This window comes from Furipterus horrens, unplaced genomic scaffold, assembly GCF_987537825.1.
Source record: "Furipterus horrens unplaced genomic scaffold, mFurHor1.1.pri manual_scaffold_7, whole genome shotgun sequence".
Classification (NCBI taxonomy): domain Eukaryota; kingdom Metazoa; phylum Chordata; class Mammalia; order Chiroptera; family Furipteridae; genus Furipterus; species Furipterus horrens.
Genome location: NW_028327177.1, coordinates 54338738 through 54410826, shown reverse-complemented (window position 1 = coordinate 54410826; position 72089 = coordinate 54338738).

Genomic DNA, 72089 nt, shown 5'->3' with positions numbered 1-72089 from the left:
TTTCAATTTAATATGCTTCCACAGAATCAGAATTTGACATTTAATATTCTCTACTGAAAATATCCTGAGATTCTCAGCAAAGAAGGCAGCCATTCAATATAATTAAGGGAAAAACAAAAACTGTTTTCCTTAAGATCAGGAACAAGACAGGGATGACCACTCTTATTCAACATAGTACTGGAAGCCTTAGCCACAACAATCTGACATGAAAAAGAAATAAAGAGACATCCAAATTGGAAAGGAAAAAGTAAAACTGTCTTGATTCGCAGATGACATGATACTGTATATAGAGAGCCCTAAAAATGTCACTAGAAAAACCACTAGCAGAATATAGAATTAACATTTGAAAATCAGTTGCACTTCTATACACCAATAATGAACTATCAGAAAGGAAAACTAAGAAAATGATCCCATTTATAATTACAATGAAAAACCCAGGAATAAATTTAATCAGAAGGTAAAAGACCTCTACTCAGAAAATTATAAAGCATTGAAGGAAGAAACTGAAGATGATATAACTAAACAGGAGTATATAAAATACTCATGGATAACAAGAACTAACATCATTAAAATGTTCATACTAACCAAAGCAATTTATAGATTCTACACAATTCCTATCAGAATTCCAATAGTATATTTCACAGAACTAGAACAAATAACACAAAAATTTTCATGAAACCACAAATGGCCCCAAATCAACAGAAATCTTGAAAAAGAAGAACAAAAGTTGAAGGTAGCAAGCTACCTTATATCAAACTGTATTACAAGTTATAGTAATCAGAATAGTATGTTACTGGCATAAAAACAGACATATAGATCAATAGAACAGAATAAAAAGCTGAGAAATAAACCCACACCATTATAGTCAATTAATATTTGACAAATAAGACAAGAATATACAATGAAGTAAGGGCAGTCTATTCAATAAAAGACATTGGGAAAATTGGACAGATACAAAACATTAAACTTGACCACCTTTTTACACTATATACAAGAATAAACTCAAATGAATTAAAGGCTTAAATTTAAGACAGAAAACCATAGAAATTTTAGAAGAAAACATAGGTAGTAAAATCTCTGACATTTCTCATTGCAATATATATATTTGATATATCTTCTCAGGCAAGAAAATCAAAGGAAAAATAAACAAACAAAACTACATCAAACTAAACTGTTTTTGCAAAGCAAAGAAAACCACCAACAAAATAAAAAGACAATCCACTAAATGGGAGATGGTATTTGTCAATGTTACATCCAATAAGGAGCTAATATCCAAAATTTATGAAGAACTCATATGACTCAACAGCAAAAATACAAACAATCCTATTAAGATGTGGACAGATGGCCTAAACAGATACTTTTTCCAAAAAGAACATACTGATGGCCAATGGACATTAAAAATGTTCAACATTACTAATTATCAGAAATGCAACTTATAACCATGATGAGATATCACTTCCCACTAGCCAGAATGGCTATCATCAATAAATCAACAAACAAAAAGTGCTGGGAAGGATGTGTTGAAAAGAGAACTCTTGTTCACTGTTGGTGGGAATGCAGACTGCTGCAGTCATTGTGGAAAAAGAGTATGGAGTTTTCTCAAAAAATTAAAAATGGAACTGCCTTTATGATCCAGTGATTCCAGTTCTGGGTATACACCATGTAGTAAAAGTGGGTTTACATTTGTTCATATGAAAAATAATCAACAGTTAATAAATAATAATAAATAATAAACTTTGTGTTTTGCATACTCACAAATGTAAACTTGCTCTTGCAATACCCTGTCTATCCAAAAATTTCCAAAACATGAATTTGAAAAAAATATATGCACCCCTACATTCATTGCAGAGTTATTTACTATAGCCAAGGTATTGAAGCAACTCAAGTGCTCATCAATATATAAGTGGATAAAAAAATGAGGTACATATATACAGTAGAATATTACTTGGCTATAATAAAGAATGAAATCTTACCATTTGAGATAGCATGGGTGGATCTAGAGGTATTATGTGAAGTGAAATAAGTCAGACAGAAAAAGGTGAAGAGGTTAAGAAGTATAAATTGGTAGCTACAAATTAGTAACAAGGATGTAAAATACAGCATAGAGAACGTATTCAATAATATTGTAATAGCTATGTTTTGTGCCAGGTGGGAAAATATCAAAGGGATATTTGAAGTATATAATTATCTAATGCTATACACCCAAAACTAATACAAAATAATTGAATGTAAATTGTAAATGAAAAATAAAACTTAAAAAAACATGTATTTGTTATCTTTACATAAGATATATCATAGTATCATTGAAATGGTCTGAGTCTAAAGACACATCTACAGAAGAATCTTTTATTTTTAAGCATCAATGATAAAATTAATGTAAAGAGAATATATTTATTATATATTAACACCAAAAATATTCAAATTGCATCATTTCTTAATGTATACAGTAAAATGCTTAATCAAAGGATGCAAAAATGAAGTCCAACAAACCAAAGAAATAGCAATCAGTTAGGCCTATATTACCTCATCTATTTTTATCTTATTTTTCATTTAAAAATTCATAAAATTGCATAAAATCTTTTTTTATTTTAGTATACATTTAATGCTTTATCATATAATACAGCACATTTTATTCATCTTTTTGACTACCAGTCAACTGCTTTCTAGTCAATTGCTTATTTTTTTGTTCTTTATCTTATTGCTCCAATGAATACCCTTATACATGCTCCTCACACTCATGTGCCCCTAGTATTCCTTAAGGTAAATACTAGAATTATAAACTTGGAGTTATAGATTATACCTAATGTCATTTTTACTATATTCTCCTAAATTACCCTTCAAAATTAATATGCTAGTTTCCATTATCAGCAAATGTACCCATTTTTCTCATCTACAGTATCACCAGCATTTAGTATTGTTACAGGGCTCATTTATGTCAACAATACCAAAAACAGCTTATTAAAATTTTAATGTCTAACATTCTTGTGTATAATGAAGTTGAGCAATTTTTATTATTGTACCAGCCATTTGAGAGCCATGCTGTGTGAATTGTTTCTTCATAACACTGGCCCCACATTTCTACTTATTTTTTATTGCTTTAAATTAACTTGAAATGCTATAATATAAAGTTGATTATTTTAAAGTGTTTATGTTATGGTTTATTTCTTTAATGCATGTTGATGCATGTGTATAGAGTATATTTAGTGTATGTATGTGTAATATAGTTAACCCTTTTCAACACAGCTTTATAAATTGAGAATTCAATTGTTCCCAAATGTTTTATTGAAGAACCCCTTGTGTTAAGTTTCTAAGCCTCCAAGAGGAGGGACTGTGGTGAGCAACAAGCAGTGTAGAACAGCAGAAGTTGAAATCAGCTTAGTTGTGGGAACATTTCTAAGGACTGACTTAATTGAACCTGGAATAGAGAATTGTGTGTCTACCAGTTGCAGTCTTAAACCAGACCCAGACTTCTGGATCTAAAGATTCTTGAGCTTGTGGGTCACACAGTATAAATCAGGCAATGTTTCTATAAACTTCTGGTGTACATTTTAGGAGTTCTTCCAAATGCATGGGCTTTTGGTATCCACAAAGGCCAATTTTAAAGTATTCATTCACTGGGCTGATGTTATAGCCAAATTGATGTCAGAAGCACTGAAGTTTTTCAGAGTTCCAACTTTTCTTGCCTTGTTATAAATCATGAACAGCAAAATATAAAGTCTGTTCTGACCTATATCCATGCACTTTTTCCCTAGGAAAGGGTTTCTTCCCTCAGAAAAACTCTAGCAGCTAGGACTTCACTAGTCTAGTCAAAGAACAGATTCTGTGGTTTACACCATACAATCATTCATATCAAGGAGGACACAGTCTAGTCCCAGCAATTGGGTATTGTGGCACTAGACAAATACTATAAAATAAATGGCCAGCCCTCTTAGGGAACTGAGCTTGGTTTATTGCTGTTTTTGTTTCTGGTTAAAAATGTTCCCATCTGTCTTTGTCAACTCTATTTGCTATAACAGATTAATATAGATTGGGGGAACTGAAAGAGACTGTATTGTTTATAAACAACAGAAATTTATTTCTCACAATTGTGGAGACACAGGTGTCCAAAGTCAAGGTGTTTGCAAAATTGGTGCATGGTGAGAAGCTATTTCCTGGTTCATAGCTGTCTTTTTGCTGTGTCCTAAAAAAACAAAATATGAGAGGAAAGAGCTCTATGGGGTCTCTATTATAAGATCGCTGATTCCATTATTGAGGAATTTACCTTTATTACCTAGTACCACTCAAAAGCCCCACCCCAAATACCATCACATTGGAGATTAAGCTTCAAAATATGATGTTGTGGGGAACACAAGTATTCACTCTATAGTACCATTTGAAACAAAGTACATTAACAATATGCTCTGCTGCTGCCTTCTATTATTTTCTTTTTCCCTTACCTGTTTGCATGCAGATATTTGTAAAACATTTGGTATAGTTTATTCTGGTGCAGGCTTATTAGAGTTCAGGAGTAATTACTGAGAATGCCTACTTATCACTGCTATTGATTCCTTAATTAGCTCACTACAGCTGCTTCAGAATTATATATTATTTTATTATTTTTTTAAAATTTTTATGAATTTTTTCCATTACTATTTAATCTCCTTATACTTCCCTCCCCTGCAATCACCACACTATTATCCATGTCCATGAATACTTTTTTCCTTTTTACTCCAGCTTTCCACCCCTTAACCTCCCCCAAACAATAATGGTTGTCCTGCTCTCTATTAGTTGTTAGTTCAGTTTGTTCATTAGATTCCACATATAAGTGAAATAATATGGTATTTTTCTTTCTCTGAATGGCTTATTTCACTTAGCCTGATGTTGTCCAGGTCTACCCATGTTGTTGCAAAAGGTAAAATTTTCTTCTTTCTATAGCCAAACAGTATCCCATTGTGTAACTGCCCCATAGTTGTTTTATACACTCATCTACTGATGGACACTTGGGCTGCTTCCATATCTTGGTGATTGTAAATAATGCTGCAATAAACATAGGGGTGATTATGTTCTTTCAAATTAGTGTCTTGGGTTCCTTCGGATATTCACAGGAGTGGCATAGTTGGGTAAAAAAGCATATCTATTTTTAATTTTTTGAGCTATCTCCATTCTGCTTTCCACAGTGGCTGCATCAGTCTGCATTCCCACCAACAGTGCAAGAGTTCCCTTTCTACACATTCCCATAAGCACTTGTTGTTAGTTGATTTATTGGTGATAGCCATTCTGACAGGTGTGAAGTGATATCTCATTGTGGTTATAATTTGCATTTCTCTGATGATTAGTGACATTAACATCTTTTCATATGTCTATTGGCCATCTGTGTGTCCTCTTTGGAGAAGTATTTATTCAAGTCCTTTGCCTATTTTTTAATTGGTGTGTGTGTGTGTGTGTGTGTGTGTGTGTTGTGTGTGTGTGTGTGTATTGACTTTTGTAAGTTCATTATAGATTTTGGATATTAACCCCTTATCAGATATATTGACAAATATGTTCTCCCATTTTGTAGGTCGTCTTTTTATTTTGTTGATGGTCTACATATTCTTTTATCAGAAAAGTAAGTGGTTTTAAAAGAAAAGACTATTTTTATTCAGTAGAAAAATAAAGAAGCTTTTAAAAATCTATCAGCAATGATTTTCTGAACTCAGCTGAAGATTCAGTTAAAATTATAGCCCATACACCAAAGATCCGTGTGTGTGTTGACAATTGCACTCACTCAGCAACTCAGCTACAGAATCAGAGGGAAGGTACAAAAAGACTGACTCAGGGAGAGATACAAGATGGCAGAGGAGTAAGTGGAAGCTACACTAACCTCCTTCTAGGACCAGTCTGGATTTACAACTTAATTTTGGAGAAATCATCTGGAATAACCAACTGAACACTAGCTGGATAGAAGTCTTATAACCACGGAGAGACAGAAAAGGCCGCTACATCACAATGTGACCGGTAGGGAGTGCGGAGATGCAGAAGGGCAGGCTGGGCTCCCACGGGTGGCAGCTGAAGGGACTGAGAAACAGCTCAGCAGCCAGGGGTTCCCGCTGAGAAGGGCAGGGTCCAAACCCCGAACTGGGCTTCCCAGCCTACAGCAACAGAGTGAAAAGTAAAACAGTATCAGCTGTGAAAAGAAAAAACCACAGGGTTTCTTGCTAGCTGGAGAGAAAGAGCAGGAGAAAAAGAGCTCTTAAGTGGAACACATATGAAAATATTTTGGCCCCCACTTCCCCTGGGCTCAATCAGAGGGAAGGCAGAGAGGACTGGAGACACTTGGGAAGAGTTTGGCGCAGTGACTTTGAGGGAAAAACTAGGGGAGAAGTCAACTGGGTCCCAGTGCTGACTCAACCTCAGTACCGCATGCAGACCATTTCCCACCAAGTGGCGTCAGCCTGAAGGGAAGAAAAAGCCCTGCCTACAGGAATTAAGCTGCCACACCCATGGTCCTTAAGCCTGATGACAAATCACAGATTGAATAGATTAACAACTAAAGAAGACAGACAAAGGCAGTAGATCCCTGGAAGTCTCCAACAGGCTGCCTAGGGCCAGACTGGTACATGATCTGACACCACCAGAGGCAGATCCAGGAAGTGCACATCATTCTAAGAAGCACCAACAAACAATAAGAGTCACAAAAATTGGGAGACAGAGAAACAACTGCCCATCGAAAGGAAAGGTAGAATCCACAGAAAGATTGCTAAATGAAATAGAGGGGAGCAAACTATCAGATATGGAATTCAAAAAAAGGATTATGGAGAAGCTCAATGAGCTCAGCGGAAACTACAAAGAATTCCAGGGAAATTACAAGGAACTCCATAAAAACTACAAGGAACTTACTGAGAATTACACCAGCATGAAAAAGGACATAGAAGCTATCAATAAGAGCCACGAGGAAATGAAGAATATGATCTCTGCATTGAAAAACACAGTAGAAGAAATTAAAAGCAGGCTAGAGGAAGCAGAAGATTGGATCAGCGAGCTTGAGGACAATGTAAGCAAAAACTCACAGACAGTTCAACAAAATGAGAAAAGACTCAACAAGACTGAAAATGTTCTAAGACAGCTGCAGGACAACATGAAACGTAATAATATCTGTATCATAGGAATTCCAGAAGGAGAAGAAGAAGAGCAAGGCATAGAAAACCTCTTTGAAAAACTAATGACAGAAAACTTCCCTAACATGAGGAAAGAAAGAGTCACGTAAGTCCAGGAAGCACTGAGGGTCCCAATGAAGATGAACCCCAACAGGCCCACTTCAAGATACATCATAATTAAAAAGGGCAACATTCAAAGACAAAGACAGAATCCTAAAAGCAGTAAGAGAGAAACAACTAATAACATACAAGGGAGCTCAGATAAGGCTATCATCAGATTTCTCAGCAGAATCACTACAAGCAATGAAAAAGAAAGGCCTACAACCAAGAATACTCTACCCAGCAAGGCTCTCATTCAAAATGGAAGGTGAAATAAGGAGTTTCCAAGACAAAAGAAGGCTAAAAGAATACATCTCCACCAAACCAGCATTGCAAGAGATGCTAAATGGTCTGCTTTAAGAAGATGAAGAAACAAAGAGAGACAGAGAGGAACATGAGTACAAAGGGGTAAAATGACAATGAATAAGTACTTATCAGTAATAACATTAAGTGTAAATGGATTAAATGCTCTAATCAAAAGACATAGGGTAGCTGAATGGATTAGAAAGAATGACCTGCATATATGTTGTCTATAAGAGACCCACCTTAGAACAAAAGATCTACACAGACTGAAAGTGAAGGGATGGAAAAAAGTATTTCTAGCAAATAGACATGAAAAAAAGCTGAGGTAGCAATACTTATATCAGACAAAACAGATTTCACAGCAAAGGCCATAAAAAGAGACAAAGAAGGACATTTCATAATACTTAAGGGAAAAATCCATCAAGAAGATATAACCCTTATAAATATATATGCACCCAACTTAGGAGCACCCAAATATGTAAGGAAAATTTTGAAAGACTCCAAGAAAGGTATACACAGCAACACACTCATAGTAGGGGACTTTAACACCCCATTGTCAACAATGAACAGATCTTCGAAGCAAAGAAACACCAAAGATATTGAGGCACTTAACAACACTCTAGATCAAATGGACTTAGTCTATATATATAGAAGTTTTCACCCCAAAGAAGCAAAATATATATTCTTCTCAAGTGCACATGAAACATTTTCAAAGATAGATCACATAGTATAACACAAAACAAGCCTCTACAAATTCAAGAAAATTAAAATTATATTAAGCATCTTCTCAGATCACAATAGCTTAAAATTGGAAATCAACCTCATGGAAAGAACTCAAAAACATTCAAACTTATGCAGAATGAATAACATGCTATTAAATAATGAATGAGTTAGCAATGACATCAAGGGAGAAATCAAAAAGTTTCTGGAAACTAATGATAATGAACACACAACCCAAAACCTATGAGATACAGCAAAAGCAGTCCTGAGAGGAAAGTCCATAGCAATACAGGCCTACCTAAAAAGCTAGAAGAATCTCTAATAAAAAATTTAATCCTACAGCTACAAGAACTAGAGGAAGAACAACAAGCAAAGCCCAGATAAAGTAAAAGGAAGGAAATCATCAAGATTAGAACACAATTAAATGACATAGAGACTAAACTAACAATTCAAAAGATCAACAAAAGTAGGAGCTGGTTCTTTGAAAAGATAAACAAAATTGACAAGCCTTTAACCAGGCTCATCAAGAAAAAAAAAGAGAGGACCCAAATAAATAAAATCAGAAATGAAAGAGGAGAAATCACAACTGATACACAGAAATACAGAGAATTGTAAGAAATTAATACGAACAACTGTATGGTAAGAAATTTGACAACCTAGAGGAAATGGACAAATTTCTGGGAACACATAGCCTTCCAAAACTGAATCAAGAAGAAGCAAAAAGCCTGACTAGACCAATAACAACTAGTGAAATTGAAGCAGTAATCAAAAACCTCCCAGCACACAAAAGCCCTAGACCAGATGGCTTCACAGGTGAATTCTACAAAACATTTAGGAAAGAACTAGCTCCTATCCTCCTCAGACAATTCCAAAAAATCAAAGACTCCCAAACTCATTCTATGAAGCCAGTATTACCCTAATTCCAAAACCAGGTCAAGATAAAACAAAGAAAAAAAACTACAGGCCAATATCGCTGATGTATATAGATGTTAATATCCTCAACAAAATATTGGCAAACCAGATCCAGCAACACATTAGAAAGATCATACACCACAATCAAATGGGATTCATCCCAGGGATGCAAGGATGGTTTAACATTTGCAAATCAATAAATGTAATAGGCCACATAAACAAAATGAAAGACAAAAACCACATGATATATCAATAGATGCAGAAAAAGAATTTGATAAAGTACAACACTCATTTACGATGAAAAGTCTCAGCAAAATGGGAGTAGAGGGAGCATACCTCAACATAATAAAGGCCATATATGAGAAACCTGAAGCCAACATCATACTCAATGGGCAAAAACTGAGAGCATTCGCCCTGAGGTCAGGAACAAGACAAGGATGTCCACTCTCTTCACTCCTATTCAACATGATCTTGGAAGATCTAGCCACAGCAATCAGACAAGAAAGAGAAATAAAAGGCATCCAAATTGGAAAAGAGGAAGTAAAACTGTCATTATCTGCAGATGACACGATAGTGTACATAGAAAAACCTATAGTCTCCACTAATAAGCTACTCAATATAATAAGCAAATTTGGCAAAATAGCTGGGTACAAAATCAATATTCAGAAATTGAAGGCATTTCTGTACACCAACAATAAAATATCAGAGATAGAAACTGAAAAAAAATCCCATTTACCATAGCAACAAGAAAAATAAAGTACCTAGGAATAAACTTAACCAAGGAGGTAAAAGACCTGTACTAAGAAAACTACATAACATTGAAGAAAGAAATTAAGGAAGATACAAATAAATGGAAGCATATACCATGCTCATGGATGGGAAGAATCAACATCATTAAAATGTCCATACTGCCCAAAGCAATTTATAGATTCAATGCAATCCCTATTAAAATATCAATGACATATTTCACAGACCTAGAACAAATATTCCAAAAATGTATATGGAACCCAAAAAGAGCCTGAATAGCCATAGCAATTTTGAGGAAGAAGAACACAGTAAGAGGAATCACAATACATGATATCAAACTATACTACAAGGTCAAGGTAATCAAAACACTCTGGTACTGGCATAAGAACAGACATATAGATCAATGGAACAGAATAGAGAGCCCAGAAATAAGTCCAGGTCTATATGGTCAACTTATATTTGACAAAGGGGGAAGGAACATCAAATGGAGTAAGAAGAGTCTCTTAAACAAATGGTGTTGGGAGAACTGGACAGGGACATGCAAAAAAATGAAACTAGACCACCAACTTACACCATACACCAGAATAAACTCAAAATGGATCAAAGACTTAAATGTAAGCCGTGACATCATAAAAGTCCTAGAGGAAAACATAGGCAGGAAAATTTCAGATATCCCATGTCGCAACATTTTCATTGATATATCTCCTAAGGCAAGGAAAATAAAGGAAGGATAAACAAATGGGACTGCATCAATCTAAAAATTTCTGCTCAGCAAAAGAAAACATCAACAAGATGAAAAGGAAACCAACCATATGGGAAAATTTATTTGCCAGTGATATTTCAGACAAGGGATTGATCTCCAAAATATATAAAGAACTTATACATCTCAACACCAAGAAGACAGACAACCCAATTAAAAGATGGTCAAAGGACCTGAACAAACACGTCTCCAAAGAGGACATACAGAGGGTACATAGACATATGAAAGAATGCTCAACATCACTAGCCATCAGAGAGATGCAAATAAAAACCACAATGAGATACTACCTCACACCAGTCAGAATGGTCATCATCAACAAATCAACAAAGAAAGAATTTGTGCTGGAGAGGATGCGGAGAAATGGGAACCCTAGTGCATTGCTGGTGGGAATGCAGACTGGTGCAGCCACTATGGAAAACAGTTTGGAATTTCCTCAAAAAACTAAAAACGAAACTAACTTTTGAACCAGCAATTCCATCGCTAGGATTATATCTGAAAAATCCTAAAACACCAATTCAAAAGAACCTATGCACCCCAATGTTCATAGCAGCACTATTTACAATAGCCAAATGCTGGAAACAACCTAAATGCCCATCTGTAGATGAGTGAATCAAAAAACTGTGGTACATTTACACAATGGATTATTATGTAGCAGAAAGAAAAAAGGAATTTCTACCATTTGCAACAACATGGATTGAACTAGAGAGAATTATGCTTAGTGAAATAAGCAGGCAACAAAAGAAAAATACCTTATGCTGTCACCTATTACAGGAAACTAATGAACAATGCAAACAAATGAGCAAAACGAACCAGAGGTATGTGAACAAGGAGTCGGCAGCGGCGGCAGCCGTCCGTCTCGAGAGACGATGGGGTAGCTTCTTAAGAGTCTATCTGCACCGCCGAGAATGGCTGTGCAGTCCAACCCGGGAGTGACACGGTATCTGTCTCCTCCCGTGTTGAATCGACATCTTGCGATGACGCTGGAGTGTCCTCTCCAGTGAAGCTGAAGCTACAGAGCCTGGGCAGGGTGATATGGAGGGTCTGCTGTTGCCCATGCAGCAGACCCCCCCTCTCTTCGCAGCTGAAGGGTCCAAGGGAAAGGCGGAGTCAATACAGGTTGGCTTCAAGTGCGCCGCAGGAGTTGCCGGTGTTGACTACAACGTCAAACCACCTTAGGGACTCTGGCTCCGGATTTTCTGTCGGGGTTTACTCCCCTGGTCTTTCCCCTGAAGAGGTATGCCGCAAGGCAGCGGAGGTTTTTTGGAGTCAGAGTTTTCCTTCTCTGATGTGCCCTGACTGGAAGATCGAACCAGCGACACTTAGCTCTCAGGCCGACGCTCAATCCACTGAGCCAAACCAGCCAGGGACGTGAACAAGGAGTAGACTAACAGTAACAAGGAAGGAGGCAGGAGGGAGAGAAGGGGGTAAGAAGGGGAAGGGTCTATTCAAAGAATATGTATAAATGACCCACGAACATGGACAACTGAGTGGGGACTGAATGTGGGAGAAGGGAGGGACAGGGTGCAGGGAAGCAAGAGGGGGGAAAAAGTGGGACGGCTGTAATGGAAAAACCAAAAAAAATTTTTTTAGGGGGGAAAAATAAAAATATGAAGAATGGAAATGCCAGTTCTGTGAATATTAGGACCAGCATTTTCCTTCATATTGTATATTTTTCTCCCTATCGGGTTACTCCAGAGTTTAGCATTCTAAAGAAGTAAGTAATGGCATTAATTTCTTCGCATAAAACTAATAAGACCAGTTGTTAATAGAGTGTTTTTGTTTGTTTGTTTGTTTTTTGACAAAGCCTTTGACTGGAATGTCATGCCTAAAGGAGACATGCTTGGCTGGTTGTTACCAAAAAGCCGCGAGGAACTGGGAATGACTTTCGAAGGTAAAAAAAGCCCACGAGATAAAATGCCTGGTACCGTGGTTGGTTGTGTAGTCCACAGCAATCTTTCCACAGAAGGAATGAAGGTTGTTTTCCTGAAAGATAGCTAGAAGGGACCTTAAGGCACAATGGAAAACCAGAAGGACTTGGAAAAGACAGGTGTTTACAGGCAAGGCTGAATGCCAGGTATGTGGCTCAGCTTCTGTGCCCTCAAGGGCAGACTCTAGGTCACCCTAAATGTTCCTTGCGTAAGGTCCAGCAAAGCAGAACTAAAGATCATAAGTGATCACTTGCTGCTCTTGTTGTGTTTATGCAAATGAACAGAATAAATTAAAAATGAACTTAATGCAGTCCCTTTAATGACAAGGAGGGTAATCTTAGGGAGAAAAATCATTATTCAGGGAAAATCACAATGCCCAGTGGTAGACTATAAAGTAGTGCAGCTAACTGTCTTTAAAGTTTCTTTTCATTTAAAATATGTTTTCACTTGAAAGTTAAACTATGTCTGTGATATCATCAAAGATATTTAATTTATAGGCAAGAAGAATGTCAAATGCCTTGCAACTGGATGTCTTTCCAATAAGACAGTCTTACAGATTTAGAAAATCGTTTGTGGGTTATGTTGCATAAATTAACATGTGTTTTCTGTTTTCAAAGAGCATAAACCTATGATCTCATTACCTGAGTGATTGTCTGTACATATAGGCCTCACTTAATCCTGTCTGCATTGCTGCCTCTTGAGACTCAACGGTTTGGCTAAACTAAGTGGCTGGGTTGGTGAAGAATGGGGTGGTCTGTGGGCTTCACTTTAAAACTGGTTTCTCTTTTCTATCTTATGGCTTGGACTGAAAGGGCCTAGAGGTCTGAGAGGGAGGAAACCTAAAATATTTCCCTCAGTCCAAACTAAGTATAATGGGCAAAAGGGTTTTGGACAGGTGAGATGTGCCTGGGACACCTTCCTCCAAAGAAGCCCTTTTTTTCCCCCCTAATTTGGGACACTGAAAAATTAATCCCTACCTTTTGTCACCTAGTAGTTATGGATTGAATGATGTCTTTTAACCCTGTTGCCAAATCTGTTGCCCCCAGAATACAACAAGGATGCCAGCCTGTTAAAACAAGCACGCCGTTGTCCGGGGACAGCCAGCTGACCTGGAATCTGCACGACCCTTCCCCATGTGGGAAGGCCACCTTCCCTCCACACCCTCACTCTTATTAGGAATTTATGAACCCAAAAGTAGGTGGGATGACAACCATGTCCAGCTTGAAGCAGCAAGAAGAGCTTGAGATCTTCACCCATTGTCCTTTATAAGATTATAAAGGGTCTTAATATCTGAGAGACAGGAATTGTTATTTTTTATTGTTAAAATAAGTAATTAATCATTTATTTAAAAAAAAGAATTAGAAGAATATATGAAAGGGTGAAGCGGGACAGCTTGTATGTACGACCCATGGGCATGGACTTTGGGGGGCGGGTTTGTGGGGGGAGGGGTTTGCTGGGTGGAGGGTAGCAAAGGGGAAGAAATTGGAACTATTGTAACAATATAATCAATAAAATATACTTAAAAAAAAAGACTGACTCAGGATGAAAGTTTTGGTAGATTTGATACATAGAAGAATATAATATCCAAATGTTGATTGTTAGTAAGATAGTAAATGCAATCAAGAGAGATGAGACTGGGAAGACCTGATAAAGTGGAAATAAAACCGTGTCTTTAATATGCCACCAAGGCATAGTCATAATATATTTTTCTTATTATTTATTACTGTAAAGTCATATATTTTGCCTGAGAAACAATTTCAATCTTATATTATACATGGGCCAGTTCACTTGGAAAATTTTGGGCTAGAAAAGCGTACTTGTAATCCACTAATAAATCCAACATGATCATATATTGATTTAAGACTTAAAAAAAGATAAAGAATATGGTCACTACATTAAATGACTAAGAAACTAAAATCCACCCATCAAGAATCTGAAATGTCTACCCACAGAGGTTGATTTACCCTGTCCTGATGATTCTTTCAGACCTCACTCCACCCAACTTGTGGGCCCACCCAAGCCATTTCCAGTGGTTTTTCCATACAAACCACCTGGCTTGGATTAGGCTTACACTGTTCTAAAATCTCTCTCAAAAAGCAAACAAACAAACGAACAAACAAACAAACAAACAAACAAAACAGCAGTGGCCCCAGTCTCAGCACCAGCAGCAGCCAGACTTGGTTTACACCTTGGCCTTTCTTGAGCAACTCCAAGTCAGCACAAGTAGTAGCTATCTGCAGATAACTCTGTAGCTCATACCTGGTGGCTCTGGCCATGTCACAGGTGGTAACTGACCTTGGTCTGCACCTTCTGGGAGGCCCCAGAACCTGCACACCTGGTGGACATTTTCAGACCATTCTGAAGCACCATACAAGCACCTCCTCAACAGACATACTCAAGGGGTAAACTCAGCATGCACAAGAATGCTGCTGAAATAAGTCCTGCTCTGTGAGGTCAACCCTTGCACTGCTGATCCTCCTTGGTGGTTGCAGCCAGTCCTTACAGTGATCTGCCTAGAGATAAATTTCTTTCATTGAGGTACCAACAGCAATTGAGGCTCAACTACAACAGGAGTGTGTACACAGCCCACACAGGGGTACACCTGGAATGCCTAGCTCAGGTGATCTGGGACTTTGCCACTGGACCCTATAAGATAACTACTCATAAGACCACTTTGATAAACCTAGGAGATGTAATAGCTCTATCTAATATATAGAAATAAACACAGGAAGGCTGCCAAAATGAGGAGACAAAGAAATCTGTTTCAAATAGAAGAGCAAAACAAAACTCCAGAAAAATAAGTAAACAAAATGAAGACAAGCAATCTCCTAGATGCAATTTAAAGTACTGGTTATAAGTATGCTCAATAAACTTAGGGGAAGAGTAAGTAAACAGTGAGAATTTCAACAAAGTAATAGGAAACATAAAAACCAGAAACAGAAAACAAACAAACAAACAAAAATCATCAGAAGAGAACAATACATTACAGAGAATCAATAGTGGAGTAAATGAAGCAGATGATCAAATAAGATTTAGAATATAAGAAAGCAAAAACAGTCAGGATAGCAAAAAATAAAAAGTAATTTAAAAAAATGAAGGTAGTATAAGGAGACTCTGGGAAAATTTAAAGCATACTAACATTTACATCATGGGGTTGCCAGAAGTAGGGGAGAACAGACTGACAGCTATAAAGGAAAGGGAGAACGGGTGCCTGGTTGAAAAAAGGTGAAGGGACTCATTAAAGAACATATATGCATGACACATGGACATAGACAATGCTGTGGAGCTTGCCTGAGGAGGTTGGGGGCTAGGCAGAGGGGAGGTAAGGGGGAAAATTGGAACAACTATAATTACATAGACAGTAAAATATAATTTAAATTAAAAAAAAAACCAATGTTAAAAATAATAATAGAAAACGTACTTAACCTTGTGAATGAAAAAATATACAAGTCCAGGAAACAGAGAGTTCCAAACAAGATAAATCCAAAGAGGCCCACACAAATACACATCATAATTAAAATCTAAAGGTTAAAGACAAAGAGAAAATTTTAATAGCAGCAAGAGGAAAACAGTTATCTACAAGAGAGTTCTCATAAGACTGTCACTTTATTTCTCAATGGAAGCTTTGAAGGCCAGAAAGGATTGGCAAGAAATATCGAAAGTGATGAAAAACAAGAACTTACACTACAACCAAAATTACTTGAACCAGCAAAGGTATCATTTAGAATCAAAGGACTGATAATGAACTTCTCAGACAAGACATAGCTAAAGGAGTTTATCTTTACTACCAAACCAGTATTACAAGAAATACTAAAGGGTGTTCTTGAAAATGAAGCAGGAAAAAAATGATTAAAAATGTGAATAATTAAGTGGCAATAAATGCATATCTATTAACATTTACCTTAAATATGAATGAATTAACTGCTCTGATTAAAAGACAGAGGCTGAATGGGATAACAAAACAAGATTCTTACATATGCTTTATGAAGAAACTCACTTCAGATCGAAAGGCACACACAGACTGAAAGTAAAAGGATGGAAAAAGATATTACACAACAATAGAAACAAACGAAAAGATGGGATGGCAATAGTTATACCAGACAAAACAGACTTTATTTTTTTATTGTATCATTGCCCATTACCACTTATCTCCCTAACACCCTCTCCTACCTCTACCCACACCCCTCCCCATGGAATCACCACACTGCTGTCCATGTCCATGAGTCTTTTTTCTTTTTAGCTGATCCCTCTACCTTCCAAGCTTCCCCCACTCACCAAGAGCTGTCATCCTGCTCTCTACCTATGAGTCTTTCTCTATTTTGCTTGTTAGTTCAGTCTGATCATTAGATTCCACATATGCGTGAAATCATATGGTTTTTGTCTTTTTCTGACTGGCTTATTTCACTTAGCATAATGTTCTCCATGCTGACTCAAAAGATAAAATTTTCTTTTTTATGGCTGAGTAAGTATTCCATTGTATAAATGTCCAATAGTTGTTTTATCCACTCATTTATTGATGGACATAGGGGCTGCTTTCAAATCTTGGCTATTGTAAATAACACTACAATGAACATAGGAGTACAGTGTTCCCTCGCTTATTGCGGGTATTACATTCTAGACACCCCCGCAATAGGTGAAAATCCGTGAAGTAAGAACATTACATTTATTTTAATATTTATATATTTTAAGGCTTTATAAACCCTTCCCACATACTTATAAACCATTCCCAGTCCCTTATTAACTCTTTCCACTCCCTTATTAACTTTTTGCACACTTTTATAAACACTACTTATGTTTTTAAACATATTCTACACTCTTAAATCTACATAACTTTAACAACATACATATACGGTACCACAAAATCCCATGATATAGCAAAAAATTCTGCCATAAATAATTAAAATAACATTTAAAAAAGTCCCGCAATATAATGAGGCTGTGATAAATGAACCATGGTTTAGAGAGGAACTACTGTACTTGTATATTTTTTGAATTAGTGTTTCAGGTATCTTTGGATAAATTCTCAGAAGTGGAATCACTGTTTTATAAGGTAGTTCCATTTTTAATTTTTTGAGGAAACTCCATACTGCTTTCCACAGTGGCTACACCTATCTGCATTCCCACCAACAGTGCAAAAACGTTCTTTCTCCACATTCTTGCCAGCATTTGTTCTTTGTTGATTTATTGATGATAGCTATTCTAACAGGTTTGAGGTGATATCTTATTATGGTTTTAATTTGCATTTCTCTGAGGATTAGTGACATTGAGCATGTTTTTCATATGTCTATTGGCTACTCTTTGGAGCAGTATTTATTCAGATCCTTTTCCCATTTTTAATTGGATTATTTATTTTGGTGTTAAGTTTTCAAGTTTTTTATAAATTTTATATATTAACCTTTTATCAGTTGTATTGGTGAACATGTTTTCCCATTTTGTGGGTTGTCTTTTTATTTTCTTGATGTTTTTCTTTGCTGTGCAAAAACTTTTCAGTTTGATGTAATTTCATGTTTTTGCTTTTTATTTTGTTTCCCTTGTCTGAGGAAATATATCTGAAAAAAATGTTATGAGTAATGTTTGAGATTTTACTGCTTATGTTTTCTGTTAGGATTTTTATGGTTTTGAGTCTTTAAAGGGATTAAGAAGTACAAATTGGTAGTTAAAGAATAGTCAATGTGGTGTAAAGTACAGCATAGGAAACATAGTCAATAATACTGTAATAACTATATATGGTGTCAGATGGGTACTAGATTTATTGGGGTGATCTTTAGTAAGTTATGTACTGTCTAATCACTTGGTTGTATACCTGAAACTAATATAATATTATATAGCAATTATAAATGAAAACTAAAAAATCACTTAAAGTCAAAAATATCTAATTATACAACATTATAATCAATAAACATATATATAAAAGAAAAAAGTATAATGGTAAAATAGTGGATAAATATATACTAACAATTTACTTGATAAAAATATTATTAAATTGAAAGTACAGGTGAAATATATTATTATTTTTAAATTTAAGGTCAGTTTATATAATTAAGACATGATTTTGGTGAGGACTATTAAGTAATCAGTTTGAGGACTGTCATTTCTTTTTTCAGTATAACATCTAAGAAAACTTTTCTATTAAAAAAATGAAGCTAAAGTTATAAATTATATAACCATGTAAATAAGTCAATTCATATAATATTTTATAGCATGGTGACTGATTAAGGACTAGGGGACATACCTATTTTGCTCATGTTCCGGCTTGGTCTGGTATTAGATGTTGGAAAAGGGACAGCTCTTTTCATTGTCCTGTGCCTCTGTATTCTCATCTGTATAGAGTGATGATAATGTTAGATTACTGGTCTAAACAAGGTGATTTATGCCAAATACTGGGAAGAGTATTTGGCACATAGTTATAGGTAATGCTGGTTTTATGTTCATCATTGTTATTATTGAAGTGGGAAATGCTTTTAAGATAACCAGAAAAAATGTACTCAATTTTTTAAAGAATATTTGGGGGGAAAAATCAATAATCTCTGAGTATAAGAGGAAAAAAAAACCACAAACTTATTTCTAATGAAAATAAATGATGGTGTAGTATATATTCATTTATTCATGAATTTATGTTCACCAAGAAAACTTATGAAATCATAACATTTTTGAAGTATATTTCATTGACTCCTTACCTTTTCATTAATTAGATTAACTTGCTGGATGATTCCTTCATTTAAGAAACTAGCTAACACCTAAGGACATTAGTAGAAGCACTGGGAGCATTTTGGACTAAATCAAAATGGTACAATTATTATAAGTTTTGAATAAAAAAATAAGAAAGCTAATTAGAAAGGCTAGAGAGTAAGAGAAGTGAACAAGAATCTTCAGTCAGACAAGGACTGATCAGATCAGAGTGGGTGTTACAGCTGAATGCCCTCTCAAATTAGGTGTAATTATCATAGGGAAATACTCCTTTTCCTAGCAGACCACTAAATGTTGTGTACCTCTGACACAGTGTTCTGAAAATATTACCCTGTGTGGTATAATGGGAGCAGATGTTGTCAGAAAGCACTTTCAATTACATCTCAAATGTTCCTTTGTTTTAGAGAATCGTGAGACTGTTTTATAGGATTGTGTAAAAAAAAGAAAATAGAAATTGCATAAGTTAGCCTTCTAGTCTAACAATTCAATGGCTATGAGCCAGATATAATAAACCCTACAAATGAAAATCAAATAAAGAATGCACGATAGTGATAAATGAACATAATGCTAATTTTCTCCAATCTTACCAATATAAATAAAGGTAGTTATAATATATGATAGTTAAGAAATGGCAGAGTCATTATTTTTATGCATATAATTTATATGCACTAGTTCAACAGAAAAAACATTTTTTTGATGGTGTCTCCTAAAGTCAATAATTAAATTAAAAAGGTATGAATGTGCCAAGTTGGAACGGGATATTACTATTCATATAGAGTATAGTTAAAATTATTTTTTAACCAATTAATAGACACAAAAAATATTTTCATCTGATATGCTACTATATTATCATTGAACCCTAATTTTTAAGGGACTAAAAATCACTGAAAATCAGAGTTCTTTTAGCACAAGTTTTATTTTCTCAAGATGTGGATTGTGTCTGACAATGCAAGAAAAAGAGATAAGATATTCTCCCTTAATTCAAATTGAAATCAAGCAAACAAACAAACAACATTTAACTACCTGAAGCAGTTATAAGTAATATAGTAAATTTTGTTTTGGTATGGTAGTCTATTATGCTATAAGTTGTTGTAATTCATGTTTTAAATTAATGAGACAAGAATGCTTTATAACTCTATAGATTGAATATAGCATTATATTTATGTGGCTAGCATGTACACACACACATGAGCACACACAAGAATCAAACCACAAGGAATGTAAAATCCTTTTGAAAAGATAAAATATGCATATAGTTCAAATATTTCAAGATTTCAAATTATATATTTTATCTTCAAGCAAAACAGCAAAGTATCTAGAACCAATGCTTTATATATAAAAATACAATTAAATGTCAGAGTTGTAAAATAAGGACATCCTCTTTTTCACTAAATTATATTTTTATTTTAATTTCTGTACAGTAACCATTTCCTTTCTGGATGTAAGGAATATCAAGAAACTCAACATTAGTTAGAATTAATTTTTATTCTCTATTAAAAGTTATTAGTTTAGAAGAAATGTGCCCCAGCACTGGCCATTACATGAAATTCTATATTTGTTCTTCTAATGTACTAATTTTGGTGTGCAAGAATGTAAGGATCACAAAACTTTAGTCTTCTACTTCTGCTTCAGATTGTTATGTGTGCATCAATTTAGGCATTGGGAAGGGGAAGTACAAACTACCGGTTTGGGAAACACACATTAGCAGGAATCACACTACTCCTTGAATGACAGAAAATAGCAGCAACAGCACTGTGCCATGTTTTACTAGATTTCTGTTTGGCTCTTTGATGCTAACCCTTGCTAACTGACATCTGTGACTAAGTTTTTGAGCATCTGTAACCTTTAGTGATTTTTATCTGTAAATCTGGAACAATTCCATCTGCTCTCCTCTCAGGGTCTTGGAATTTTGACTACCAATGAATGAAAATCTATGTTGTGATTAGTCTGCCCTTCTCAGTAGTCTACAAGCCTTACATGTGCACATAAATGTTCAATTAGCTAATTTAATAAAACTGAAAACACAAGAGAGAGCGACCTAAAATTTTTTGGATGAAGTAGGTTATCCACTTAGTTTAGAACAGGAGTACCCACCAGATATCTTAATAAAATAGTAACACTTTTTTGGTAGGCAAATGTGTGTGTGTGTGTGTGTGTGTGTGTGTGCATTTTCTTATAAATAATTGAAGCCATTGCATGATATAAAAGATTTGGGCACACAAACTTAAGAAGCATTAACATTTATGAGATAGATGAAGGAAAAAGTATATGAGAAAATGTTTAAAATATATAATCAGAAGCAATAAAAAATAGAGTTTTACATAAAAAGCACTGGTCTGCAATGTTGAATTTTTCTGAAGACTTACATTAGTTAGGAGAGGCCAAGTTTTGCTATCATAATAAATAGCACCTAAGTATCAGTGATGTAAACAACCAGGGTGTCCTATCCTTCCCACAGCCTCAGCACACTAACTTGGTTACCTATGACTGTGAAGCACTCATTTCTTGAAGGTAACTGTTGCCATACCAGAGAAACGCAAATACTTTGAGATTTGTGCACTAGCAAATGCCCCCAAAACACAATGTCTCTTTAGCATGCCATATCACTGATCAGAACAAGTCACAAAACTACATCCAATAGAAAGGTCTCCTAGTCAATCCTGTCCAATCTTGTCTGGGAAAGGATGGTGTTGAAAGAGAAACTTTCAGCAAAAAATACAAAAATTGTCACAGATATGGAGTAAGATGTGTCATTAAAAATGCACATTGAATTAAGTGACATAAAAATCACCGAGACAATTGGGACATCAGTGACTGTGGAGAACTGTCCCTGAGAAGACTGATCAAGTTGGGATTACAGCTCAGGTCATGTCCAGGCTGAGATGAAAATAGCCTTATCTACTGAAACAGGAAGGAAAAACTCAAGGCAAGGGTTAGTTTAGGGATTACATTTCTCTCTAAGGTAGAAGAAAATTTCCTTGAGAATGAGACAAGTATGAAAATATGAGCATTAAACTGAATTTTGAAAGAGTCAATGTGAAGGATAGGAGAAAAAGATGAGGAATTGTAATTGGTAAGAATTGTATTCATCGTATTAACTGATTTGTAAAATATCAAACAGTCTTTACAATACTCAGACCTGCCTTTCTAAAGGCATGATACTCTGCTTATTCAGTTACCATCAGTTCTTTTTAAAGTTTTGTTTAATCTGTTTCCACAATATTTAGCAAAGTTATTGTAATGTACTTATCTGCTATTTTCTATTATGAATATTATTTGATCATTATGTTTTCTTTCTTGAAATTTTAGTACATAAAAACTTAATTTAATATACATAAAATCAAATTATATTAATTCTCATATTTAAAAATTCTTTTGAGCTATCATAAGCAATAGATATCCTTTTTGATGGATATAGCTTTCATTACTATGTTATATTCTATTTCCTGAAATTCCTGGCAAGTATTAAATAATAATTTTTTCATTTTTATTAAATTTATAGGAATGACACTGGTTAATAGAATCACATAGGTTTCAAGCTGACATTTCTATGATACATGATCTGTATATTGCATTTTGTGCCCACCACCCAAAGTCAGATTATCTTCCATCATGATATTTTTGGCCCTCTGTACCCTTTTATTAATCCTCACCCCTTTCCCTCTGGTAACCATCATATTGTTGTCTGCATCTATGAGTTTCAGTTTTATATACCACATATTAGTGAAATCATGTGGTTCTTAGCTTTTTTTGACTGACTTATTTTGCTTACCGTAATATTCTCAAGGTCTGGCCATGTTGTTGCAAATGGCATTATTTCATCTTTTCTTTTTTAAAGATTTTTAATTTAATCTTTATTGTATTTTTTTCATTACCATTTAGTTCCCTTGTACCTCCCTCTCCCCAGCAATCAGTACACTGTTGTCCATGCCTATGAATCCTTTTGTTTTGGCTGAGTTGTTTTCCACATATATATGTACCACATCTTTATGTAATCCTCTATTGAAGGACACTCCATGTTTTAGCCATCATGAATAATGCTGCAATGAAAATAAGGGTGCACGTATCTTTTCAAGAAATGTTTTTGCATTTTTCAGGTAGATACCCCAAAGAGGGATTGCTGGGTCATGTGGTAACTCTATTTTTAATTATTCGAGGAACCTCCATACTGTTTTCCATAGTGGTTGTACCAGTTTACATTCCCACCAGCAGTGAATGAGGGTTCCTTTTCCTCCACAACCTCTCCAACTCATGTTATTTCTTAACTTGTTAATAAAGGCTATTCTAACAGGTGTGAGGTTGTATCTCATTGTAGTTTTGATTTGCATTTCTCTAATAGCTAGTGAAGTTGAGTGTATTTTCACATATCTGTTGGGCATTTGTAAGTCTTCTGGGGGAGGTGTCTGTTTGGGTCCTCTGTTTTTTTTTTTTTTTCCTTTTAATTGGATTGTTTGTTTGGTGTTGAGTTGCATGACTTATTTATGTATTTTGGATATTAACCTCATGCTGGAGGTGTTGTATGTTGATATAATTTCCCAGTTGAATGGGTGCCTTCTTATTTTGTGGTCAGTTTCTTTTGCTCAGCAGAAGCTTTTTGGTTTGATATAGTCTCTTTCATTTATTTTTACTTTTATTTCCTTTGACTGTGGGGTCAAATTTATAAAATTTTCTTGGTGACCAGTTTATAAGTTTAGTACCTATGCTTTCTTCTATGTAATTTATTGTTTCAGACCTTATATTTAGGTCTTTGATCCATTTTGAGTTAATTTTTATAGGTGGGGATACACTGTAATCTAGTTTCATTCTTTTGTATGTGGCTTTCCAATTTTCCCAGCACCATTTATTAAATAGGATTTTTCCATATTGTGTGTTTTTGACTATGTTGTCAAAAATAATTTGCCCACATATATATGGTTTTCTTTCTGAGAATTCATTTCTGTTATTTTGGTCTGTGTGTCTGTTTTTCTGCCAATACCATGCTTTTTTGGCTATCTTAGCTCTGTAGTATAATTTGAAGTCAGGTGGTGTGATACTTTTGGCTTTGTCTGTTTTTCTTATAATTGCTTTGGCTATTTAGAATCTTTCGTGGTTTCATTCAAATCTGATTATTTTTTTTGTTCTATATCTTTAAAAACAACATTGAGCTTTTGATAGGAATTGCATTAAATTTGTATATTGCTTTGGGCAATATGGCCATTTTTACTATATTGATTTCCACTCCATAAACATGGAATATATTTCCATTTCATTGTGCCATTTAAATTTCTTTTAGTAATGCTTTGTAGTTTTCAGTATATAGGTCCTTTATAGTCTTGGTTAAGTTTATTCCTAGGTATTTTATTCCTTTGGATGCAACTGCAGAAATCTTTCTTTTCCCTTTCATTTTTTTATTCTGAAATTTCATTGTTAGTATTTAGGAAGGCAGTGGATTTTTGTAAAATGATTTTGTATCCTGAAACTTTATTGTATTTTTTTATTGTTTCTAATAGTTTTTGGTGGAGTCTTTAGGGTTTTCTATATACAGAATCATGTCATTTGCAAAAAATGACACTTTAACTTCTTCCTTCCCAATTTCGGTGACTTTTATTTCTTTCTCTTGACTGATTTCTCTGGCTAGGACTTCCAGAACTATATTGAATATGAATGGTAAGGATGGACACTGCTGTCTTGTTCTTGAGTTTAGAAGAAAAGCTTTTAGTTTTTCACTATTGAATAGGATATTGGCTGAGGGTTTGACATATATGACCTTTATTATATGGAGGAACTTTCCTTCTACACCTATTTTGTTGAGTGTTTTAATCATAAATTGATGTAGTATCTTATCAAAGTTTTTGCTCTATTGATAAAATTATATGATTTGTATTTTTTTGTTTTCTTAATGTGTTGTATAACATTGATTGATTTGCATATATTGAACCATCTTCATGCCCCCACCTGATCATGATGTATTTTTTAATGTATCATTGTATTTTGCTTCAGATTTTTGCATATGCAGTCATTAGCTATATTGGTGTGCAATTTGTGTGTGTGTGTATGATCTTTGCCAGGTTTTTCTATAAGGGTAATGATAGTCTCAAAAAATGGTATAAAGTATTGCCTCTTCTTCAATTTTTATAAGAGTTTGGAAATGATAGGTATTAAATCTTCTTTTAATGTTTGGTAGAATTCAGTAGTAAAAACATTTGGCCCTGGTCTTTTATTTTAGGGGAGGTTTTTGATGGTTGTTTCAATGTCTTCATTGCTATTCAGTCCATTTATATTTTCCAGTTTTTCATGATTCATTCTAGGAAGGTTATATATTTCTATGAACTTATTCATTTCTTTTAGGTTATTGAATTTGGTAGCATATAGTCTTCCATAGTATTCTAGTATGAGTCTTTGTATATCTATGATGTCTATGGTAACTTCTCCTCTTTTATTTCTGATTTTGCTTATATGAGCCTTTTCTCTTTTTTTCCTTAGTGAGTCTAGCCAGGGGGTTGTCAATTTTATTAATCTTTTCAAAGAACCCACTCTTTGTTGCAGTCATTATTTGTATAGTCTTTTTGTTTTCTGTTTTATTCAATTCTGTCTAATTTTATTATGTCTTTGTTTTCTTCTGATTTTAGATTGTTTTTATTCTCTTTTCTAGTTCTTTAAGATATAATTTTAGGTTGTTTACTTGGAATTTTTCTTGTTTCTTGGGATATGCCTATAATGTTATAAACATCCCTTTTATTACTGCTTTGGCTGCATCCCAAAAGTTTTGATATGCTGTATTGTCATCCTCACTTATCTCTATATGTTATACTCTCACCTTTTATTTCTTCTTTTATTCCCAATCATTTTTCAGTAATATGTTGTTTAATCTCTACATATTTGTGAGCGGTTTTCTTCCTTTTTGCAATTTATTTCTTATTTGAAGGCATTGTGGTCAGAGAATAGCTTGGCATAATATCAGTCTTCTTGAATTTGTTGAGGTTAGTTTTGTGACCCAACATATGGTCTATCTTTGAAAATGTTTTATGTACACTGGAGAAGAAGAATAATCTGAAGTACCATAAATGTCAATTATGACCATTTGATCTAATGAGCCATTTAAGGCTGATTTTTTTTTTCATTGAGTTTCTGCTTTGATGATCTATCAAGAGCTGTCAATGGAGTATTGCAGTCCTAAACTATGATTGTGTTTTTATCTGTTTCTCCCTTTAGTTCTGTTAGTAGTTGCTTTAAATATTCCCATGCTCCATGATTGGGTGCATAGATATTGAGAAGTGTTATGTCTTTTTGATGTAGTGGCCCCTTTATTATTATAGAATGGCCATCTTTGTCTCTTGTTACCTTTTTTATCTTAAAATCTATTTTGCCATATATAAGTATGGCTGAATCTGCTTTTCTGTGGTTGTTATTTGCTTGGAGAATCATTTTTCATCCTTTCACTTTGAGGCTAACTTTGTCTTGGCAACTTAGATATGTCACCTGGAGGCAGCATGTGATTGGGTTTTGTTTTTGGATCCAATCTGCGACTCTGTGCCTCTTTATTGGTGAATTTGATCCATTTACATTTAAGGTAATTATTGATATATAAACATTTTTATCTTTTGTTTTCTGGTATCTCTGTGCCTCCATCAGTTCTTTACATTTGTGTTTCTGTTTGTTGTTTTTATTGTGGTTTTGATGGTATTCCTTACTTTTCCCCTCTGTTTCCTCTTGTTTTAATCTGTATGTCTCAGTGTGGGTTTGTGTGTGTGCATGTGCATGTATGTGTGTAATATTAGGTCTATAAAAAGGGCAGCCTATTTTCTTTTGAATACCCCTGATCTCCATCCTTCATTGAAAATTCAGAGCTTTACCTTCTTCCCTTTTATGTTTTTGTTGTCAGAAATTATCCCTGTTTATGCTGTAAGTCTTTTGGTGATTATACTCATAGTTCTGTGACCTTTTGCTCTTTGTTTCAGGTAGAAAAACCTCTTTTTGTATTTCCTGCAATGGAGGTCTTCTGATGACAAATACCCTCAGCTTTTGTATGTCTGGAAGTCTTTATTTTTCCTTCATATTTAAAGGATAACTTTGCTAGTTATATTATTCTTGTAATAAATGTGTGATTTCTCTTTCAATAATTTGCATATTTGGTTCTACTATCTTCTAGCTTATAAAATTTCTCCTGAGTAATCTGATAATAACCTAATAGACTTTTCTTTATAGGTTACTTTCTTCTTTTCCCTGGATGCCTTGAGAACTCTTTGCCATTGATTTCTAACAGTTTTGATACAATGTGCCTTGCAGAAAGCCTTTTTGGATTGAGACAATTAGGTCTTCTGTTTGCTTCTTAGATTCAATGATCTAACTCATTCCCTATGTTTGGAAAGTTCTCATCAATTATTTGATTATTTCCTAAGTAAATATTCACTTTTGAATTTACTTTTGTAATCATGTTTTATTGTTCTTAGTGAAGGCACTCCAAATTGCAGAAGCCACAAAACCTAGATATTTCCCACTGTCCCTGCAATATATTCATATGCAATATTTGTTTCATTATGTTTTAACCCAATCTTTACTTTAGAAAAGTAAAAAATATAGAGTTCTTGCTATTAGACATATTTGTTTTCAATTTTCCTCTCTATTAAAATTATCTTGGTGACTAATAGAGAATATCCAAAAAATGTTTAAAAGAAATATATGGATAATGACTGTTGTAGTTTGACTTAATTATTATATTTATGCTATAGCAGCTGATGAATTCAGACAGTGGTGAGCTGGTAAACTGGCTGTCCAATAAAATGACTTAATCTGTAATGTTTGCAGATTTCCATTGTATAATTACTCCCATAATTACCCCTTTCAAGCTAGCTACTAACCATTTAATAAGCAATCAAATCTCCTTAGCTGGTTGCCTCTTAACACACCACTGCAGTTGTTCATCTATGACACTTCTGTTATATTGATAAAGAGAATAGAATAATCAGGTCACCTATGTCTTCCATCCATACAGTTGTCCACACTTCCATTTGTGACACCCACACTCACTGTCTGACTTTTAGTTTATGTCTCAGGTCTGTGTAAAATATAAAACATCAAAAATAGTAAATTAATTTGAATAGCCAAATTGCTAAAAGAGTCCAAAGTCTTCTGTAAATGTGAACTATCCACATTAGAGAACATGTGATTACAAGTAGAAAACAATAAGCAGGTAAGTCCCCACAAACCAAATGGGCTCCAACATGATAAAACAAGTCTCTCAAAGCCAATGAAGTTGAAATTAACCTCATCAGGAGTGCTATAATTATCAGAGGATCAAGCATCAGTTAAGTATTTAAAGATCAGAAAATAGGACTCATTGATTCTAAGTAATGCTGATCCATAGGATAACTTGAAACCAGATTTGATACACAAAATGTACATAAGCTTATATAAATACATATTTGCAAACAAAATTCAACATCATATATGTAGATATTTTCCTTGCTTCATTTTATTTTCAATTCAAATGGCTTCTCTGCTTCACTTCTTGTCACCATCACACAATTAAAAAACACCTCATGAAATCATGAAATTAGCACCCTAACTTATTTTTTTCTCTCTTGTTTGGCCTCTTCAATCTACTTCTCATCCCTACTTACTTCATTTCCAAACCTTCACCAGAGAGTGTAAGATCATTTCATGCCATTTTCTAAATTAAATTTCTTAAGGAATTCTTTATTTTCTAAAATGCATGGATTAAACAACTAAACATCTTAGAAAAGGCATTAATTTGTCTTAATTTTTTTTCAGTTTTTCTTTGAGTTCTTAGTTATGTAACTCTGTGTTTCACTTATTCAAAATTATTACTCACTTTTGTGGGAATAAAAAAAGCTCTTATTGATTATCTATTTGCCTTTACTTGAAGTACCTGTATTCTCCTTAACCTTCCCAGTTTTGTAATGTCATATGCATTTGTGACCAAGTATCATTTTTTTGCAAGGCATTTCCAGAAGAGAGGGGTTAAATTCCTTCTTATAATTTACAATAGAGCAAAGAGCCAGCTAGTGCTTCCTGCATGCTCCTTAATTCTTTATAGTTAAAGTGTAGAAGCAATTTTAATGTTTAATAGAGTGAATATTTGAATACCTCTGCACTAAACAGTATTAAAATATATGCTATATCTAGTCATATTTTTTCCATCATTCAGGGACACTGCTTAATGAATATTTGTTAAGTAAGTGAATGAATATTGAATATACCAGGTTGTTGACATGACATGTAAATTTTTCTCTAAATAAAGACATAAAAATGTCCTGTAGCAATGAACCCAAGGCCAAGAAATGGTTATTTACTGCTATGATATGTTATTTATATCTTGTATGACTGATGACTTTACTTCATTTCATCTATATTATAATTCATGTATCTGCAATTGTATGCTCTATAAATTGTTCTCTGAAGATCACATAATGTATCACATCATAGCCTTCACTTTAAATATTTTTGGCATTTATCCTTTTGGAACCATAATTCAAATTGTTTCTCAAAAAATCTTAACAACTTTGAGAACATTATACCTTGTGTTATTAGAAGATTATTATTATAATTATAGTTGCTATATAATCAGTCTCAGACCTTTTATGATTAAGTTACTATCCTTATTCATCAATTTTTTTATAATCTAATTATTTAACTTCCAAAATTTCAGCTTGACCACTGATACACAAAAATATATTTTTGGACATTAACTTAATATCACTTTTTACACTAATTTAAATTACATTAAATTGTTTCATCACAAAGATTTTTAAATTTGTTCCCATTATTTAGAGAGTGGGAATATGCTTTTGGGTAGATAGGTAGTACTGATATCTAATTATAAGAAAAGGAAAAATGAGTAATGCATTAGAGTCAAAGACAGTGAATCCGTTACCCTACAGTGTTCTCAGAAATAAATACAGAAATCTAAAATTACAAGGTAACAGAAAGTTGGTATGCAGGAATGCACTGCATTTGATTAAAGATATAAAACTCACAAAGTAATTAAAAAATAATAGATGATGCAAGAGAAATATCAATATGAAAAGATATTTTGTTGAGTTGACTAATATTTTTCCAAAGTTACTTTAAATAACATGGCATATGCTTTGTAGTTGAAAAAAAAATGCATTAATGACCTCTAACAAATATTTTAGATGCATTTTCAGTTTCAAATGCATTTGAAATAATTGCAAAATTCCATCTTTTCTTTTTCCCCTTCTTTGACTGCAGTGATTTTTCCAACCCTTCCCCATCTAGTATCACACTGCTTTCTCTGTACCTGGTGTTCTGAGGTTCTCCATTGTTTCACTTCAACAGTGTTTTGTTCACTTTACAGCAAGTTGTCTGTTTATATTTCTCTCTCCACAACTAGAATGTAAAGTTGTTCAACTTTAGGGACTGGATTTCAATTTTAAAAAACATAAAATAATCCCAGCATTTTGTTATATTGCTGGCATTTTGTTCTCAATAATTGTGTTATGAAAGAACTCTTTAAGAACCACTTTGTATATCTCAATTGGAAGCAAAGACCAGACTGTAGAACTGCAATGCCCACAGATGTAGTCAACTCTCAACTTCCTTTGGAAGTGAAAGTGACACAACAGCTGCAAGAGAATTTTTTGAATAGAAAATTGTAGTAACAAGATGAATACTATATCCACATTTACACCTCAGTGTTCTCACTTCTGGCTTCTGTTATGCTATATAGAGTAGAAAAACAGAGTGGGAAATGGTTTGATATGGAAAAATCTGCTAGAAAATAAGTAGACCTGATGAAAGTTGAGCACTGCATTTAAGAAGCATAAAAAAAGCTGAATTACAAAGTTATTTCTGAGACCTAAAGTTCTTAAAGCCTGAGTCTGATAGTCTTACACACACCTGAAATTTTCTTCACTCTAGGAAAACTTGTCAAGAAAGGGTCGCTTTCTTTTTTGCTGTAAAATTATAATATCAGTTTTAAAATTAAATGTGAGAACATGTTAGAAAAAATATAGTTGCTTCCTTTTCAGAGAAATTTCTCAGTAAGAATGCATTATAGGACAATGGAGTATGGATTGACTGTGGGAGAAGGGGTGGGCAGAATGGGGGGGAGCAATGGGGGGAAAAGTAGGACAACTGTAATAGGAAAATAAATAAATAAAAGTAAAAATAAATAAACAAAAAAAATTTTTAAAGAATGTATTATAAGAGAATCTTAATGGAAAGTTGAGACTTAAGTACAACAATTCAAAATAATATGAAAGTTCAGTACTTCCAGCCAAGATGGAGGCATAAATTCACGTGCTGTGTCTCCTCACAACTGAGGAGAAATTTACAACCACTTCAAAACTAAACAAACAAAAAAACAACAACAGAAAATCCATAAAATTGAAACTACAGGGAAACCCAGCAGAGAAATAAAGAAGAAATAATCAGCCAGAAATGTAGGAGGGGCAGAGCCAGGATAGAGAGAAAGAGAAGCGGAGCAGCGGCTGCGGGGGCCATGCTTGACAGGCAGTAGCGGCTGGTGGAAGCGGTTAGCTATACCCAGGGTGGAAAAACAGCCATACAGTTTAAACATGAGAAGTGATCCCAGCCCCAAACTAGACCACATAGCTCATGGTTCCAATGCTGGGGAAAGTGGAGCTTCATTGCTTCTGGTTGTGAAAGCAAGTGGAGGCTGGGGTGGAGGAATAAGCTACTAGTCTCAAAAAGGAGGCGGCTCACTTAGTGTGGGAAAGGGGAGAAGTGCCTGGAAAAGCGGTGGCAATTGGACTATTCCCTCCCAGACCCCTCCCCCTAATACAGTGCCAAAATGCAGTGAAACAGTCATCACCGCTGATGAATACCTAAGGCTCCATCCCCTATAATGTAAGAGGTATGACAGCCCCATCCAGATCACAGTGGTAAACACAGAAAGCTGTCATCATGAGGAGACAGAGAAAGGGGCAGATCAAGGTCCTGACACAACTAAGCAACAAGCAGATAGCATGCCTAATGGATGAGGAGATAGAGTTTAACAGATGCACAGTTTAAGGCATTGGTGATAAAGATGCTCACAGATTTGAGAGCAAAGATTAAACAGGACAGGAAAAGAATGAAGGCTATCCTGGCTGAAATTAAGGAAAATCCATATGAAACAAGTGGCAAAGGAAAGGAAACCAGGGCTCAGATCAACAAATTGGAACATAAGGAAGAAATAAACAACCAGTATAGAGGGAGGAAACTAGAATTTAAAAAAATAAGAAGAGGCTTAAAAACCTCTGGGACAGCTATAAATGTGCCAACATCTGAAACACAGGGTTGCCAGAAGGTGAAGAATGAGAGCAAGAAATTGAAAATTTATGTAAAAAAATAATGAAGGAAAACTTCCCTAAACTGGGGAAAGAAATGAACATACGGGTCCAGGAAGCACAGAGAGTCCCAAACAAACTAGACCCAGGGAGGACCACACCAAGACACATTATAATCAAAATGCCAAAGGTTAAGGATAAAGAGAGAATCTTAAAAGCAGCAAGAGAGAAGAGGAGAATTACCTACAAAGGGGTACCTATAAGACTGTCAGTTGATTTCTCAAAAGAAACTTTGCAGGCAAGAAAGGACTGGCAGTAAATGTTCAAAGTGATGAAAAGCAAGTACGTACAACCAAGATTACTCTATCCAGGAAAGCTATCATTCAGAATGGAAGGGCAGAGAAAGTGCTTTCCAGACAAGGTAAAGCTGAAGAAGTTAATCATCACCAAGCCATTATTATATGAAATGTTAAAGGGACTTATTTAGGAAAAAGAAGATCAAAACTATGAACATTAAAATGAAAACAGTATCACAGCTATCAACAACAGAAGCTAGGGAGTGAAAACAAAGGCAAACTAAGCAGACAACCAGAGTAAGAAAAGAATCATAGGTATGAGAAGCACGTGGGGTGAGGTCAGCAGGGAAAGGGAAGAGGGGAGAGGGAGGGAAATGGTGCAGGAATCAAGAAGCATATAAGAAGGTGCAGAATGGACAGGGGGATGTTGAGAAGAGCTTATATGCATGACTCATGGACATGAGGGTGTTGGATTACTGGAGGGGAGTGTTGCTGGGTGGAGGGGAGCAAAGGGAGAATAAATTGAGAAAACTGTAACAGAATAATAAATAAAACATATAAAAAAAGACAAAAGAATATGAAAGTTCAAATGGAGGTTTAATGTTATTATGCCCAAATTTCAAAATGGACAAAAGCTATTTGAAGAGCTCTAAAATCCAAAAGGAAAACATTAAGTTTTGTAGACAGTAAAAACTGAAGATATATTTTTTGAAAACATTTCCTTGGAGGAAAAATATATTTTATATCTAAGTCTCTTTTCCTACCCACCAGAGGAAACAATGAGCAGGTCAATTTTTTAAATGTTAGTCTAGAATGAGGAGCTTAAATGAGATCAATAACAGGTTAACTCTAAGGTTTGCGGATGTAGTGGACTAGTGTCTGATCTGCACGTAACAAATCCAAGAGATTAGTGCTGGTCATTTTCTCTAACATGGCAGTATGAGAGAGATGGTTTAATTGGGATCTTCTTGCACTCCAAAAGTTGGCAGGGCCAAGCATGCATGAGTGTAAATGGTTGTGTGAGAAACAGAGTCCATGGACAGCAATGTTAAAGTTTGTACAGAGGACTTTTTGAGGATGATGAGGCTCCAATTAAGGAAAATGTGGCACAGAGGAATAGAATCCAGCAAGATGGATTCAGCAAGAGACTTCAGAAAAAAAAAGTGCCATTCTTGTACCCATAAGAAAAAGAGTAGCTTTAATCATCTGAAGGCTGGGAATTTAGGAAACATAACAAGACAATTCAGAAAAGAATATTCTGACCCCTTTATCCAAATTTAATCAGTCTTTTGAGATGGAGACACATAAGGAAAAGAAAATAAGTGATAATCCTTGCTTCTGGAATCACATGTTCCCATCCACAGCTCCAACATGGAGAAAGGGAGTCCATGGAGACAGTGTCTGCACTGAAAAATCACAATAGGAACTTTATTAATTAGAAGTAAGCAGAAAAGTAATTTATGTTACTACCTAAGTGGGTTAACATTAAATTAATTTATAATTACATTTCTCAAGTTTGCTTATTAGAATATCAGGTACAGCATACTTTAATAATTAGCTGAATGATTATTGTAATAGTGAGAGAGACTCTGGGTCTCTTGGAATGGATGAAGAAACTACTCAGACCCTCACCATCTGAGGAAGGAAGGGAGGGGGTTTTTCTGAGGAAAATCACCCTCATTTATTTATTAGCCAGGGTTTTTACCTACTTTCTAATTGCAGAAATGCATAAGGAAATCATGCAGCCCTTCACCAAATGGTTGGGAGTAATAACAAAAGGAAATGCAGATCAATACAGGATTGAAATGCCCAGGTATTTTACACAAGTTCAAAAACATTGCCTCTTACTTATTGTTATGTTTTTCACATTCTACTGACAGGAATTTGATGCTATTCAGAGAAAAACAGAGCAGGTTCCCTTTTCCTTAAAAGCCACTTTGTATTTATATTCTATCTTTAAAATCTCCCAGAAGGTGGGATTCATAGCAAGCATGAAAGAAAATAAACCACCCAGTTAAGACCCAGGGCGGGCTCCACACAGTGGTCAAAGTCTTTTGAACCATGCCTGCCTGTCTCCCACATAATAGTATTCAATAATTTATTCTTTTTATTGAATTAATTAGGGTAACATTGGTTAACAATTGTTTCAGGTACACAATCCCACAACACATCATCTTTATACTGTGCTGAGTGTTCAACACTCCAAGCCAAGTCTCCTGTCACCATTTATTCCCCATATATCCTCAACCACACTCCACCTCCAACAATCACCACACTGTTACCCGTGTCCGTAAGTTTTTCATCTTTTCTGCTTAATCCCTTCACCCACCCACCCAGCCTCTGAACACCAACCCCCAACAGCTCTCAGCCTGCTCTCTGTGAGTCTATCTCTATTTTGCTTGTTAGTTCCTTTTGTTCATTATATTCCACATGTGAGTAAAATCAGATGGTATTTGTTTTACTTTAACTGGCTTACTTCACTTAGCATAATGCTCTGCAGGTCCATTCATGCTGATGCAAAGGATATAAGTTTCTTATTTTTTATGGCTGAGTAGTATTCCATTGTGTAAATGTACCAAAGCTTTTTCATATACTCATCTACTGATGGACACTTGGGCTGCTTCCAAATCTTGGCTATTGAAAATAATGCTGCAAATAAATACAGGGGAAGGTGTATTCATTCAAATCAGTGTTTTTTTTTTTTTGTTTGTTTTTTTTAAAGATATATTACCAGAAATGGAATTGTTGGGTCATAAGGAAGTTAGTTTTAATATTTTGAGGTAACCCCATACTGCTTTCCCCATTAGCAGCACCAGTCTGCATTCCCACCAAGTGAACAAGGATTTTCCCTCTTTTACATTCTTGCCAACACTTGATATTTCTTGCTTTTCTGATGATAGCCATTATAACTGGTATGAAGTGATATCTTATTATGGCCCTAATTTGCATTTCTCTGATAATTAGTAACATTGAGCATCTTTTTATACATCTGTATGTCTTCTTTGGAGAAGTGCGTATTAAGAATATTTGTATATTTTTAATTGGATTATTTGTAGGGTTTTCTTAGCGTTGAGTTTTATGTTTTAGATATTAACCCCTTATCAAATGTTTCAGTTGCAAATATGTTCTCCCATTCAGTGTGTTGTCTTTTCATTTTGTTGACAGCTTTCTCTGCTGTGAAAAACCTCTTTAGTTTGATGTTGAACCACTTGTTTGTTGTTGTTGCTGTTGCTTGAGGAGATGTAGCAGAAAAAATTATTGCTACAAGAAATGTCTGAGATTGTATAGCCTATGATTTTTGTGCTAATATTTTTATGGTATCAAGCCTAATATTTAAATATTTAATCCAGTTTTGGCTTATTCTGTGCATGGTGTAAAAAGGTGCTCTAGTTTCATTGTTTTTTTTGCATACATCTGTCCAATTTTCCCAACACTATTTATTGAACAGACTATCTTTACACCATTGTATGTCTTTGCCTCCTTTGTCAAGCATTACTTTACTGTAAAAGTATGGGTTTATTTCTGGCTTTTATTTTTTTTCATTGAGCAATATGTTTTTTATTCCATTTGCTTCCTGTATTATTTACTATGGACTTGTAATATATTTTGATATCAGGTAGTGTGATCTCTTCAACCTTGTTCTTCCTTGTCAATTGCTGTGGTCTTTTGTGGTTCCATATAACTTTTTGGAATATTTTTTCAAGTTCTGTGAAGTATGCCATTGGTATTGGTTGAAATTGCATTGTACCTATAGATTACTCTTGGTAGTGTAGATATTTTAATGATGTGACTTCTTCTTATTCAAGAACGTGACATATGCTTACATTTATTTGCATCTTTTTCAGTTTCTTTCTATAGTGCCTTATCATTTTCTGAGTACAGGACTTTTACATCTGTAGTTAAATTTATTCCTAGATTTTTATTTTTGAAGAGAAGAAATTATGAATGGGATTGTTTTCTTAGTTTTCCTTTCTGAAAGTTTATTATTGGTGTATAAAAATGTAACTGATTTCTGGGTACCTATTTTATATCCTGCTACCCTACTAAATTCATTTATCAGTTCTACTAATATTTTTGGTGGAATTTTTCATGTTTCTGTATATACAGTATCAGGCCATCTGCATATAATGACAGTTTTAATTCTTCCTTTCCAATTTCCATCCCTTATACTTCTTCTTGTCTGCTGTGGTTATGACTTCCAGTGCTATATTTAATAAGAATAGTGAATGTGGCCACCCCTGTTTGTTCTCTATCTCAAGCAAAACGTTAATAGTTTTCACCCATTGAATATGATGTTGGCTGCGGGTTTGCGATATATGGCCTTTACTATGTTTAGGTATGTTTCCTCAATTCATACTTTCTGAGAGCTTTTATCATAAGTGTGTTCTAAATTTTATCAAATGCTTTTTCTGCATTTATTAATGTGATCATGTGGTTTTTATACTCATTTTGTTCATGTAATGTATTACCTTTATTGATTTGAAAATATTATATCAACCCTGAATCACTGGATTAAATCCCACTTGATCACAGTATATGTTACATGTTTCTGGATCCAGTTAGCTAATATTTTGTGGTGGATTTAAGCATCTATGTTCACCAAGGATATTGGCTTATAATTTTCTTTCTTTCTTTTCTTTCTTTCTTTATCTGGTTTTGGAATTAGAATAATGCTGGCATCATAATATGAAGTTGGGTGTCTTTGTTCCCCTTCAATTTTTTTGAAACAGTTTGAAAAGCATAGGTGTTTCTGTGAATGTTTGGTAATATTAACCTGTGAAGCCATCCAGTTCAGAAATTTTGTTAGGATTATTGTTTTTTTATTGCTTCAATATTGCTTGTTGTAATCTGTCTATTTAGATTCTTTGATTCGTCCTTTTTTTTTGTTTTTTTGGTTTTTCAATTACAGTTCTTCCATTTTTCCCCCATTGCTCCCCCCACCCAGCCCATCCTTTCTCCCACAATCATATCCCTCCCTGTTGTCCATGTCCATGAGTCATTCATACACGTTCCTTGACTAGACCCTTCCCTTACTTATCCCCCTTCTCTCCCTCCCCCCTCCCCCCTACTGACTACTATTCTAGTCTTTACCTATTTAGTTCATTTGTTTGTGTTGCTCTTTAGTTTCCTGTATTAGGTGATATCATATGGTATTTTGCTTTCTTTGCCTGGCTTATTTCACTAAGCATAATTCTTTCCTTATTTGGAGTTGGAAGATTGTATATTTTTAGAAATTTATTCACTTTGTCCAATTTTTTGACATATAGTTTTTCATAATATCTCATAATCCTTTGTATTTTTAGCTCTCTCTTGTTACTTCTCCTCTTTCATTTCTGGTTTTATTTATTTGTTTTCTCTCTGTTTTCTTTGATGAGTCTGGTTAAAGTTTTTTCAGTTTTTTTAAAGAACTAGCTTTTGGTCTTATTTTCACTTATTTTCTATATTTTTTTAGGTTCCATTTAGTTAATATTTGCTCTGATCTTTATTGCTTTCTTTTTCTACTCATTTTGGGCTTTTTTTGCTGTTCTTTTTCAAGTTCCCTTAAAGTGTAATGTTAGATTGTTTATTTTAGATATTTTTTTGTTTCTTGAGATAGGCCTATAATGCAATGAATTTTCCTCTTAGGACTGCTTTCCCTTTGTTTCATATAGACTTTGGGTTGTTGGTGTTCTCACTTTTATTTTTTTCAAGGAAACTTTTGCTTTTGTTTTGATCTCATTGTTAACCCATTTATTGTTTATTAACATGTTGTTTAGCCTCCATGTCTTTTTGTGTTTTTCAGCTTTAAAAAAAAAACTGGTTTTTAGTTTCATAGCATTATGGTCAGTAAAGAAGCCTGATATGATTTCAGTGTTTTTAAATTTATTAAGATTGTTTTTGTGTCCTAATATGTGGTCTGTCTTAGAAAATGTTTCATTTGCACTTGAAAAAAAATTACCTTCTGCTGTGGGGTAAAATGCTGTGAAGATACCAATTAAATCCACCTGATCTGGTGTGTCATTTAAGGCCACAATTTCCTCGTTGATGTCCTGACTGGAAGACCTATCCATTGATGTCAATGTGGTGTTAAAATCCCCTGCTATGACTGTATTATTATTGATCTCCCTTTATGTTCATCAAGAATTACTTTACATATTTAAATATTGGGTGCATTTAGATGTTTGTTTGCTCTCTTTATCATTACACAGCATCCTTCTTTTTCTCTTACGACATAACCTTTGTTTTAAAGTCTGTTTTGTCATATATAAATATTGGTATGCCAGTTTTTTTTCCCTTTCCATTTGCATGAAATATTTTTTCATCCTTTTATTTCAGTCTATGTGTATCTTTTGTTAAGAGATGGTCCTCTTATGTCTTATTTTCTTACCCATTCTGTTATGCTGTGTGTTTTGATTAGAGAATTTAAAGCATCTACATTTAATTGATTATTGAAAGGTATTTATTGAATTTTTATCCTGTTAACTATGCTCATCCTCGTCCTCCTCCTTCTTCCCCTTCTCCTTCTCCTCCACCTTCATTTTGTCCTTCTCCTCCTCCTCCTCCTCTTCCTCCTCCTCCTAGTCCTTCTTCTTTCTTTTCAAAGTGACCCTTGAACAGCTCTTGTAATTCTGGTTTGGTAGTAAAAAAATTCCTTTGCTCTTTTTTTTTTTTTTTTTTTTGTCTGTGAAGTTTTCATTTCTTCTTCAATTTTAAGTGATACCCTTGCTGGGTAGAGTAGTCTTGGTTGTAGTTCCTTGCTTTTCATCATTTTGAATATTAATTTTTTCTGGCCTGAAATGTTTCTGTTGATAAACCAGCTGACAGTCTTTGGGAGCTCCCTTGTAGGTAGCTGTCTTTCTCTCATTGCTCTTAAGATTCTCTGTTTGTCTATAACTTTTGCTATTTCAATTATGATGTATCTTGGTGTAGGCCTATTTGAGTTTATCTTATTTGGGATTCTTTGCACTTCTTGGACTTTTGTGTCTTTTTCCTTCACCAGGTTAGGATAGTTTTCAGTCAGGTTTTCAACGCCTTGCTCTCTCTAGTCTCATTCTGGTATACCTATGGTAAGAATTTTGTTACACTTTATGTTATCCCTAAGGCCAATAGTACTTAGTATATATTGCTATACGTATGTTAGTATACAATAAAATTTTTTAAAGGGAAGAAAAATAATAAATGCTATATAGTCCATATTAAAAAAATGAAATGTGTTACCTCACATTTTACACCAAATCAAAGACTTTAAATTAAAAGTTAAAACTTTAAACATTTAGAAAAAATATATTAAAATCTCTCCATAATGTCAGGGAAAGGAAGCTACATTATACTTCAAAAATCGCATAGAGATTTGCAATACATGTTATAAGCAATTAATCAGAATATATAAAAAGTCTTAAAAATCACAAAGAAAACATAACCAAGGTAAAATACATGAACTGACTTTTTAAACAAAATAAATAATAACATCACATAAACATGTAAGGTAAGCATTAAACAATTCTAGGAAAGGAAATTATAAACAGAGTTAGATATTTTATGATCAATTATGTTGACAAAAAAATAGGAAATATGGTAGGAATGTAAGTATAAAAACAAGCCTAGAAAGTAAATTGGCCCACTTTATAGAGCATGCAAAAAAAAAATGTTCTTAACAGCATTATTCATAAACATCAGAAAATGGAGAACAGGAGTAGGAGTGACAGCTCTCCCTGGGACACAGAAGCAAACAAAGACATGAGACTTCTGGCCAAGATGGAGGCCTAAACTGACATGCTCTGTCTCCCTTCACAACTAGGAAGAAATACAACTACCGCAAAACCACAAATAACCAGAAGTTCCAGAAAATAAATGGAAGTCCAACATATAAAGTTATAAAGAAGTGGTGCTCATCTGGACAGGTAGGAGGGGCAAAGTTGGGGAGTAGAGTTCAAGCTGTGCTGTCCACGGCAGCAGTAGTGATGGAGGCAGGACAGTGGTAAGCACAGACACCTGTATTTTAGGGGAGGCTAGAAGCACCTGGGGAGCACTCCTGGCTGAAGACCAGACCCATCAGCTTATGATTCCAAAGCTTGGGAAGGCAGACTTCCATTGCCTTGGACTGTGAGACCCGGAGGGGGTGGGGACAGAGGAGGAGGCTCCTGGTCTCTCAGTGGAGAGTGAATGGCAGGAATCCATCTTGGACCCCAAACTCCCCCAGAAAATGCCACAGTGTGGTGAGACAGGTCGCCCGGTTGTGATGAGTGCACAGGGCTCCACCCCCTATAGCGTAGGAGGTGTGACAGCCCTACCCAAGAAGCAAAGGTAAACACAAAATGGTCAAAGGTAAACACATGATAGAGATCCCAGTGACAAAGCTGACCAGACAGCAAATCTCTAATCTAATGAAGCAGCAGATAGGAAATCTCTCTGAGGCTCAGTTCAGAGCTTTGGTTATAAAAATGCTTACAGACCTAACAGCCGATTCTAAACAAGATGGGAAAGGAATGAAGGCTAGTCCTGCTGAAATGAACAAAAACACATACACAACTAGTGGTGAGAAAAAGAAAACCAGAGATCAAATCAACAAATTGGAACATAGGGAAAGAACAAACAGTCAACCAGTACAGAAAGAGGAAATGAAAAGTGAGGAAAATGAGGAGAGGCTCAGAAACTTATCGAACAGCTATAAGCGGGCTGACATCCAAATCATAGGGCTGCCAGAAGGTGAAGAAGAAGAACTAGAAATTGAAAAATTATGTGAAAAAAATAATGAATCAGAACTTCCCTAACTTGGGGAAGAAAATAGACTTACAGGTCCAGGAAGCACAGAGGGTTCCAAAAAAACTGGATCCAGGAAGAACCACACCACGACACATTATAACAAAAATGTCAAAAATTAAAGATAAAGAGAGAATCTTAAAAGCAACAAGAGAGAAGAAGAGAATTACATACAAAAGAATCTCAATAAGACTATCAGCTGATTTCTCAAAAGAAACTCTGCAGGCAAGAAGGAACTGGCAAGAAATATTCAAAGTAATGAAAATCAAAAGCCTACAACCATGATTACTCTATCCAGCAAAGTTGTCATTTAGAATAGAAGGGCAGAGTAAGTGCTTCCAGGACAAAGTAAAACTGAAGGAGTTCATCAGATCCAAACCACTGTTATATGAGATGTTAAAGGGACTTGTTTAGAAGAAGGATGGTCAAAACTATGAACATTAAAATGAGAACTATATCACAACAACCAACAACAGAAGCTAGGGAATTGAAATAGAGGCAGACTAAGCAGACAATGATAGTGGGAAAAGAATTATAGGTATGGGGAACATTATAGGGGGAGGTCAGTGGGGAAGGGGAAGGGGTAAAGGGAGGGAGATGGTATAGGAATTAAGAAGCACAGTAGGAGGGAGTGGAGTAGATAGGAAGATGTTGAGAAGAACTATATGCACAACCAATAAGCATGGACTAAGGGGGGGACAACTGGAGGGAGGGATGTCACTGGGTAAAGGGGAACAGAGGGAAAAGAAATTGGGACAACTGTAATAGCATAAACTATAAAGCATATTAAAAATAAATAAATAAAAAGGAAAAAAGTAATGGAGAACAGCTCAAATATAAATTGCTAGTCCAATTTACATATAATTTATGATATTGTTACAAAATAGAGTGGTACAGAGAAGTAAACATTACAGAGAAGAAATGTAAATACAGCACAGGTATAAGATAAACATAGATAATTCTTAAATATTATATTTAAAAATAAAAGGTACAGATAGCTACATAAAATATAACAGTATTTTGTAATACTGAAAAACAAGCTAAATTTAACAAAAGCTTTAGAATATATACATACATGATTTAAATACTTTGTACAAAGGCAACATTATGATGGACACAAAATCAAGATGGGGTACCTTTTAGGAAAACATTGAGACATGAAATAAAGAAACCATAGGTAAATGGAAAAAAATGATATTTCTTTAGCTAGTATAGTAAACACAGGACCCTTAGATGATGATAGATGGATAATAGATAGATAGACAGATAGGTGATAGAAAAAAGATAGATGTTACACATTGTGTGTATATGTGTGTGTATGTAATGAAGGAAAATATCATGTACAAAATTTGTTTATAGGTATCAGTTTAATAAAGTGACTTTTTCTAAAAAGGATTTTTTTTCTAAGCAGTTTGCCTTTTTACAAAGAGCACGAAAAGCAGGAGAGGTATCTAAAAACATTGTAACAACAACAGGTAACTACAGCTTTAAAATAAACTATCATTCTAATTGGAAAGAAGAGACCTATCATTAGGATGGCCAGGGTTAGCTTTCATACATGGTATTCTTCTTTTCCTTTCCTGGTCTAAGTAAAGAAAAATCTGAGAAATAGACCTCAGTAGGCATGCCTTCTCTAGTCTTTTAGTTTTTCCTGAAGCTTGTGGGGCTTTAATAGGGTGTCCCAGGTGATGCTATTAGCTAAAATGTGTGAAGAGATGATACCTAGTGAGGAAAACTGGAAATTTTGGAAGTTTGTAGCACAGATGAAGAGAGCCCAAAGACATCAATGATTTCAAAACTAGGAAACGAAGAAACTTGAGGACAAGTATTGTCAAAGCCAGTCCTGGTGTAATGGTTTCTGAGTGCCAGAATGACAGGCAGATTCACAATTCTAGAAAAAGGGACATATGGTAAAAATTATAACCAGACTGCAGGAACACTGCAGATTTAATTTAAAAACAGAATTGATATAAAGGTGTACCTGCCAATTTCTGTCTTTTTTAACTTTGTCATTTTTAATCAAATAGAAAATTTCTTCTAAAATTATAAAGAAAGTTTAGTTACCGTATTTTTTGCTCTATAAGATACAGTTTTTTCCACCCAAATTGGGGGGAAAATTGGCCCTGGCTGCTGTGGCTCAGTGGATTGAGCATCGGCCTGTGAGCCAAGTATTGCTGGTTCGATTCCCAGTCTGGGCACATGACTAGGTTACACGTCAGGCCCCCAGTTGGGGGCGGAAGTGAGAGGCAAACACACAGTGATGTTTCTCTCCCTCTCTTTCTCCTTTTTCATCTAAAAATAAATATATAAACAAACAAATAAATACATATTTTATTTTAAAAAAGTGAGGGGAAAATGTCTGTACATCTTATGGAGCAAATATTGCATCACAGGCCCTGATGCGTGTTACTTGACCTGTCAACAGTGATGACAGCTGTTAGAAGAGGAAGCAGTGGGCCCATGTGAAACCCCTGGGGATGCTTAAATGTCCCACTTTACTGTGGAATCTCAGGGCATCTGGTCAATTGCCATCTGCCTCTGTCCATCACCTGGGACCTGCAAGAGTGCAGAGAGCCACCTGACATGCCCAGCTACAACCGCTGGCCTGTCAAATCAGCTGAGGCTATTAACTGGTATGAGGCACAGTGCCAATTGCCAATTGTCTTTGATACTGGGTGGGGTCTGTGTTAGTTAGAACTGCCTCCAACCACCAATCACTGTGTCTTAAGCTTTACCAGTCAAGAGAGGCAGATGGGTGGAGCTGAAGTAACAGGTTCTCTGATAGCTACTGGCTCCGTTAGAAGCAACAGCTGTCTCAACTACCTCCACACTGTTTCCAGTGCACACCAGATTTCTGTGTGAGAAGGCCAGCAGTAACTGGGTAAGCAGCCAAAAATGCTGAAGTTTGTAGTATATAAAGGAAATTATGGCGGGGTTACTATTCTAATAGTAACACAGCAACTGAGGGGGTTAAGAGGTAACACTAACTGTAAAAGGCACTGGGAGTAGTCCACCAGAACCTGTAACTAGGATAGTTGACACTCTCAGTGACTGTTACAACTAGTGATACCTCTTAACTCCCTCAATGCCTGTTATTAAAGGACCCCATAAATTCTGACACTAACAACAATGAGTTCTTGGGTACTAGGCCCTTCCCCAATTTACCCCTTCTCTCCCCGCCCCCAATAACTTTTTTTGTTCCTTGTTAAATTTTCTTAATTTGTTTGTGTTGTTCATTAGTCTCCCATATTAGATAATATCATATGGTACGTATTTCTCTTTCATTGCCTGGCTTATTTTCCTAAGCATAATTCTCTCTAGTTCCATCCATGTTGTCACAAATGGTATGAGTTCCTTCTTTCTTTCTGCTGCATAGTATTCCATTGTGTAAGTGTACCACAGTTTTTCAATCCACTCATCTATAGATGGGCACTTAGGCTGTTTCCAGCATTTGGCTATCGTAAACAGTGCTGCTATGAAAATAGAAGTGCACAGGTTCTTTTGAATTGGGGTTTCAGGATTCCTCGGCTATAGTCCTAGCTGTAGAATAGCTGGTTCACAGGCAGTTCCATTTTTAGTTTTTTGAGGTAATTCCATACTGTTTTCCATAGTGGCTGCACCAGTCTGCATTCCCACCAACAGTGCCCTAGGATTCCCATTTCTCCACATCCTCACCAGCACTTGTTGGTTGTTGATTTGTTGATGATGGCCATTCTGACTGGTGTAAACTGGTATCTCATTGTAGTTTTTATTCGCATCTCTCTGATGGCTAATGATGTTGAGCATTCTTTCATATGTCTATGGACCCTCTGTATATCCTCCTTGGAGAAGTGTTTGTTCAGGTCCTTTGTCCATTTTTTAATTGGGCTGCTTGTCTTCTTGGTGATGAGATGTGTAAATTCTTTATATATTTTAGAGATCAATTCCTTTTCTGAGGTATCATTGGCAATAACATTTTCCCATATGGTTGGTTCCCTATTCATCTTGCTGATGTTTTCTTTTGCTGAGCAGAAACTCTTTAGTTTGATGTAGTCCCATATGTTTATTCTTTCCTTTATTTCCCTTGCCTTAGGATATGTATCAGTAAAAATATTGCTACATGGGATATCTGAATTTTTCCTGCTTACATTTTCCTCTAGGACTTTTATGGTGTCAAGGCTTACGTTCAAGTCTTTGATCCATCTTGAGTTTATTCTGGTGTGTGGTGTAAGTTGATGGTCTAGTTTCATTTTTTTGCACATCCCTTTCGAGTTCTCCCAACACCATTTGTTGAAGAGGCTCTTCTCACTCTATTTTATGTTCCTTCTCCCTTTATCAAATATTAGTAGAACATATATAGACCCAGGTTTATTTCTGGGCTCTCTGTTCTGTTCCATTGATCTATAAGTCTGTTCTTATGCCAATACCAGGCTGTAATGATCACAGTGGCTTTGTAGTATAGTTTGATGTCAGGTATTGTGATTCCTGCTACAGTGTTCTCTGTCTCAAGATTGTTGTAGCTATTTGAGGTCTTTTTTGGTTCCATATAAATTTTTGAAATATTTATTCTAGGTCTGTGAAATATGTCACTGGTATTTTAATAGAGATTGTGTTGAATCTGTAAATTCCTTTGGGTAGAATGGACATTTTAGTGATGTTAATTCTTCTCATCCATAAGCATGCTATTTTTGTCCATTATTTGTATCCTCCTTAATTTTTTTCTTCAGAGATATCTAGTTTTCCAAGTACAGGTCTTTTATTTCTTTGGTTAAGTTTATTCCTAGGTATTTTATTGTTCTTGTTGCTATAGTAAATAAGTATTTTTTTGGTTTCTATCTCTAAAATGTTATTCTTGGTGTACAGAAATGTCTTTGATTTCTGAATAGTGACTTCGTACCCTGCTATTTTGCCAAATTGACTTACTATGTTGAGTAGTTTATTAGTGGAGACTATAGGGTTTACTATGTACACTATCATGTCATCTGCAAATAATGACAGTTTTTCTTCGTCTTTTCCAATTTGGATGCCTTTTATTTCTTTTACTTGTCTGATTGCTGCAGCTAGAACATCCAACATTATGTTGAATAGGAGTAGGGAGAGTGGCCATCCCTGTCTTGTTACTGATCTCATGGGAATGCTTTCAGTGTTTGTCCATTGAGTACGATGTTGTCTTCAAGTTTCTCTTATATAACCTTTATTATGTTGAGGTATGCTCCCTCTATCCCCATTTTGCTGAGAGTTTTCATCATAAATGGGTGCTGTACTTTATCAAATAATTTTTCAGCTCTATGAATATAATAATGTGGTTTTTGTCTTTCATTTTGTTTATGTGGTATATTTTATTTATTGATTTGTGAATATTAAACCATCCTTGCATCCCTGGGATGAATCCCACTTGATTGTGGTGTATGATCTTTTTAATGTATTGCTGGATCCGTTTTGCCAATATTTTGTTGAGGATTTTAGCATCTATGTTCATCAGTGATATTGGCCTGTAGTTTTCTTTCTTTTTTGTGTCTTGACCTGGCTTTGGAATTAGGGTAATACTGGCTTCATAGAAAGAGTTTGAGAGTTTTTTCTCTTCTTGGACTTTTTGGAATAGTTTGAGAAGGGTTGGCATTAATTCTTCCCTAAATGTTTTGTAAAATTCACCTATGAAGCCATTCGGCCAGAGCTTTTGTGTGCTGGGAAATTTTTGATTACTGTTTCAATTTCACTCTTTGTTATTGGTCTGTTCAGGCTTTCTGCTACTTCTTGATTCAGTTTTGGAAGATTATATGTTTCTAGATATTTGTCCATTTCATCTAGGTTGTCATGTTCTTGACACACAGTTGTTTGTAGGAATTTCTTACAATCCTTTGTATTTCTGCAGTATCGGTTGTGATTTCTCCTCTTTCATTTCTGATTTTGTTTATTCAGGTGCTCTCTTTTTTTCTTGATGAACCTGGCTAAAGGCTTGTCAATTTTGTTTATCTTTTCAAAGAACCAGCTATTGGTTTTATTGTTCTTTGAATTGTTTGTTTAGTCTCTGTCATTTAATTCTGCTCTGATCTTGATGATTTCCTTCCTTCTACTCACTCTGGCTTTGTTTGATGTTGTTCTAGTTCATGTAGCTGTAAGGTTAGAGTTTTTCATTTAAGATTCTTCTATCCTTTTCAGGAAGGCCTGTATTTCTATGAACTTTCCTCTCAAGTCTGCTTTTTCTTTGCCCATAGGTTTTGGGTTGTTGTGTGTTCATTATCATTCATTTCCAGAAACTTCTTGATTTCTTCCTTGATGTCATTGTTAACCCATTCATTATTTAATATCATGTTATTTATTCTCCATGAGTTTGAATGTCTTTGAGTTTTTTCCTTGAGGTTGATTTCTAGTTTTAAGGCATTATGGTCTGAGAAGATGCTTGATGTAATTTCAATTTTCTTGAATTTGTTGAGGCTTGTTTTGTGCCCTACCATGTGGTCTATTATTCAAAATCTTCCACGTTCACTTGAAAAGAATGTATATTTTGTTAATTTGAGGTGAAAAGTTCTATATATATCAATTGAGTCCTTTTGATCAAGTCCATTTGATCTAGTGTGTTGTTCAATGTCTGTATATCCTTGGTGTTTCTTTGCTTTGAAGATCTGTCTATTGTTGATAATGGGGTGTTAAAGTCCCCTACTATGAGTGTGTTGCTGTTGATATCCTTCTTGTAGTCTTTTAGCTCTTTTCTTATATATTTGGGTGCTCCTATGTTGGGTGCGTATATGTTTACCAGGGTTATGTCTTTTTGATGGATTGTTCCCTTAAGTATTATGAAATGCCCTTCTTTGTCTCTTTTTATGGCCTTTGCTGTGGAATCTGTTTTGTCTGATATAAGTATTACTACCCCAGCTTTTTTTTTCATGTCCATTTGTCTGGAATACTTTTTCCATCCCTTCATTTTCAGTCTGTGTAAATCTTGTGTTTTGAGGTGTGTCTCTTGTAGATAGCATATATGGGTCATGTTTTCATATCCATTCTGCTATTGTATGTTTTTTGATTGGTGCATTTAATCCATTTACATTTAAGGTTATTATTAACAGGTATTTATTCATTTCCCTTTGTACCTGTGTTCTTCTCCCTCTCTCTTTTTCTTCTTTTTCTTAAAGTTATCTTCTTTTAATCTTCCTTCATCTGGGAAACTCCTCATTTCACCTTCCATTTGAAGGAGAGCCTTGCTGGGTAGAGTAGTCTTGGTTGTAGGCCTTTGTTTCTCATTGCTTGAAATATTTTTTTGCCATTCCCTTCTGGCTTGTAGTGTTTCTGTTGAGAAATCAGTTGATAGGCTTATTGGAACTCCCTTGTATGTTATTTGCTGTTTTTCTCTTGCTGCTTTTAGAATTATTTCTTTGTCTTTGAATGTTGTCATTTTAATTATGATGTGCCTTGGAGTGGACCTTATTGAGTTCATCTTCATTGGGGCCTTCTATGCTTCCTGGACTTGCATGACTTTTTTCTCATCAAGTTAGGAAAATTTTTTGTTATTACTTTTTTTGATCAGGTTTTCTATTCTTTGCTCCTCTTCTGCTCCTTCTTGTATCCTTATGATTCTAATGTTGTTTCCTCTCATCTTGCCCTGCAGTTCCCTTAAACCCTCTTCACTGTTTTTTCATCTTTTTTCATTTTTTTTGTATTGTCTGGGAATTTTTTCTACATTGTCCTCTAACTCACTGATCTAATTCTTGGCTTCATTTAGCCTGCTGTGGATTGATTCTACTGAGTTCTTCAGTTCAGAGAGTGTATTCTTCATTTCTTCCTGGTTCTTATTTATAATTTATATGTCCTTTTTTATGCTGGTGTTCTTTGTAAGTTCCTTGTAGCTTCCCTGGAATTCTTTATAGTTTTCCTGGAGTTTGTTGTAGTTTTCTGTGAGTTTGTCAAGTTCTTTGAGCTTCTTTATAACCATTCTTTTGAATTTCATGTATGATAGTTTGCTTACCTCTGTTTCATCTCTCTCTCTCTTTCTCTCTCTGGAAATTCCTCTTTTCCTTTCATTGGGAGGTTGTTTCTGTGTCTCCCTGTGTTGTATGCCTCTTATTTGGTTTTTTCCTTGAGTTTTTCTACTTTGTTTTCCTGCTTTCGTGGTAGGAGATTATGTATAGCAGACCTGGGGGATTCAGTGGTACAGTCTCTTTGATATTCTGAGCTTGATGCTCTTGGGATGCCCTTTATGTCATTTGTTTAAACTGTCTGGTTATATTTCAGTTACTTTTTGGTGGAACCTTCTCTCTGGCTAGTTGACTGAGAGTCACTCTTCCCGCTTTGTCTTGAGTTCTTTTGTGGAGATGCTGTTAAAACATAAACACACAACCCAGGCAAGAAACCCACACCCTCAAAAATATCTCCTACCCACATTCACGCTATCACTAGCAAATGAGCCAGTATTAATATAAATGTAAAGAGGTTAAGACTATTATACTATATGAAAAGCTGATAAAAGTTCTTTTAACTGATAAATTATTTTTGATAGAGAAGATGGTAGAATAATAGTAATAGCAATTAGGGTCAAGGCTATGTGAGACAGTAAGTAGTATTTACATTGTATGTTGAAAAAGAGAGGGAAAAATGCAGAAATAAGTGAGAAAGTAGAAGTGTATAGTATTAGGTTTATATAACAGTTATATGCTATATGTTTAGAGCGAGAATGAGGATAAACAAAACAGACATAAACAAAAAAAATTAAATTAGAAAAATAGGAGGGAGAGAAGGTAGGACACAGATTAGAGAAAGATTTTTTTCTCCAATACAACCTTTGGGCTCTGTCCTATATCTGGATCCGCTCCTGGTCAAAATTACATTGGTTTCAAATCTTCTTTTCTGGCTAGCTGGCTGTGAGGAGATCTAGATGGATTCTGAGTCTGCTATTCTCTCACTCATGGGCCTGCCACAGCTCCCTGCTGTGAGCTGCACTGAGTTGGGTCTCTCCCCACTTGTCCTGTGGCATCCTCCAGCACTCCTCAGGCTTGCCTAGCAATGTTGTTCTGCTGGCAAGCCAGTGCATAAGCCCCTTGTCCCTGTCCAGATTTGGGGTCCTGTCTCCATTCCTCCTCCAAAAAAGTCTCTGTGTAACCTCCAAGCTGCAGCATTGGCCTGTGTCCCTGTCTGGCAGTGCCATATTTTGCACTTGTGTGTACCGCTTGCCTGTATGGGGTCCCTACAGAATCTGCGTTTCAACCACACCTTTCCTGTATGAACCTCTCTCCATGGCTCAGTTCTGCTTTTTTGTTTGGTGGAGCTATGATACAAGATCCCAGAGTGCAGTGCTACCAGCTCAGGGAGTCCCCACCTAGACTCACTTCATACAGTTTCTCCAGTCTTGACTGTTCACTGTCTTCCCACACCTCCTGCTGTTTCAACGAAACCTTCTTGTTGACGCCCTCCAGGACTTTGCTGGTCTGAGTGCCTATGGCAGGGGGAAGTTTCTAAGCAGATCCCAGTTAATGAGCCGGTCTGCAGCTGTCCCTTTCATGTGCCATACGGCAGAGGTGCCAGGCTGGGAGGCCCAGGTACTCTGCTTAGAGAGCTCAGGCCGAGCTTTCTGCCCTCTTTCATGCCACTCCCACAATCTGGTCCCTGTTCACGCTATCCAAAATTCACACTCACTCACTCATCTCTGTGTTTGTACTCTAATTCTTCCATGATGGGAGCAAGAAGACAACACTGCAACATACTCAGCTGCCTTCTTATTCCCTCTCCATATAGTTTTAAATGTGTGTACACAAATTGCAAGCTTGGAAAATATTTCACTTTTTTATTATCGAATTCTACAAAGATTTTGTCAAAAATGTATATTAGATAGTGTTTATGAACACAATAGGAAATATGCATTCCTACTCTATTTCATCCATTGTGTTTGGTATAATGGGCACGTGCTGCCTAGCTTCTAAAATCCCAAAGATTCTGTGAGGTTATTGTAAATTTTAGTTAAACAGTGGTGGACTCAGTATTGTATATATAAGCCCTGATTTTCCAGCAAGTATTAAAGATCAAATTTCATTCCCTCATGAACATGAAGGGACCACATTGGACATAGCATTGATAAATAAATGTACCATTATGGAGGTAAAATGATATACTTAGTTAACATAAAAAATAAGGACTTAAAATAAAAGATTAACTTTCTCTAAGGAATACCTAGAATCAACACCCTGATCTGTAAAAAGGATGAAATTAGCAATCTAGAATGTTATTCTCTAGAAGTTGACCTTGAACACCACTTTTTAGTGATGAGAATTTTAAAAGGCGAGATATTTTGAAAAGTCCTCATCTATCTGCTAGACCAGCACTTTCCAGTAGAATTTCTGTGATGTTGGAATTATTCTTATGTGCACTCTAATATGGCAGTTTCTAGCAATTCCTGAAATGAAGTCCATACAACCCAGGAACTGAATTTAAATTTTATTTAATGTTAGTTTAAATAACCACATGTGTCTAGTGTCTACTGTATGGACAGTGCAACTGTAGATAGAAATAAAATTTTAGAGAAAAATGTGGCTCAAAAATAAGATGTTTATCAGTGTATACATCAGCATATGGTGAGATATGCTGTTTCCTACTTGGTGACTTAGAATCCATCATATTGATCATGTGAAAAAATATACATGCAGAAAATTAACCTCTGTGAGCTACCAAGAGTACCGAAATCACTCTTAGCCAGAGTAGGGTCTTATCTGTGCCTTAAAGGGTTTTAAAGGGTGAAATGAGGAACCCTAGTAGTCTCACATTACTCATAATTATCTTAAGGTTTTGGAGAACAGAGGTCTGCACTTCCTGACAGACATTGTGGGGACATGCCACAGGGTGGTGTTGAGATAATCTCTGTCAATGGTGCTCAGCAGATCATAAAATTCAAGTAAACTACAGAGAGATACCAAAGTCCTCAATGAGTTTTTAAAACTTACAAAGCCAATTTGTGTATATTTACAAAATCTTAGTCTTAGGGTTATACACACCAATGTACTAATGTAAACCCATGTAACTAGCATCACCATAATCAAGATGTAAACATCTGCATTGCACCAAACATCCCCCTGATCCTCTTTGAAATCAATCTTTTCTCCTTGTTCCCAGCCTTTCCATCACTATGGATTTTGCCCATACTAAAACTTCATATATATAAAATCATTGTTTATGGTCTTTTAGGTCTGACTTCAAATAAACTTTATATTTTGAGTTTTATTCATGTGTATATGTGTCAATAGTTCATTCCTATTTATTACTGAAGAGTATATTATTTATGACTATACGACAATTTTCTTTATTTATTTATCTATTGATGAAATTTTCTGTTATTTATAGTTCTAGAGTATAATGCATAGTACTCCTCTAAATACAAGCAGTGTGTATTGTGTGTGTGTGTGTATGTGTGTGCACGCACACATCTACAAACATGCATATAGTTAGTTATCTGTGTGTTTTAAATGGTCTTGAGTTCATACCTGAAAATAAAATTTCTGAGTTGCATGAAAAAACCTTCTGTATTAGGAATTGTATCAACAGATTTAGAAAATTTTGATTATTTGAGATGTAATTTAACATTAATCCAATAAATCTCATAGAAGCATTACTTATATTTATTATTATGGTTTTCTACTATAATGGTTTATTTAACCTATGTCTTTTAATAGCTACTTACTATAATTTAGTATGGATGTAGATCTAATATAAAATAAAACTGAAACCCAAACCACAGCCTTGTGCTACTTACAGTTTTGATCTTTTCTTTTGAAATAAAAAATTACCTTTATTTATAAGACATGTATTTGGAAAAATTTAAAAAATAATTTATTGTTTCTGAAGTATTTTCATTGATACTACACAATTTCACTGGCACTTAATGCCATTTTATTTATTTTATCCACTAATACAAAGTTGTATAATACATACTATATAGTTGTATTATGTACAAGTAATACCAAAAGAATTGGTTCACTTTCCAATAGAGTATAATAGTGATATTAAATATACTTCCTTTAATTAATATGATTTGACAAAAATCCTAATGTTTTTGACACAAAGACCCTCAATGTTAGACATTGGCACTGCAAGTTTGCTCTCCCAAATTATACGTGATCATCTTGGATAAAGGAAACTATCTCAAGAGATGCAAGAACGATACCTAATGACTTGTTAAGAAGTCTTCAGGCTTAGAAAATAGCAGTAATTACAGTTGGTTACAGCAGAACTTCCTACTTCCTGGCAGCTGGCTAATTTTTATCTCAAAGATGCCTATTTTATCTTGGCTCCTGTCTTTAATGATATCATATTTAAATTTTTGGGATTAGAAGCAAGAAACAAAAGCTTCAGCTGTTGAAAATTTGAAAAAATTTTAAAGACAAACACATTCTGTCCAAGCCTCCAATAAACAAACTTACTTGTCTTACTGGACAATTAGCAGCACATTCATTGCCTACCTTTCTAATTCATTTTTACCTATGCATGTGCAATTCTGGCCATTACTTCAACACTTCCATTCTTTTGATTTTTATCTAGACATTCAGTCAGAAAACAGAACAAATTCACATGTCTTTCTAATTTACATGTGGGCCTTTTGCACAAAGTGCATTTTAAAAGCTTAAACTTAATAATGTTAAAAATAGGAAACTAATCTGTAAGATACATACTTGGAAATAACACAAATGGATCTGGAAACTTAACGTTGCACAAATACCTTGATTTTTATTTATATAAAATAAAATTAATCATTATTTTTCCTTCTTTTTCTTCTTCATTTTATGTTTGCTTTATTATTTACAAAAAGCCACATTTGTCAGAGTTAACAGAAAAACAGCAGGACCAAGAATGAGAAAGTTAATATCTGTGTTAGGATAGAACCGGAAGAATTCTGTAGTCCTTTGACATTATTCTCCTTGGAAATCTCATTCCTATGATATAAAATTATTTAACTTTATTCCATCCTATACGAAACTAGATTTTTTATGCTGTTATTTGAGTTGAATTGAGTTGCAGTAGCTAGTTGACATAATGTAATATTATATAGGCATTTAATTAAAGGTCTATTAATTTTGTGGTTTTCTACTTGTATTTTGAAGCCTTCCCACCCCACTACATACACTTAAAAAATCTTGTTGGTGATGGGGTACAGTGCTACTTAAAGCCTAATAGAAAAACAAACTCTAAAGAGAGGTATCAAGAATAAAATGGAGAGATCGGTGGGGGAAGATGGCTGCGGAGTAGGGACAGTGTTCTCAGCTCACTCCTGTTAAGGAGAGAATCCAGGAACGAATGCAGAGAGGAGTGACTGAGTGAGTGTGGATCTCTGATCGCGTGAACGGGGAGGAGATCGTGGGAGCAGCGTGAAGGGGGGTGGAGGGGTTTACCACGAACTGCAGGCTGAGTCATTCCGAGACTCCGTGTGTTTGCAGTATCAAGCCGGAGAGCTCACTAGCCGGGAGTGAATTCTTGTAGGGAGTTAGGGAGAGGATTTGGCTGAAAAAGCCAGAGGAGTGAGAGAACAGTGAACAACCAGGACTGGGAGAAACTGTGTGATCTGAGTCTAGAGGGAAACCTCCTCAGCTGCAGCCTCCGAACGAAAGCTCGGCACTCTGGGCGAGCATAGCACTAGCGCTAGGGCCCTACAGAACAAAGGAGCAGTTTTGGGGCAAGGAGAACAGCAGCACAGAAAAGCTGCTACGGAACTCCGGACCAGGGGAGAATTGAGCAATTGCGCTAGAATCCCACAGAATAAAAGGCGGGTTTGGGGCTAGGAGAGAAATAGGACGTGCAGGGTGTGTAAGTAGGGAAGAGAGCGGAGGTTCTGGAGTGGAAACGGTTTTAGGGCAGGGAGAAGGGGCTGCAGGGAAAGGCTGCTGTGGAGCTCCAGACTGGCAGAGAGCTCCAGGGTAGGAGAGTGCTGCGCTGACCGACCACACTAGAATCCTACAGAACAAAGGGACAGTGCTGGGGCGGGAAGAGAGATAGAGCGCACAGGCCTATAGACAGGGAAGCCAGCGGAAGCTGTAGCTTGGAATAAAGACAGTTTTGGGGCAAGGAGAAGAGCACATGGAGGAAAGCTGCTGCAAAGCTCCAGACTAGGGGAGAGGCCCTGGGCAGGAAAGGGCCACTGGGTCCGGCGCTTTCCACTGACTGTGCCAGAGTCCTGCAGAACAAAAGGACGATCTTGAGACAGGAAGAGAGGTAGGGTGCGCAGGCATATAGACAGGGAAGAGAGCAGAAGCTGTAGCCTGGGAATAGAGATAGGACTGGAGGCAGGGCGGGGATTGCTGGCAGGCACAGGCTGGACCAACAGAGGGAAGGAGTAGCTAGACAACCCTGAGGAGGGCTGAGGGAGCCTCAGGAGGGGAAAACTAAAGGCAGCCCACAGCAGAGCGGTGGTAGGCCCACGAAAAAAAGACTAGCAATCCCAGAATCAAGCAGAACCCTCCCACAGCCAGCCAACCAACCAGAAAAGATTTGAAACTCATGGAATTTTGAATAGGAGCGGACTCAGGAAGGAAGCAAGGAAAAACAAACAAACCAAAAATACCCAGAGACTGTGCCTAAAAGTTGAATTGAGTTAAAATCATCACTCTTTTATCTCTCACTCCCTCTCTAACTGCCCCTACCGTCAGTCCCCTCTTATTCTCTCTCCTTTTCTCCCCTCCTCTTCTCTCCCTTCTCTCCCCTTAGCATGTCTCCCCTGCATCCTATTTTCAGTTAATTATTTAATTTTAAGTTCTCTCCCTTTCTCACCCTCTCCTTTCTGTGAACTACGCACCTTCAATTTTACTAAATTTCTTTCTTTATTTTGTCCCCCTTCAGTCTACATTCGTTTTTCTTTCATCCCTTGTCCTTATTTTCCTTCTCTCCCTATATATATTCTCTCTCTCTCCATATTCCACTTTATATTCTAATCTTTTAATATTCAAATTATAATTCTAATCTATCCCCCTCTCCCTTCACGCTCCCATTCTTACCCCTTCTCTTTTTCTACCCTATCCCCTCACTTCTTTCTCAATCTCTTGTATTTCTCTCCTTCATCCTACCTTTTGTCAACTCTTCAATTTCAATCCTCCCCTCCCTAATATCTCCTCTTCCTCCTGATTTCTCTCCCTCCTCTGAGCTCTTTTCCTCCCACATCCTCTTGCTTTCCTATCTCCTATTCCTCTCTCTCTATATTCACCCTTTCTATCTTGCAACTTTATATCATGTTTTAATATCCTAATCTTTTCTATAATATATAATTTAAAAAAGAATTTTAATTCAGTCACCCCTCTTCTACCTCCCCATCTTCTTTCATTCTCTCTCCTACCCTTCTCTTCTCTACTCTCTCTCTCTCTCTTTCCTCTCTCCCTTCCTGTCTTGCTATTTTCTACTCTGTATTTTTATTCTTAAAAAATTCTTTCTCAATCTGTTTCCTACCTTCTAACCCCCCCAGCCCTCTCTTTCAATTTCAGGCTGTCTGTCTACCTGGATGTCTGTTGTGTCTACCCTACCTCCCATGCTAATCATATAGTATATACCGATTATATAATCCTAATACTATACACTTCCACTTTCTCACTCGACACTAACCCTCCCCTCCTTTTCAAATATACAGTGTATTAATTGCTCTCTTACATAACCTTGATCCCAATTGCTAATATCAATACTATATCAACTTCCAGCTCAAAAATTACCCTTCCTTCATTTAAAACAACTCCTTTCTGTTTCACCTACGAAATAAGAGTCCCAGTATCTCCACAAGTATATTAACATGGGCTCATTTGCAGCCTATAGTGAGATTGTAGTTGGGGGAGATATTGGAGGGTGTGGATTTCTTGCCTGGGTTGCGTGATTATGTTGTAGCTGCACCTCCACAAAAGATCTTTAGACAAGGTGGGCAGAGTGACTCTCAATCAACTAACCAGAGAAAAAGATCCACCAAAAAGTAGCTGAAATACAACCAGACAGATTAAAGAAATATCATCAAGGACAACACAGACGGAGATCCAGGAGGGCGGAGGAGTAAGTGGAAGCTACACTAACCTCCTCCAAGGACCAGCCAGTGCTGACTCAGCCCCAGTACAGCAGACAGACCATTCCCCTCCAAGTGGCGTCATACTAAGGGGAAATAAAAGCCCTGCCTACAGGAATTAAGCTGCCACACTCACGGTCCTTAAGCCTGACGGCCAATCACAGATTGAATATATTAACAACTAAACAAGAGGGACAAAGGCAGTAGATCACTGGAAGTCCCCAACAGGCTGCCTAGGGCCAGTCTGGTACATGACCTGATGCTACCAGAGGCAGATCCAGGAAGAGCAGATCATTCCAAGAGCACCAACAAACAATAGGAATCACAAAAATGGGGAGACAGAGAAACAACCCCCCAAAAGGAAAGGTAGAATCCCCAGAGAGAGTGCTAAATGAAATAGAGGGGAGCAAAATATCAGATACAGAATTTAAAACATGGATTATGGAGAAGCTAAATGAGCTCAGCGGAAACTACAAAGAACTCCAGGGAAACTACAAGTAACTCCAGAAAAACTACAAGGAACTTACAGAGAATTACACGAGCATGAAAAAGGACATAGAAGCTATCAATAAGAGCCAGGAGGAAATGAAGAATACGATCTCTGAATTGAAGAACACAGTAGAAGGAATTAAAAGCAGACTAGAGGAAGCAGAAGAGCGGATCAGCGAGTTGGAGGACAACGTACACAAAAACTCCCAGACAATGCAACAAAATGAAAAAAGACTGAACAAGAATGAAGAGGTTCTAAGACAGCTGCAGGACAACATGAAATGTAATAATATCCATATAATAGGAATTCCAGAAGGAGAAGAAGAAGAGCAAGGGATAGAAAACCTCTTTGAAAAACTAATGACAGAAAACTTCCCTCACATGAGGAGAGAAAGAGTCACGGAAATCCAGGAAGCACAGAGAGTCCCAATGAAGATGAACCCCAACAGGACCACCTCAAGACACATCATAATTAAAATGGCAACATTCAAAGACAAAGAGAGAATCCTAAAAGCAGCAAGAGAGAAACAACTAATAACATACAAGGGAGCTCCAATAAGGCTATCCTCAGATTTCTCAGCAGAAACACTACAAGCCAGAAGGGAATGGCAAAAAATATTCCAAGCAATGAAAAACAAAGGCCTACAACCAAGAATATTCTACCCAGCAAGGTTCTCATTCAAAATGGAAGGTGAAATAAGGAGTTTCTCAGACAAAGGAAGACTAAAAGAATACATCTCCACCAAACCAGCAATGCAAGAGATGCTAAAGGGTCTGTTCTAAGAAGATAAAGAAACAGAGAGAGACAGAGAAGAGCATGAGTACAAAGGGGAAAAATGACAATGAATAAGTACTTATCAGTAATAACCTTAAATGTAAATGGATTAAACGCTCCAATTAAAAGACATAGGGTAGCTGAATGGATTAGAAAGAATGACCCACATATATGCTGTCTACAAGAGACACACCTTAGAACAAAAGATCTACACAGACTGAAAGTAAAGGGATGGAAAAAAGTATTTCAAGCAAATGGACATGAAAAAAAAAGCTGGGGTACCAATACTTATATCCAACAAAACAGATTTCACAGCAGAGTCCATAAAAAGAGACAAAGAAGGGCATTTCATAATACTTAAGGAAAAAAATCCATCAGGAAGATATAACACTTATAAATATATATGCACCCAACTTAGGAGCACCCAAATATATAAGGAACATTTTGAAAGACTCCAAGAAAGATATAGACAGCAACACACTCATCGTAGGGGACTTTAACACCTCATTGTCAACAATGGACAGATCTTCAAAGCAAAGAAACACCAAAGATATTGAGGCACTGAACAACACTTTAGATCAAATGGACTTAGTCAATATATATAGAAGTTTTCACCCCAAAGGAGCAAAATATACATATTTCTCAAGTGCACATGGAACATTTTCAAAGACAGACCACATGGTAGGACACAAAACAAGCCTCAATAAATTCAAGAAAATTAAAATTATATCAAGCATCTTCTCAGATCACAATGGCTTAAAACTGGAAATCAACCTCAAGGAAAAAACTCAAAAACATTCACAGTCATGGAGAATGAATAACATGCTATTAAATAATGAATGGTTTAACACTGACATCAAGGAAGAAATCAAAAAGTTTCTGGAAACCAATGATAACAAACACACAACAACCCAAAACCTATGGGATACAGCGAAAGCAGTCCTAAGAAGAAAGTTCATAGCAATACAGGCCTAGCTAAAAAAGCTAGAAGAATCTCTAATAAAAAATTTAACCCTACAGCTACAAGAACTAAAGGAAGAAAAACAAGCAAAACCCAGATCAAGTAGAAGGAAGGAAATCATCAAGATCAGAGCACAATTAAATGACATAGAGTCTAAAGTAACAATTCAAAAGATCAACAAAAGTAGGAGCTGGTTCTTTGAAAAGATAAACAAAATAGACAAGCCTTTAACCAGGCTCATCAAGAAAAAAACAGAGAGGACCCAAATAAATAAAATTAGAAATGAAAGAGGAGAAATCACAACTTATACAACAGAAATACAAAGCATTATAAGAAATTATTACGAACAACTGTATGGCAAGAAATTTGACAACTTAGAGGAAATGGACAAATTCCTGGAAAGCTATAGTCTTCCCAAACTGAATCAAGAAGAAGCAGAAAGTCTGAATAGACCAATAACAGCTAGTGAAATTGAAGCAGTAATCAAAAAACTCCCAACACACAAAAGCCCAGGACCGGATGGCTTCACAAGTGAATTCTACAAAACATTCAGGAAAGAACTAACTCCTATCCTCCTCAGACTATTCCAAAAGATACAAGAAGAGGGAAGACTCCCAAACTCGTTCTATAAAGCCAGTATAACCCTAATTCCAAAACGAGGTCAAGACACAACAAAGAAAGAAAACTACAGGCCAATACCGCTGATGAACATAGATGCTAAAATCCTCAACAAAATATTGGCAAACCGGATCCAGCAACACATTAGAAAGATCGTACACCACGATCAAGTAGGATTCATCCCAGGGGTGCAAGTATGGTTTACTATTTTCAAATCAATAAACGTAATACACCACATAAACAAAATGAAAGACAAAAACCACATGATCATATCAATAGATGTGGAAAAAGCATTTGATAAAGTACAACACCCATTTATGATAAAAACTCTCAGCAAAATGGGAATAGAGGGAGCATACCTCAACATAATAAAGGCCATATATGAGAAACCTGAAGCCAACATCATACTCAATGGGCAAAAACTGAGAGCATTCCCCCTGAGATCAGAAACAAGACAAGGATGTCCGCTCTCTCCACTCCTATTCAACATAGTCTTGGAAGTCCTAGCCACAGCAATCAGACAAGAAAGAGAAATAAAAGGCATCCAAATTGGAAAAGAGGAAGTAAAACTGTCATTATTTGCAGATGACATGATAGTGTACATAGAAAATCCTTTAGACTCCACAAAAAAACTACTCAACCTAATAAGTGAATTCAGCAAAATAGCAGAATACAAAGTCAATATTAAGAAATCGAAGGCATTTTTATACACCAACAATAAAAACTCAGAGATAGAAACTGAAAGAAAAATCCCATTTACTATAGCAACAAGAAAAATAAAATACTTAGGAATAAACTTAACCAAGGAGGTAAAAGACCTGTACAAAGAAAACTACATAACACTGAAGAAAGAAATTAAAGAAGATACAAATAAATGGAAGCATATACCATGCTCATGGATGGGAAGAATCAACATCATTAAAATGTCCATACTACCCAAAGCAATTTATAGATTCAATGCAATCCCTATTAAAATACCAATGACATATTTCACAGACCTAGAACAAATACTTCAAAAATTTATATGGGACCAAAAAAGAGCCCTAGTAGCCACAGCAATTTTGAGGAAGAACACAGTAGGAGGAATCACAATACCTGATATCAAACTATACTACAAGGCCACGGTAATCAAAACAGTCTGGTACTGGCATAAAAACAGACATATAGATCAATGGAACAGAATAGAGAGCCCAGAAATAAACCTAGGTTCATATGGTCAACTAATATATGACAAAGGGGGAAAGAATATCAAATGGAGTGAAAAGAGCCTCTTCAACAAATGGTGTTGGGAGAACTGGACAGGGACATGCAAAAAAATGAAACTAGACCACCAACTCACACCATACACCAGAATAAACTCAAAATGGATCAAAGACTTAAATGTAAGCCATGATACCATAAAAGTCCTAGAGGAAAAAATAGGCAGGAAAATTTCAGATATCCCACGTAACAACATTTTTACTGATATATCTCCTAAGGCAAGGGAAATAAAGGAAAGAATAAACAAATGCGACTACATCAAACTAAAAAGTTTCTGCTCAGCTAAAGAAAACATCAGCAAGATGCAAAGGAAACCAACCATATGGGAAAATATATTCGCCAATGACATCTCAGACAAGGGATTGATCTCCAAAATATATAAAGATCTCATACGACTCAACACCAAGAATACTGACAATCCAATTAAAAAATGGGCAAAGGACCTGAACAAACACTTCTCCAAAGAAGACATACAGAGGGCCCATAGACATATGAAAGTATGCTCAACATCACTAGCCATCAGAGAGATGCAAATAAAAACCACAATGAGATACCACCTCACTCCAGTCAGAATAGCCATCATCAACAAATCAACAAACAACTTGTGCTGGCGAGGATGCGGAGAAACGGGAACCCTGGTGCATAGCTGGTGGCAATGCAGACTGGTGCAGCCACTGTGGAAAACAGTTTGGAATTTCCTCAAAAAACTAATAATGGAACTGCCTTTTGAAACTGCAATTCCATTGCTAGGATTGTATCCGAAAAATCCTGAAACACCAATTCAAAAGAACCTATGCACCCCAATGTTCATAGCAGCACTATTTACAATAGCCAAGTGCTGGAAACAACCTAAATGCCCATCTGTAGGTGAGTGGATCCAAAAACTGTGGTACATTTACACAATGGAGTTCTATGTAGCAGAAAGAAAGAAGGAACTTCTACCATTTGCAACAACATGGATGGAACTAGAGAAAATTATCCTTAGTGAAATAAGCCAGGCAACAAAAGAAAAATACCTTATGCTGTCACCTATTACATGAAACTAATGAACAACACAAACAAATGAGCAAAATTGAACCAGAGGTATGTAAACCAGAAGTAGACTAATAGTAACAAAGGGGGAGGGGGGAGGAAGAGAAGGGTGTAAGAAGGGGAAGGGTCAAGTAAAAAAAAAAAAACATGTATGAATGACCCACGGACATGGGCAACTGAGTGGAGACTGAATGTGGGTGAAGCGAGGGGCAGGGTGCAGGGAAGCAAGAAGGGGAAAAAAGTGAGACAACTGTAATGGAAAAACAAACAAAAAAATTATTTTTAGTGGTTGAAAAATGAAAATATGAAGAATGGAAATGCCAGTTCCGTGAATATTAGGACAAAGATTTTCCTCCACTTTGTATATTTTTCTCCCTATTTGATCCCTCCAGAGGTTGGCATTCTAAACAAGTAAGTAATGACATAAGTTCCTTTGCATAGAACTCATAAGACCAGTTGTTAATAGAGGTTCCTTTTTTTTTGACCAAGTCTTTGACTGGAATGCCAAGTCTAAAGGAAACATACTTGGGCTCAGATTGTTACCAAAAAGCCCTGAGGAACTGGGAATGACTTTCAAAGGTAATAAAAGCCTGAGAGATAAAAGGCCTGGTATCATGGTTGGTTGTGCGGTCCATAGCAATCTTTCCAGGGAAGAAACAAAGGTTGTTTTCCTGAAAGATGGCTAGAAGGGACCTTAAGGCACAATGAAAAGCCAGAAGGACTTGGAAAAAACAGGTGTGTGCAGGCAAGGATGAATGCCAGGTATGTGGCTCAGCTTCTGTGCCCTGAAGAACAAACTGAGGGTCACCCCAAATATTCCTTGGGTAAGTTCCAGCAAAGCAGAACTAAAGATCATAAGTGATCATTTGCTGCTCTTGTTATGTTTATGCAAATGAAGAGGATAAATTAAAAATGGACTTAATGTAGTCCCTTTAAAGAAAAGGAGGGTAACTTTAGGGAGAAAAATCATTATTCAAAGAAAATCACAATGATCAGTAGTAGAGTATAAAATAGGGCAACTAACCATCTTAAGTTTCTTCTCATTTAAAATATGGTTTCACTTGAAAATTAAACCATGTCTATGATATCATCAAAGATATTCAAGTTGCAGGCAAATAGAATTTCAAGTGCCTTTGAACTGGATGTCTTCCCAATAAGACAGTCTTACAGATTTAGACTTGTTTGTGGGTTATGTTACATAAATTAACACATGTTTTCTGTTTTCAAAGGACATAAGCCTATGATCACATTACCTGAGTGATTGTCTGTACGCATAAGCCTCACTTAATCCTCTCTGCAGTGCTGCCTCCTGAGACTCAATGGTTTGGCTGAACTAAATGGCTGGGTTGGTGAAGAATGGGATGGTCTGTGGGTTTCACTTTAAAACTGGTTTCTCTTTTCTATCCTAATGGCTTGGGCAGAAAAGGCCCAGAGGTCTGAGAGGGGGAAAACCTAAACTATTTCCCTCAGCCCAAACTAAGTATAATGGGCAAAAGGGTTTTGGACAGGTGAGATGTGCCTGGGACACCTTCCTCCAAAGAAGCCCTTTTTTTCTTTCTCCTAATATGGAACATTGAAAAATTAATCCCTGCCTTTTGTCATCTAGTAGTTATGGATTGAATGATGTCTTTTAACCCTTTTCGCCAAATCTGTTGCCCCCAGAACACAACAAGGATGCCAGCCTGTTAAACCAAGCACGCCGTTGACTGGAGACAGCCAACTGACCTGGAGTCTGCACGATCCTTCCCCATGTGGGAAGGCCACCCTCCCCTCCACACCCCCACTCTTATTAGGGTTTTCTGGACCCAAGCGTAGGTAGCATGATGACCATGTCCAGCTTGAAGCAGCTAGAGGAGCTTGAGACCTTTGTCCATTGTCCTTTACAAGATTACAAAGGGTCTTAATATTTGAGGGGGGGGATAGTTATTTTTTACGAACCATGGGTATGGACTTGGGGTGGGGATTGCTGGGGGAGGGAGATGCTGGGTGGAGGGGAGCAAAGGGGAGAAAATTGGAACTGTTGTAACTTTATAATCAGTAAAAATCATAAAAAAAAGAATAAAATGGATATTGGCACATAAATAATACACCTGAAGAACTAAAGTGGTGCTTCCCCTATCTTTATAACTTTGATCTCAGGCATTATTTGCTTAAGAACTTATAATTTAAAACATTTCTGTTCTGTTCTTTCTTTCTTTCTAATAAAACATTTTATCATGGTGAAAAACATAAAATGTACCATCTTTAAAATTTTTTTAAGTTTATTTTAATGATTATATTGTGACAATAGTTCTAATTTTTCCCCTTTGCTCCCCTCTGGCGAGCACCACCTCTCCCCCAGCAATCCCACCCACTACAGTCCATGCCCATGGGTCGTACATACAAGGTCTCTGGCTTCACCCTTTCCTATATTTTTCTTTCTTTTAAAAAAAATTAATTAATTAATTTTTAAAAAACAATAAAAAATAACAATTCCCCCCTCTCAGACTTAAGACCCTTTATTATCTTATAAAGGACAATGGGCGAAGGTCTTGAGCTCTTCTAGCTGCTTCAAGCTGGACATGGTCATTGTCCTACCTATCCTTGGGTCCAGAAATCCCTAATAAGAGTGAGGGTGTGGAGGGGAGGGTGGCCTTCCCATCTTGGGAAGGATCTTGCAGACTCCAGGTCAGCTGGCTGTCCCCGGACAACAGCGTGCTTGGTTTAATAGACTGGCATGCTTGTTGTGTTCTGGGGGCAACAGATTTGGCAACAGGGTTAAAAGACATCATCAATCCATAACCACTAGATGACAAAAGGCAGGTATTAATTTTTCAACGTCCCACATTAGGGAAAAAAAGGGCTTCTTGGAGGAAGGTGTGCCAGACACATCTCACCTGTCCAAAACCCTTTTACACATTATACTTAGTTTGGACTGAGGGAAATGTTTTAGATTTTTTCCTTCTCAGACCTCTGGGCCTTTTCTGCCCAAGCCATTAGGATAGAAAAGAGAAACCAGTTTTAAAGTGAAGCCCACAGACCACCCCGTTCTTCACCAACCCAGCTACTTAGTTCGGCCAAACCATTGAGTCTCAGGAGGCAGCAATGCAGACAGGATTAAGTGAGGCCTATACGTACAGACAATCACTCAAGTAATGAGATCATAGGCTTATGCCCTTTGAAAACAGAAAACACATGTTAATTTATGTAACATAACCCACAAACAAGGCTCTAAATCTTTAAGACTGTCTAATTGGAAAGACATCCATTTGCAAGGCATTTGACATTCTCCTTGCCTGTAAATTAAACATCTTTGATGATGCCACAGACATAGGTTAACTTTCAAATGAAAAGACACTTTAAAGACAGTTAGCTGCACTACTTTATAGACTACCACTAAGCATTGTGATTTTCCTTAAATCACGTTTTTTCTCCTTATGATTACCCTTCTTGTCATTAAAAAGACTGCATTAAGTCCATTTTTAATTTATCCTGTTCATTTGCATAAACACAACAAGAGCAGCAAATGATCACTTATGATCTTTAGTTCTGCTTTGCAGGAACTTACACAAGGAACATTTAGGGTCACATTTTGTCTGCCCTTCAGGTTGCTTGTAAACACCTGTCTTTTCCAAGTCCTTCAGGTCTTCCATTGCGCCTTAAGGTCCCTTATAGCCATCTTTCAGTAAAACAATCTTTGTTCCTTCCCTGGAAAGATTTCCATGGACCTCACAACAAACCAAGTTACCAGCCCTGTTATCTCATGGGCTTTTATTACCTTTGAAAGTCAATCCCAGTTCCACAGGGCTTTTTGGTACCAACCAGAGTTCAAGCATGTCTCCTTCAGGCATGACATTACAGTCAAACTTTTGGTCAAAAATACTTCTATTAACAACTGGTCTCATTAGTTTTATGCAAAGAACTTATGTTATTACTTACTTCTTCAGAATGCCAAATTCTGGAGGGATTAGATAGGGAGAAAAATATACAGTGTGAAAGAAAATCCTTGTACTTCTAATATTCAGTAAAATTGCATTTCCATTCTTTATATTCTCATTTTTTCCCCCACTAAAAATTTTTGTTTCTTTTTCTATTACAGTTGTCCCACTTTTTTTCCCTATTGCTTCCTCACACCCAGCCCAGTCTTTCACCCACAGTCAGTCCCCACCCAGTAATCCATGTCCGTGTGTCATTTATACATGTTCTTTGAGTAGACACTTTTCCTTCTTACTCCTTTATCTTCCACCCCCCTCCCCCTTTGTCACTGTTAGTCTATTCCTTCTTTACATACCTCTGGTTGAATTTTTCTCATTTGTTTGTGCTGTTCATTAGTCTCCTGTAATAGGTGATAGCAGAAGGTTTTTTTTTTTTTTTTTTTTTTTGCCTGGCTTATTTCACTATGCATAATTCTCTCTACTTCCACCCATATGGTTGCAAATGGTAGAAGGTCCTTTTTTTTTTCTGCTACATAGTACTCCATTGTGTAAATGTACCACAGTTTTTGCATCCACTCATCTACAGATGGGTAGTTAGGTAGTTTCCAGCACTTGGCTATTGTAAACAACGCCACTATGAACATAGGGGTGCATAGTTCTTTTGAATTGATGTTTTAGGATTTTTCAGATATAATCCTAGCAATGGAATTGCTGGTCTAAAAGTCAGTTCCGCTTTTAGTTTTTTGAGGAAATTCCATACTGTTTTCCATAGTGGCTGCACCAGTCTGCATTCCCACCAGCAGTGCACCAGGTTCCCTTTTCTCTGCATTCTCGCCACCACAAGAGGTTTGTTGATTTGTCAGAATGATGGCCATTCTGACTGGTGTAAGGTGAATATCTCATTGTGGTTTTTATTTGCATCTATCTGATGACTTGTGATGTTGAGCATTCTTTCATATGTCTATGGATCCTCTGTATGTCCTCTTTGGAGGAGCGTTTGTCCAGCTCCTTTGCCCATTTTTTAATTGGGTTGTCTATCTTCTTGGTTTTTAGTCATATAAGTTCTTTATATATTTTGGAGATCAATCCCTTGTCTAAGGTATCAGTGGCAAATATAGTCTTTCATATGGTTGGTTCTCTTTTCATCTTGCTGATGTGTTCTTTTGCTAAGCAGAAACTCTTTAGTTTGATGTAGTCCCATTTGTTTATTCTTTTCTTTATTTCTCTTGCCTTAGGATGTATATCAGTGAAAATGTTGATACGCAAAATATCTGAAATTTTTCTGCCTATGTTTTCCTCTAGGACTTTTATGGTGCCACAATTTACATTTAGGTCTTTAATCCACCTTGAGTTGATTCTGGTGTACAGTGTAAGTTAGTGGACTAGTTTTATTTTTTTGCATGTCCCTATCCAGTTTTCCCAGCATCATTTATTGAAGAGGCTCTTCTCACTCTATTTTATGTTCCTTCTCCCTTTGTTGGATATTATTTGACCATAGAGGCCTGGGCTTATTTCTGGGCTCTGTATTCTGTTTTATTGATCTATATATCTGTTCTTATGCCAGTATCAGAATGTTTTGATTACCGTGACTTTGTAGTATTGTTTGATATCAGGTATTGTGATTCCTCCTACTGTGTTCTTCTTCCTCAAGATTGCTATGGCTGGTAGGGGTCTTTTTTGGTTCCATATAAATTTTTGAAGTATTTTTTCTAGGTCTGTGAAATATATGATTGGTATATTAATAGGGATTGCATTGAATCTATAAATTGCTTTGGGTAGTATGGACATTTTAATGATGTTTATTCTTCCCATCCATGAACATGGTATATGGTTCCATTTATTTGTATCTTCCTTAATTTCTTTTTTCAGTGTTATGTAGTTTTCTGAATACAGGTCTTTTACCTCCTTGGTTAAGTTTATTCCTAGTTACTTTATTTTTCTTGTTGTTATGGTTAATAGGAGTTTTCTTTCTAGTTTCTATCTCTGATGTTTTATTGTTGGTGTACAGAAATGCTTTCAATTTCTGAATATTGACTTTGTACCCTGCTATTTTGCCAAATTCACTTATTAGGTCAAGTAGATTTTTTATGAAGTCTATAGGGTTTTCTCTGTATATTATCATGTCATCTGCAAAAAATGACAGTTTTACTTTGTCTGTTTTTTAATTTGGATGCCTTTTATTTCTCTTTCTTGTCTGATTTCTGTGGCTAGAACTTCCAAGACTGTGTTGAATAGGAGTGGAGAGAATGGGTATCCTCATCTTGTTCTTGACCTCAGGGGGAATGCTTATAGTTTTTGTCCATTGAGTATGATGTTGGCTTCAGGTTTCTCATATATGGCCTTTATTATGTTGAGGTATGCTCCCTCTATTCCCATTTTGCTGAGATTTTTCATCATAAATGGGTGTTGTTCTTTATCAAATGCTCTTTCATCATCTATTGATATGATCATGTAGTTTTTGTCTTTCATTTTATTTATGTGGTGTATTACATTTATTGATTTGTGAATATTAAACCATCCTTGCATCCCTGGGACGAATCCTACTTAATCGTTGTGTATGATCTTTCTAATGTGTTGTTGGATCCGGTATGGCAATATTTTGTTGAGGATTTTAGAATCTATGTTCAGTAGCGATATAGGCCAGTAGTTTTTTTCTTTGTTTTGTCTTAACTTGGTTTTGGAATTAGGGTAATACTCCTTCATAGAATGTGTTTGGGAGTCTTCTCTCTTCTTGGATTTTTTGTAATCATCTAAGGAGCATTGGAGTTTGTGCTCTCCTAAATGGTTTGTAAAACTCCTCTGTGAAGCCATCTCCTCCAGGACTTTTCTGCGCCAGGAGTTTTTTTATTACTGCTTCGGTTTCACTAGCTGTTTTTTGTCTGTTCAGGCTTCTTCTTGATTTAGTTTTGGAAGATTATATGTTTTCAGAATTTTCTCCATTTCATCTAGATTGTCAAATTTCTTGTGATACAGTTGTTTGTAATAATTTCTTATGATCACTTGTATTTCTTTGATATTGGTTTCTTTGATTTCTGCTCTTTCATTTCTGATTTTATTTATTAGTGTCCTTTTTCTTTTTTTCTTGATGAGCCTAGTTAAAAGTTGTCGATTTTGTTTTCTTTTCAAAGAACAATTTCCTACTTTTGTTTATCTATTGAACTGTTTGTTTAGTCTCTAATTCATTAAATTCCTCTCTAATCTTGATGATTTACTTCTTTCTACTTGCTCTGGGCTTTGTTTATTGTTGTTCCTCTAGTTCTTGTAGCTGTAGGGTTAAATTTTTTATTAGAGATTTTTCTATCCTTTTTAGGTAGGCCTGTGTTGCTATGAACTTTCCTCTCAGGACTGCTTTTTCTGCATCCCATAGGCTTTAGGTTGTTGTGTGTTTATTATCATTTGTTTCCAGAAATGTTTTGATTTGTTCCTTGATGTCATTGTTAACCCATTCATTATTTAATAGCATGTTACTCATTCTCCATGAGTTTGAATGTTTTTGAGTTTTTTTCTTGAGTTTGATTTCCTATTTTAAGCCATTGTGATTTGAGAAGATGCTTGACATAATTTCAATTTTCTCGAATTTGTTGAGGCTTGTTTTATGTCCTACCATTGGTCTATCTTTGAAAATGTTCCATGTGCACTGGAGAAGAATGTATATTTTGCTTGTTTGGGGTGAAATGTTTTATATATATCAACTAAGTCCATTTGATCTGGAGTATTATTCAATGCCTCAGTATCATTGGTTTTTCTTTGCTTCAAAGATCTTTCCATTGTTGACAATTTGGTTTTAAAATCCCCTACTATGAGTGTGTTGCTGTTTTTATCCTTCCTGAAGTCTTTCAAAATTTTCCTTACATATTTGGGTTCTCCTATGTTGGGTGCATATATGTTTACAAGGTTTATATATTCTTGATGGATTTTTCCCTTAAGCATTATGAAATGCCCTTCTTTTTCTCTTTTTATGGCCTTTGCTCTGAAATCTGTTTTGTCTGATATAAGTATTGCTACTCCAGCTTTTTTTCATGTCCACTTGCTTGAAATACTTTTTTCCATCCCTTCACTTTCAGTCTGTGTAGATCTTTTGTTCTAAGGTGGGTTTCTTGCGGACAGCATATATGTGGGTCATGTTTTCTAATACAATCATCGATCCTATGTCTTTTGGTTGTAGCATTTAATCCATTTACATTTAAGGTTATTATCAATAAGTACTTATTCATTGTCATTTTCCCCCTTTGTACTTGTATTCCCTCTGTCTCTCTCTGTTTCCTCATATTTCTATAGCAGACCCTTTAGCATCTCTTGCAATGCTGGTTTGGTGGAGATGTATTCTTTTAGCCTTCTTTTGTCATGGAAACTCCTTATTTCACTTTCCATTTTGAATGACAGCCTTGCTAAGTAGAGTATTCTTGGTTGTAGGCCTTTGTTTTTCATTGCTTGTAATATTTTTTGCCATTCCCTTCTGGCTTCTAGTGTTTCTTCTGAGAAATCTGATGATAACCTTATTGAAGTTCCCTTCTATATTATTAGTTGTCTTTTTCTTACTGATTTTATGTTCTCTCTTTGTCTTTTAATGTTGCCATTTTAATTATGATGTTTCTTTGAGTGGGTCTGTTTGGTTTCTTCTTAATTGGGACCCTCTGTGCTTCCTGGACTTGCATGATTCTTTCTCTCATTAAGTTAGGGAAGTTTTCTGTCATCAGTTTTTCAAACAGTATTTCTATCCCTTGCTTCTCTTTTTCTCCTTCTGGAATATCTATAATACGAATATTCTTACTTTTCATGTTCTACTGCAGCTATCTTAAAACCTCTTCATTCTTGTTCAGTCTTTTTTCACTTTGTTGCACTGTCTGGGAGTTTTTTTCTATGTTGTCTTCCAGCTCACTGATCCGATCTTTTTCTTCCTCTAGCCTGCTTTTAATTCCTTCTACTGTGTTTCTCAATTCAGAAATTGTAGTCTTCATTCCCTCCTGGCTCTTAGTGATAGTTTCTTTGTCCTTTTTCATGCTAGTGTAATTTTCATTAAGTTCCTTGTACTTCCATGGAGTTTTTTGTTTTTTCCTTGGAGTTCTTTTTAGTTTTCCTTGAGCTCGATGAACTCATTGAGCTTCCCCATAATCCTTGTTTTGAATTCTGTATCTGATAACTTGCTTCCCTCTATTTCATTTAGCACTCTTTCTGGGGATTCTTCCTTTCCTCTCAATTTGGAGTTGTTTCTCTGTCTTCCCATTTTTGCGACCCTTATTGTTTGTTGCTTCTTCTTAGATTGATCTGCACTTCCTGGATCTGTCACTGGTGGTGTCAGATCGTGTATCAGTCTGAGCCTAGGCAGCCTGTTGGAGACTACAAGAGATCTACTGCATTTTTCTGTCTCCTCTAGTTGTTAATCTATTCAATCTGTGATTAGTCATCAGGCTTAAGGACCTGGGGTGGGGCATCTTAATTTCTGTAGCTGAGGCTCTTGCTTCCCCTCAGGCTGACACCACTCAGAGCAGAATGGTCTGCCGCAGTATT